The sequence below is a fragment of the Caretta caretta genome, chromosome 14 (genome assembly GCF_965140235.1).
Source record: "Caretta caretta isolate rCarCar2 chromosome 14, rCarCar1.hap1, whole genome shotgun sequence".
In the NCBI taxonomy this organism is placed as follows: domain Eukaryota; kingdom Metazoa; phylum Chordata; order Testudines; family Cheloniidae; genus Caretta; species Caretta caretta.
Genome location: NC_134219.1, coordinates 21674546 through 21746634, shown reverse-complemented (window position 1 = coordinate 21746634; position 72089 = coordinate 21674546). Strand labels below are relative to the sequence as shown.

The window sequence follows — 72089 nt, the reverse complement described above, 5'->3', positions numbered from 1 at the left end:
TTTTTCATGTAAAGTTAGTGCTGGTGGAAGGTGTTTGCCCCCATCCACGGAGTAGGTGCAGCAGGACAAGCCCCACCATCGCACACACAGACACGACCTTGCTAAACCTGGGCAACACCCTGGGCAGATCCGCTGCTAGGGAGAGATCAGCCTCCATGGCCTATTCACTTCTGGATGGCCAGCTGTGTTGCAGGCACCTGCTTGCTGGGAATTGGACCAACAAAATCATTTCCCCTAGTCAGCCATCAACCGGTAACAGTTTTCTCTTGCTATTCAGATTGGGCAGATCTAAATCAACAGCCTAGAACTGAAAACCTATATAACCCTTTAGTCCCCTGAATGAACATCTGAGACTTGAGCCCAAGCCATCCTGCAATTAGAGATGAAAAACACCCCTATATCAACAAGCCACATGGGTTTATTTTCTTTTGATCGGGAGGGTGGTTGGATTAAATCAGGTAAAATGTAATTCAGCATCCCAAATTTATGTAGATGAGTACATGAAATTAACACCAGTAGGTTGCCATGTTGTTACTGCTGTTCTGTATTCAACACTGACTGGGTTCTCTGGCCTGTGGAAGATATTATCTCTGCTCTAAGGCATTCTGACAGGTGAAGATGGTCTGGTGGTTAAGCCCTGGAACTTAAAGTGAGTTCAAATCTCAGCCCTGCCAGAGACTCCCTGTATGATAAAAGAGACTGTCACTTAACCTACTTGCTCAGTGAAAATAATGATTCTTCCTTTCTCTCCCACCATTTGTCTGTCCTATTGATTAGACTGTAATCTCTTTTGGGGTACAAAATGTCCCTTACTGTGTATCTATACGGTGCCTAGCACCAGGAAACCATGATCTTGGTCAGGGTGCTATTGTGAGCAAGGACGGTGTATTTAGAGCTTATTGAGAATTTTTCAGTGAAAGTCTCTTCATTGGAAAGGATCCTCGGGTGCAAGATACGCTGGCTGAGAATAAAACCAGCCCACCCCAGAGCAGGCAAGAGCATGGTAGATAGAGCACCTGGCATGTGGGACACCAGGTTTTAGTCTCAGACTCAGGCAGGGTGGGCACTTGAACCTGGGTCTCCCATGAAATGGGGGAGTGCCCTGGTCACTGGGCTGTTGGTTACTGGGGGGAAGGAGCACTTTCATTGTGACCAGATATAAACATTAAGTAATTCAACAACATCCCTATGAAATAGTTAAGTAAGCATCATTACCAGAGCTGGTGGGGAAATGACTCTCTTTTTTCGTCATGAGAATTGTGACAAAAAGGAAAATATTTTTTCTCAAAATACTTTAGGTTGTTATTGGAAAACAAATGTTCCGTTTTCCCAGCACCCCCTCCCCACTTTTTACAGTAATGTACTTTCAATGGAAATGTCCCTGTTAGTCATTTTCTGTTTATATAAAAAAAACGCTGCAGCAGTCAAAAATCTTTTGTCTACAGTTATTCCCCACATTTTATAAATGGCAAACTCAGGCACAGGGAGGCAAAGGCCTATACTCTCTGAGTTCCCCATTGTAAGCTGCCTCCATTGTAGGGTACCAAACATGAGAAACTTTTGAATATTTTGACCTTAGTGACTTGCATCAATGCACATAATGAGTCAATACCTGAGCCAAGAGTTGAGGCCAGGCATGAGTTGCCTGCACTAACCACAAGACAAAACAACAGTTTGGGTCCTTTAGCATTTCCAGCCTATTGTCTTACTTGTTTAAATCAAATTTAGTGTTGGTGAAAATGACCAGGATTAACAATTCTGGAAACTGAAGTTTCGTCTATCCACAGGCTGCATAAGCTACCCAGTCCTATCCACCCAATGTGTCTCAACCCTTAGCCTCTCTGATGAAGCAGACAAACAAACTGTCAATTAGTACCATTTGTGATGGTGGGGAGGGGTCTGGGAGGTGGACATCTTTTAATTAGATGAACATGAAACTCCCAAGCTCATGAATAGCCATCAGATGGTATTGACTTACTATCACTCCTAATGGGGGCAAGATTCTAACTGGTGACTGGAGGTGAAAGGTTCCACATTCCATGAACAGTCCCTTGAATTTGTCAGTCCAACAGAGAAAGATTCCTTTAACTGAGCTGTTTCTTTCCCTGAGACTTTGCCAAGCTCTAACTTCTGGCAACAGTCGTACCATTCCCAGTCACTACACCACTAATCCTCAACAGTAAGCACTTTGTGAATGAATAAATAAATTACCAAGAGGGCAGTCCTACACCTGCTCAAAAACTTATGTCAGCTGTAGAGTGCAGTTGTTATACAGTAGGGGTTGGGAATTTCCAAGAGGAAGAAAAAAATTCAACCCTAAATGAGGTAAATTAACTTTAAACTAAGTAGTTCTGGAACAATTTGTATAGTGGGGGTGCTGAGAGCCATTGAACCAAGCTGTAAACCCTGTATATAATGGAAACCTCTTCAAGCCAGGGTGTGTAGCAGCACCCCCAAACCCCAAGTTCCAGCACCTATGACTAAGGGTGTCTTCACAGGGCAGGAGGTGGGTTCTAGCCTGGTATTAACTAACACATGGTAACTGTCACAGTGTAAAACACTAATGAAGACAAGGCTGAAGGGTGAGTGAAAGTGTTTTTGGGTAGAATCAAACCCAAGATTTGAGCTTAAGTCCTTGTTTTCAGACAAAGGCGATTCTTTGGTTTCTGTCCTTCTGTCAATAAAAATGTACCCCTTGGACTCATCACTGGATGAGTCTCATGTGATTGCTGGAGCAGAATATCGCTCCTCTGATGCCATCTCATTAGTTTCCATCATTATTTTGTGCTCTGTCCTGAGCTAAATGCTGTGGGCCAGTGTGAAGGTGAGATGGGAAAGGCGGGCCCGAGTTCTCAGCTCCACCCGTTCTCCTCCATCCCCTTTGGGTTAGTTGCATCCATGATAGTACCGAGCTGGTGAGACTTACAACTTGACATTAGTTGTGAAGTCAGGAAATGTTGTTGTGAGCCAACCTGAGGTTGGAAAAGCCTACTTTAAAAAGCTGCTTCCCAAGGAATCAAAAGCAGCAGTTGAAATTTGACTAGCGGCTCTGTATCCTCCCACTTCAAAGGTGGGCTGGGCCAGGCGGATTGGGTGGCTGAGAGCACCCTGGCCTCGTGGTGATGGGCTTGTTAGGGTGTTTTGGGTTTTTTTAATTATTCCCAGGCAAAATGACACATTATTCAGCAATACAGGCAGAGAGGCCACTGCGGGCAGGAGCAGAGTCCAACAGACTAATTCTGGGTGGAGATAGGGTTTACACTAGCATGGAGTTATGTACATCATAGTTTGAACTTGGAGCACAACTTCCTGCTCTGTGACCTAGCCAGACTCACCTGGTCCAACCTCAATTAGCTGTAAACCCTGTGGCAACAAGAGCAAAATACACTCTGGTTGGGTGCACAGAGAACTAGACTGGGCAGTTGGGAGACCTAGATTCTATTCCCAACACTGAGCTGTTGTGCAAGCTTGGGCAAGTTACATCACCTATGACTTAGGGTGGCTGCTCACACATCCCCGGAATACAGGAGAGCCTCTTGGTTGCATGATACCCGACAAAACCATGATCTGGTGTTACGTCCATACCAGCCAGTGACAAAACTTACAACAACAGGACTGTCTGGCTTGAAGCTGGACAAATGGCCTGCCTACCTCTGTTGCCCCTCCTACCTTTTATCTATTTAGATTGCATAAGATCTTTGGGGCAAGGACTGTTTCTTATTTTGTGTTTGCACAGTGCTTAGTAGGATGGGGCCCTAATGTCTTGTGAGGTCCCTAGGCGGTACCATATTGTAAGTAATAATGTGTCTGCATTTTGAGGCAGGTTTGGCACAGAACTCCTAGAGGAGGCAGGGACAATTCCCACACCTGTTCTCAAGACAATAGCGATAATACTGCTGTCTCAGAGAATTCAGTGATATTCTTTGGGCCCTGCTTCTCTCTTCTTTACAACTGGAAAGGAAATAGATACAATTTCTGCTTTAGATGCAATTAAAAACCTGACTGAAGTCTTGATTTGCCCTCCTATGTGGTCATCTGTGCCTTGGCTTCTATTGAGAAAAGGCCAGGGAAGTCAGCTCAGCACATCTCCTACTCCCATAGTGAAAGGCAGCCGTTAAAGTGATGGCACAGAATGAATTTGCTCTTTAGGTTAATCCACACACCCTCATAGTTTCAAACTACTGAGAATTAACAAGATGAAAATTCCCATTCTGCTACTCTGCTAGCAGTAATGGGGGATGTTTCTGTAGTTTACAGATAATACAGCATGTCCACTGCTGGCCAGAGGTTTGATGACACAACACACCTTATTTAAACACCAGACTTGGCTTCAATCTCATCCTCTGTGTTACAAAAAAATGAAAGGTGCTAAAATTCACATGGAACAGCTGATCTTTTTATTGGTGATGTGCCAAGCTTTGGAATGCATGAGTGTGGGTTGCCAGTCAGTTAGAATAATAATACTTTGGACTTCTTTAGTGCCTTTCGCCAGAGCATCACTTTCCCCCGAGCATCTATTCCTGCTTAACTCCACGTGTGGATGCTCTTGTTCCAGAACAAGGGTACCTTATTCCCACTCCACCACCTCCCAAGGAGCCTTGCTGCCTTTTCAGCTCTGGTTTGTAGCCCAACGTTCACGCTCTGCTCCTCCTTTCTACTACAGCTGCAAACTACTTCCCAAGCTCAACTAAGGGGCAACCCTTCGTCAGACAGCAGTGCTTCATGGGCTTTGGCGTACACAAAGACCCAGGGTCTAATGACCTAGATATTGTATCCATAGCCATTACATGCTGAAGTGCACAGCTAGTAACAATAATTTCTCACACTCGCATTGGTGTGGTGACCCAATACTCATTAGAGTCAATGTGAGCCTTTCCGATGATTTCGGCAGGCTTTGGATCAGTCCCCATGTGCAGTGTACCATCAGTTATATAACTATGTCCAGTCTAAAAAACAACAAGGAGTCCGGTGGTGCCTTAAAGACTAACATTTATTTGGGCATAAGCTTTCTTGGGCTAGAACCCACTTCATCAGATGCATGGAGTGAAAATTACAGATGCAGGCATTATTATACTGACACCTGAAGAGAAGGGAGTTACCTCACAAGTGGAGAACTAGTGCTGACAGGGCCAATTCGATCAGGGTAGATGTAGTCCACTCCCAATAATAGATGAGGAGGTGTCAATTCTAGGAGAGGCAAAGCTGCTTTTGTAATGTCCAGTCTATTGCCCAGCTGATTAAAAGATTAATGTCTAGGAAAGAAACTCCCCTACTTAGACTTTCATTAGCCACTGGGCACATCTCTTCAGATCCAAAAACAGCCTCTTCTGAGGGACACTATCTGTGTACTTTTAAGTCAGAAAGGTAATAGAGTTAAATTATCAGTGGCTATTTAAATACAGACAAGATCTAAGCCATTTCTGAATTGCAAGTTAGTCTCCTGTGGAAATGACTTTTTCTGCCCTGAATCCCTCATTTTTTATTATGCTACATTGCCCTCGGGGCTTTTGCAGTCCCACACCACTTGACCTATTGACTCTGTTATCTCCATCTCAGAACAAACAAGAACCATTTTATTCCCACCAGCAAACTGTCATTCACATCAGCAGCTTCTGCTGGAAGTTCTCGGGTTGTTTTTCTGTGACTGCTTTCCTGCCCCAGTGGGATCTGTGCCTCCCGTGAGGTGGGAAATATAGACATAATAAATCTATTCTTCTTAATGCTTTCAAACTGCTGCTTTTCCTTAAAGTGGCAGGGCAGATTTATGGCAAAGTTGTTCCAAATGGATTTATTTTCTTCTCTTCCCAGATACCTTTCAGTCAGTCATAGAGATAAATGGGAAGGCACAAGTGAATGCAACATCAGATAACAGACTGATTGGTCAGTTGCAGTAATGACAATTAAGATAACTCCTAAGTAACATCTTGCTTTAGTCCCTTCCTCTAAAGTTGGCTGGTGAGAGGGAAATAATTGTACACACCAGTTCCAACCTTAGTCAGAAAGCAAATCTTCTAGCACTGGCTCATTTAATCAATCCCAAATGGATTTACAGTATGTTAATTGCCCTCCCAGCTCAATAAACAACTCATTTTCAGGTTAGATGTGCAGTTTTGCAGTAGGAGTGTTGGAAAATCATCAGCTAACCCAATTGAATGACTGAACTAAGGGTCTCAGGGTATGTCTTCTCTGAAAAGTTAGCTCAGGCTCTTTCCAGACTGTCCCCCTTATGTCCACTCACAATGTCTCACCTGAGTTCATTGGTGCTTTCAGCCAGGGTTGCTGGCCTGTGTGGGGTTATAGGCTAGAACTCGGGTGCTGCTTTTACTCGGGCTGGTAACCCACCCGCTTTGCAGTGAAGATGCATGAAAATTATTCGAGTGCTGATTGTCCTCCAGTGCTGTCCCACAATTCTCCCTGTGTGCCTAGAAGGACAGACAGGTTCTCCCACAATTCACTGGGAAAGAAGAATAGAGCAGTTCGGCTTATGGCAGCACAAAGCTCTGTGGGATATGCCCCCCAAAATCCTAGCACCACACAAGGGTGAGCAAAGTACCAGTGAGGACATAGTAACTCGAGTAGGGCTTTGCAGTATGGCTGCTTACACCCAGGCTAGGCTATCCCAGGTGCTCAGACCCAGGTTCACTCTGCAGTGAAGACATTAGTGACATTGGGGCTTGAATGGTGAGTCATGAGCGTGCATCCAGTCCTCAAGTGTCTAAAGGCACTGGGCCAGATCCTCAACTGCAGTAAACTGGTGTAGCTCCGCTGAAGGAGCTGACTAGTTTTGCTTGTTAATTTCCTCATATTGGGCTGCAATATAATGCATCATGGTTGACACAACCTGACATCACAGTCGCAGTGCATCACCTTGGTTTAAGCCTTTGAGTGAAAAGGCCCCTATGGCTTCAGCTGGGTTTCTGGATGTAGCCCAAATACAGGCAGTGACTGGATAGGGACAGTTTTGTTGGACCGGCCAAATTTCATTCCACTTTTAACCAAGGTATAGGGATCGATGGCATCCTTCTGTGCACTGAGCTCCCATTGAACTCCACACACAGTGTGCTTCTAGGAGCAGACCAATAAACTGCAGGGAGCAATCCTGCATGGGCATGGGATGGACTAAAGGGGTCAAATATGGAGGAAGGATGGTCTTGTTGTTGAGGCAAAGGACCAGAAGTCGGGACATCTGGCTCTGCCACAAACTCCCCATGTGAGCTTGGCAGATTATGAAATCTCTCTTTGCCTCAGTTTGGCCATTTCTGCAATGGGGATAATGACAGTATGATGGCTGCCATCTTGTCCAACACTCTGTGCATTGAACCGGAGAGATCCAGAGCTAAAAGCGCCAGCAGGCATAGGTGGAGCTAAAGTTCGGTACGTGGGACTGTAACACCGTATTCTCTGTGGATCAGTACAGAGGAGGACTTGTAGCACACATGCACCAGGGGAGTGAGGTGCTCATATACTAAGGGGGTGAGTGCCATGAAAATACCTACAGATAAATCATATTTCTACCTGTAGGGGCCCAATAATGCTCCCTTGGAAATGAATGGCAAAATTCCTATTGATTTCAAAGGGACTTGGCCCAAATATTTGTAATTCTTTGGTAGACTTTCCATATATTCTCATAGCCATATCTCCTTGTTTTCATAACGAGGTATGAGATTCTTTTACTTTCTTTACAAAGAGTTATTCAAAAGCTGATAGACTTCCCAAATTCATCAGGCACCAACCAGACTCCCTTTAGCTACACATAATAATATCCCCGAGCACAGGTTCCTGTTAGTGTCTTGATGCAACACTGTATGTGTGCCATGAACATGCATAAGGGATATGATTGGGTTTTGTTGCCATACAAAGTGACTTTGTCATTTAAAGGACAATTTACCGATCTCCAGGGCAGTTTTGATCAACATGCACATTTAGCACGTTAGCCTGTTCCACTTCACTGAGTATTATTTTTGTTTACTAATATTTTGGCAGTCACTCAAATATCTTATCCTAGCTCTGTCTCTCTCCTCTGCAGAGTCCCAGGGTCTGTGGTTTGCATTGCTTTGTCATGGGGGGGGATCAGATTTACCCTCCACCAAGTTTTTCTTTGCTTTGCTCCATTTAGTGATGATATGAGGAGAGCACTGCATGAAGTAAATCTAGAAGACCAAATGAGGCAGGAGGTTAATGCATTTGTCTCTTCAGTGACCTGGCTTCAAACCTGGCCTGGATGGAGTTACAATAATGTCAGAGTCCACCAGGGCTGATCCTTGGTTGTTTTAGTAGGAGCTCTGTCTTGAGCCTCTCACAGATGTTAGAATGATCGTAAACAGATCAGCAGCTCACGGATCCACCAAATCCAGTATCTCACCCCTGGCATGGGACAGTGCTTCAGAGGAAGGTGAAAAAACCCAAATTGCACCCGGCCAATTGTGCAAAGCTCTACGTTATTATAATTATTTGTACTTCTGCAACACCCAAGGGCCCCACTGTCCTGGGTACCTCACATTTAGGCAAACACGATCTCTCTCCACAAGGGCTCACCAACTAAGAAAAGACACAACAAGGTCCATAGGAATATAGGAGGGAAAGGTTGAGGGCAGAGAATGAAGGAAGAGGTGGTAAAAATAGGCAGTTGCATAAGCTAACCAAGTACACAGAACTTGATGCTGAGGGGGCAGCATGAGAGAAGGCAGCAAGCCCTGTGAGGGGGAAAGGCAATGAACTAGGTTCCCAGGTATCAAAGTCAGACTGACTGGTCTACAGGCTGTGGTCTTTGGCCACACAGGGCAGGGCAAGAGGCAATGGGTTCAAGCTACAGCATAGCAGATTGAGATTAAATCCTAGGAAAAGATTCCTAACTGTAAGAAGAGTAGGACAATGGAACAGAGTGCCTAGGGAGGTTGTGGAAGCTCCTTCCCTGGAGGTTTTCAAAAGAAGGCTGGATAGCCGTCTGCCTTGGATGGTTTAGACACAACAAATCCTGGATCTTGGCAGGGGGTTAGACTAGCTGACTCTTGTGGTCCCTTCTAACCCTATGGTTCTAAGGGACAGTCAGAAGAAAGGATGGGGGGAGTAGGGAAAATGAGTGCAGAGATATAGGTAGGGCAAACAGGTGACAAGGAGGAGCTTGGGTCTGCTCCAGTGAAGCACAGCAAGTCAATGGAGGATTCAAGCAGGAGGCTGGAGGCAACAAGGGAGTAGCATGTGGGGAACGGCAGATGAATTTAGCAGTGACTTTTGGGACAGACCCGAGTGGGGATAGGTGAGAGGAACGTCTACAGTTCCTCAGCCTGAGCTCCAGCTCCTATAAGACATTATCCTGTCATGTCCACCACTTAGCAGAGGGGTGTGCATCTGTGTGACTATCTTCCCTGGTCTTTAGCACAAGGCACTTTTCCCTCTAACACTCACCAGATCCCAGGCTTTAGAGGAAAGGTGCCTGCCAGGAATTCTGAAATAAGTATTCCGCCTGTGCTCAGATGCCTTGGCATCGTTCCCATCACAACTGCCAAGATGTCCGGACCTGAAACGAGCAACACAGCATCTTTAATAATTCACCAGAGGATGCTTTTTAAACGTTGTGGTTTATATTCATGCCCACTCCATTTCCCATCCCTCGCTCCCATCCTTCTTCCTCCCCTTTTCTTGCAGGTGGTCTAGTTCATTTCAATTTCAAGCTGCTGTCTTCAGCTTTGGGTCAGGAAAGTTCTGTGTCCCACCCTATTCACTTCATGTTTCCAAAATCCTTGACATTTCCTTTCCCCCTTAAAAAAAAAAAATCCCCACTCCCAAGCTGAGACATTTCCTCGAGTCTGTATAAAATCTGGCCTCACTTATACCTGTGAAAACAGTTGGCTACCCGGCAGGAAATGGCTTGCTTCAGCACATGAAATTTTTAAACACGTCAGTTGTTTTTTGTTTTTCGTGGTGAGAATATGACAAAAGTCTGCCCGCTTTCTGAAAGGGGTGGCTAATTCCCATTTGCGAGCTCCGGATGCATGGTGTGCGGGTGTAGAGGATGGGCTCAGTGGTGCCTCTCTGGAAGGCGACCAACCATTATTCTTTGAATTACGCTAGCACCTAGCAGCTGCAAACAAGATCAGGACTTCTTTGCGCTAGTTGCTGTACACACACCTAGTAAGAGACAGTCTCTGCCTTAAAGAACTTACAGTGTAAATAGACAAGACGGACACGGGGTGGAGAAAGGAATACAATGATCCCTATTTAACTGCTGGGAAACGGAGACACAGAGCAATTGAGTGACTTGTCCCAGGTCACACAGAGAGTTTGAGGCATCACGTGGAATTGATCCCAGATCCCCACACCAGAGCCAAACGTCCCCTCACACCATCTTTCCACTATGCACTAGAGAAGAGGAGAAGGTGCAAGTGATGCCCAAGGGCCTTATAACTTTGTGTGGCTTTGAAGCTGATGGAAGCATGGTGAGGGGCAGAACTTGCTGTATCTTGGAAAAGATATAACGAGTGCTCCTTCAGTGCTGCTTTGGGGGAGGGGAGGTGTGGGGTGTGCTTCCCCAAGACAACACCACTGTTAGCAGCCATAATCTTCCCACTCCAGAGACCCACAGAGGCACAGCCATTGGCTGGGAACTCCTCCTTGAACAGTGGTTATCAAGCTCTGGTCCATGGAGCTTGCAACCTAAATAGACAAGAGTGAGAAAGGGCAGGGGGAAAGGAATATTTAGCATAATTAATGGTGGTCCAAAGACTGTAGGACTCCTAGAACCAAGTAATGGGAAAACAGGGGGATTGGGTGGGTGAGAGGATCCTTCCCATACACAGTGATCTGCAGAACGAAAAGGATGGTGCAGCCCCATCTTAGATAATGGTCATGCCGTATGTCCACGGACAGATCTTAATATCATGAGAGTTCATAATATACTCACTATATCTATCTCTCTGGTATAAAAGGTACTATATATGGATTTGGGCCAAATCCTCAGCCGATGTCAAATTGGTTAAATCTGCTATTCCAGTATGAAATTTTACTCCGATTTACACCAATTGAGGATCATGCCCTACTTGATTGATTGATTGATATATAATGGCGGTGTGTGACGAAGTGGGACTGTTCTTAATGTTTCCTCTGAATAGTGTGGGGGTGCCTCAGTTTCCCCTAGGCAGTTCTTAAGTATCTAGGGGGTGGGGTAAGGGTGTATGATCATTGCAGAGCCCTAGAGGGCAGGTGTGTGCAGGAGTCTGGACACAGAGAATGGCCAACACCCTGTTTCCTGGCAACTGATGGCCTGGGCCCTTCCCCCCTGCAAGGTGAGAGCTAAAGGGTTGGAGAACAAAGGAATCAGGTGACCACCTGGCCCGGGAAAGGAACAAAGCCCAGAGGAGGAGGGGCTGGAGGGGGTTTTCAGTTTGGGGCTGGCTGGGACATGGAGTGAAGTGCAGACGTGGTTGTCTGGCTCACTGCCCCCCAGAATGGACCCAGCTGAGGGGTCCCGTTCTCTGCACCTGCAAGCTCTGTTTTAGACCATGTTCCTGTAGTCTAATAAACCTTCTGTTTTACTGGCTGGCTGAGAGTCACGTCTGACTGCGAAGTTGGGGTGCAGGACCCTCTGGCTTCCCCAGGAGCCCCGCCTGAGCGGACTCGCTGTGGGAAGCGCACGGAGGGGCAGAGGATGCTGAATGCTCCGAGGTCAGACCCAGGAAGGTGGAACCTGTGTGAGCTGCGTGTCCTGAAGACAGGCTGCTCACAGAAAGGCGACTGCCCCAGAGTCCTGACTGGCTTCATGGGGAGCAGTTCCAGAGCATCGCCCAGGGACTCCGTGACAACTGGTGGCAGCGGTGGGATGTACTGCGCCCCGTGGATGGCGCTTCCTGCAGTAAGTGACTGGGGAGCAGTAACACGAAGGGGGATTGCCGAGGACCAGGCCTGCTGAAGGCTCAGAAAGGAGCGGTTTCGGGGGGCGGTTAACCCCTGGGAGTGTGTGACCAGCGAGAAGGACTGTGCAGTAATGGGGTCCCCCTGGGGACTGCAGTGAGCAGTCTTAGGGGCGGAGGAGTCTGCAGCTCGACCCTGGCAAAGAGGTGGTGACCTCGAGAAGGGCTGGCACACTAGGGGTTCTCCCTGGAAACCGTGGGGAGCTGAGAACACACGGGCCTGTGAGTCCACAACAACTTGGGAGAGCGGAGTGATGGCCTGTCCCCGTCTCCTTAAGAAGGACAGTGTAACCCTGTGCAAAAAGAGAGGGTTGAGCGTTGGAAAGTTCACCAAAGCAGAGTTAATCGTGCAGCTGGAGGAGGATGACCGCTCTAAGGAACAGATTCCTGACCCCAAATGGGGCTATAGCAGGATCTGGGAGCAGCTGGAGCGGGAGCCAGGCATCGCCAAGACTCCTGTCCCCGACCAGACGGGGGTCTTCACGATCGGGTTCCCCATCGGGGGATCGAGACGGACGGGATTGGAGCTGAGTCTGAGAGAGCAAGAGGACTGTGGGAGACAGCGAGAGCCCGAGAAAGAGCTGCAGAAGCAGCAGCAGCATGAACTGGCGGTGGGGGAGCGGAGAGGCCCAGGGGACCTCCCCGGGGTGAGTGGGGATAGATCCCGGGGGGCCAGTTCCGCAGGGAACCTCGAGACTAAATTGCTGCCCCTGGTTAAGGAGGGGGGGTGTGGATGCCCACCTCACTGCCTTTGAGCAGGCTGGCGATTTGAACCAAGGGGACCCTGCGGAAAAGCCCCGGTGTCTAGCTCCCTTGCTGGGTCCCAAGGCCATAGACTCCGTCAGCCAGGTGGTTGGGGATGTGGACAGGCTCCCACTCCTGACCCCAACCTATATGTCTGTGTGGAGTTTCCTGGGGCCAGGCCCCTCGGACCTCCAGTGGGAGCAGAAGGTGATGGTCAATGGGGAGACATTCTTGGGGTGGCCAAAGGGCATGGGCTGCATAAACCTTCCCACATGCGGCCTGCGAGTGCTATCAACCACCCCTGACCTAAGGGAGGGTGTGAAAATGGAAGGGCCTGGTGTAACTCCTACCAAGGAATGGGAGAGATGCTGGGGCATCCATGGGAACATTGGTGGCTTCGAACTTCCCCAGGTCACCGGCTAAAGTGACCCCGCTCAGTTCGATCTCGAAGGGGGGAGAGATGTGACGAAGTGGGACTGTTCTTAATGTTTCCTCTGAATAGTGTGGGGGTGCCTCAGTTTCCCCTAGGCAGTTCTTAAGTATCTAGGGGGTGGGGTAAGGGTGTATGATCATTGCAGAGCCCTAGAGGGCAGGTGTGTGCAGGAGTCTGGACACAGAGAATGGCCAACACCCTGTTTCCTGGCAACTGATGGCCTGGGCCCTTCCCCCCTGCAAGGTGAGAGCTAAAGGGTTGGAGAACAAAGGAATCAGGTGACCACCTGGCCCGGGAAAGGAACAAAGCCCAGAGGAGGAGGGGCTGGAGGGGGTTTTCAGTTTGGGGCTGGCTGGGACATGGAGTGAAGTGCAGACGTGGTTGTCTGGCTCACTGCCCCCCAGAATGGACCCAGCTGAGGGGTCCCGTTCTCTGCACCTGCAAGCTCTGTTTTAGACCATGTTCCTGTAGTCTAATAAACCTTCTGTTTTACTGGCTGGCTGAGAGTCACGTCTGACTGCGAAGTTGGGGTGCAGGACCCTCTGGCTTCCCCAGGAGCCCCGCCTGAGTGGACTCGCTGTGGGAAGCGCACGGAGGGGCAGAGGATGCTGAATGCTCCGAGGTCAGACCCAGGAAGGTGGAACCTGTGTGAGCTGCGTGTCCTGAAGACAGGCTGCTCACAGAAAGGCGACTGCCCCAGAGTCCTGACTGGCTTCATGGGGAGCAGTTCCAGAGCATCGCCCAGGGACTCCGTGACACGGTGTTAGGTGATTGTTAAGTTTAGACTCAACGTTTTGCATAAAACAGCAATTTTTTTTAATTAAGAATACAGTATATCATCCCGAAACTCCCCGCAACTTCAAAACACAGGACCTCAAAAACAAAGAAATGAGACGTTAAGCCACCTAATGCTATACATCTCCTACTTCTCTACCTATAAACACACACTGCACAGCCATTGCATGCCAGAGACCTCACATCACCGTCTTAACACTGCTCCCATGGAGAGGCTGGAAGGAAGGAGTTGACTGGTAGAAGGAGGTGCTAAAAGTCTGTCTTCTCCATGGGTACAGAGTTGAGGTTGCGGTGCTTTGTCTGTGATGTGTGGTGGTTCTGTTAGGGGTGAATTCTGTATCTCTGGGTGGAGGACTAGTGGATGTGCACTGATAGTTGGCTTAACTTTTCATTTCCCTCTGTGGTTGGCAGTGGGTATAGTATGTGCAGGCCAACCTTGACTGATACACAGTGCAATGTTTTTGATGGATGGAGGATTTGCAAAAGTGGCCAGTGATTTTAGTTACCCAACCTGAGACCCCTTACTGGGTCTTATTTCCAGAAAATGAGTGTTCAATGTTTTCTGGAGAAAACAATTATAATATATATCTCCTCCTAATATTTGTGTGGCTGGTAGTCTGAAAAAATACTAGTGTTTAACAGTTAAAAAAAACTAAGACTGGGCTTTGCTATCTCTTGGGCCCCCACAAAACGCTAACTGGTGAGACCTCCAATAGTGACCTCTTATGACTTCCCTCATTTCTCCACCATTTCGCCTCCCATGTTTATGAAGCAGACAGCTCAGTTATTCTTGTTTGCGATTCAGTTACATAACAGAGCTGTGACCACGGCTCTCACAGCTGCTCGTTCCTGGTCAGCTTTGCAGCAGTGTTAATAAGGGGAGTGTTTCAAGGCCTAGGGAGATATGGGAGGAGAGTGGCGAAATTATTTCTTTGGAAAGGAGGTGGCAGTTTTTTTCAGGCACATCTTCCCCGTACTCACACTGCCTGTGTGTTCAAAGGGGTGTTTGAGCCAAATGCAAAAATGATTTTCTGTTTTCTCTTAAAGAGGAGCGAGGACGGGGACGGGAAACTGAATGGAATTCAGCTAGTGGATACAAGGCCAGATTGGAATTCTGTAGGGGGGACAGGGGTGAATGACAAAAGTCTTCTCGTTAGAGGAAGTGACAAATATGAGGTGGGAGCTGCAGTCTGGCGCATTCCTCCATCCCCCATCTTCATTGGATGAGTCTAACTTGTGAAATTAGTTCTCCCTCTCTTCACCATGTTATGGTTGAAGGCCCTAAAGCAGTGGTTTAAAACCTTTTTTCATTTGGGGACCCCTAAAATATTTCAAATGGAGGTACGGACCCCTTTGGAAATCTTATATATAGTCTGCCGACCCCCAGGGGTCCACGGGCCACAGGTTGAAAACCACTCTCCTACGGTAATGACAATCTTTCGTGGACCCCTTGGACATAGTCTGCAGATCACAGGTTGAAAGCCACTGCCCTAAGGAGAGAGCCTAACCGGGGCTTAAGGACTCCCAAGGAAATGCCAGGTTTGACACAGCCACCTTCCCCCACTCCAGCCATCTCCAGGCTTTCCATACCCATCCGTATTGATGCTTTTCTCAGAAATAACTAACATGTATGGTCAAAGCATTGTACAGTAGAGATGGTCAAAATATGGTGGGGGAGAGGTTTTCTGCAGGGAAAATTTCAACTTTTCAGCAAAAAAAGAGATAACATTTTGTCTGAAAACCACACTAATGTTAACGGTGATGTTCCTATTTACACCAGGGTTGATTTTGGCCCTATGGTGAAATTACACAGAGCAGTGTTCAGATACTAAGGTTAGTGGACACTATAGAAATACCACAGATAGATTTTCTAAATTAGGAGTAACGACATGGAAGTCAATGAAATTACCCTGGACTACAGAGGTAATAAAACTGAGATATATTAGAAAAGAATATGTCCCCCTGTGTGTTCCATTTTGGTCAGCGTGGACGAGGCAGTTGGGGTGTGTCTGATGTATTTAGTTCACCTCTGTGACTGAAGTACACTGCTGCAGAAAAACCATGCAAGTGGATTATAGAGGATTCCAGCTGAGAACAGAGAGTATGATGATTACCCCTTCTATGAGCTAACAGGCCTTTCCTCCTTCATTTCTGCTTGAGATTATGCCCCCCTCTGCAGGCTTGTTCATAGGCTGCTCTACCCAAGCATTCTGTTTTTCATGGTGGGCTGAGGAGAGATTTTGGAATCCCATACAATCTGGATGTTGTCTTACATTTAGCAAATTTGCACAAAAATTGTGCAATTCTCTTTCCTGAAGAATTTTGAATGTTTTGGTTTTCATTTCTAATCAGACCAAAGACAAATGTCAAAATCTGGAAATCCTTAGCAGAACAGCATTTCCTTCCTCCACACAGCTCTATTTGACTTGTCTATGTAGACTGCAATCTACTTTCTCTTACTAGGTATCTGTACAGCAGCTAGCACAACGGGGCCCGGAGCTTAGTTGGGGCTGCAGATGTTACTGTAATACCACTAACAGTAATAATTTGAAGATGAAACTGTCATGTTGTGACAAACATGGCAATTTCCTGCTTATCCTTGGAACATCTTACTGAATTAAGTCATTAATGCAGTTGATTCTATTAAACGCAAAGATTATGTATTATTGTGGGCCCAGATTGTATTCCCTTGGAGAGATGGGATGTGAACCTTAGGAAGTGTTATGAACTTCTAAGGACAATACTGAAGAATGGTCCAGAAAAGAATGGACTTTTGGGACAAACATTATCAGGTGGTTTGCCTGGGGAATCTTTAGAGGGAGTGAATGCAAATTCCTCATCTCTGGTAATGCAGAACTCAAGTCTTTTGAAGCTATACCCTGTGGAGGGGACCAAAATCTGCTGATTACCTGTTCCTGGAGTTTCAAGATCAAATTTCCAAGCTGTAGAAAGAGAGAGACTGAACACTGCATGGGGGTGCTAGTCCTGAGCTAAGGCTGTTTTGAACTGGTAACCATGGGGAAAAGCCCTTGGTGCGGGTTGAAGGACTGACTCCTACTACAGCCCTTGTTGGAGTTGGGGAGCGATCTCTGGTAAGCTTATTAGTATGCATGCAGGGTTGGGTTTTTTTATTGTTTTCAGTATGCTTTCTCAGCAATGCTTTCACCTTAAAAATAAATGTGCTTGCCTAGAAAGAGCTGTGGGGTAACTTATAACTGTGAACAATTGTACTGTTCATTGCCTCTGGGGAGAAAGCACAGCAGGCTTGCTGAGGCAGTCCGACACACAGTGTAGGCAGAGAACTGTGCAGCCTGGAAGTACCCCTGTCAAGAGGGAGGAAGATGTGGTTCTCTACCCACCTCCATGAACCAGGAGTGGGTGCCCTCCAAGGACTGTGGAGGGACAATACAGGTGTAGTTGCCCTGAACTGTGACACATGTAAAAAGACTCAACTGACTCGTACTGGTGGTTCTGTTGCATAACATGGCAAACCCTCTTCTAGCAGCAAGAGGCTCTTTTTGTGCCCTGTGTAACACTGAAATCATAGTGCTGGGATGAAAAACAACTAGTGCTTTATCCACTAAATCTCATTCTTCCTTCCCTCTTGATTTTCTAATGCAGCAATGTTCTCGGAAGTTCTATTAATATAAAACGTATGGATTTTATTGCTATAACGTGAAAATTTGTGTGACTCAGCATTTCCCCTCAAATCATTATCCCTGAAGAAAACAAGAAATGAATCCGGCTTTGTATTCATAAGCCTTAAATAACGTAGTGGTGAAAATGAGAGTGATAAGATCAACTATATATGCTGCACGGGTATTTATGCTGATGGCTTAACTTACAGTAGACATAACTACTTAATTAAGATCCACTCTCAACACATTTTCCCTCCATCTGCTAGACAGCAATCAGTATGAGGCCTGCAGGCCTAGAGTTTTATTCTCTGTCAAGCTAAGAATCTGTCACTGCCAAGGCATTTGAGAAGTCCTGTGCTCAGTGTGAATCACAGACCTAAGGAAGAATTGTCTAGACAACACCCCACCCCCCTGCCCCGGTTTTCGAGCCACAGCTATAGTGCAAGAAGAGAGAGAGAAGCAAAAAATGACAGCAGGAGAGATGAGGCCTCAAAGCTCAGATGTGTTTGTAAACACTGGATTACCCTGGTGCCTGACTGTCATTTCTTCTAGGAGAGGAATTCACTCTCCATTGAAAGGTAACACTTCCTAGCAAGTGCTGGCTGATAAGGAGAAGGGTCCAGACTCTTACAAGAAATTCACTAAATATTTAGACAGAGCAAGTGGTGGAGGAGTGTCTTGGTGGGCTCAGCACTGGACCTCTGTTCCCTCATGTAGTTCCCACCTCCACCCCCTCCAGAAATGGGCAACTGCAGTGGTAGGACATGGGGATACAGGTGTGTCTCAGCCAGGATGGCACCAGGCCATTTAGGGCTGTATAGCTCAAAACCTACATAATAAATTGCACCTGGAAGCCCATAGGCAGCTAGTTCAAATTGTGGAGAACTCGAGTCATTTGCTCACAGTGAAGTGCTTTGGTTTGATAAGTAGGCTGCTGTAGTCTGAACTGGCTTCGGTTTATGAATGGAATTAAGGGCCAGATCCTTGTTTCTTCTCCAGCAGCTATGGCCTCCTGTGGACTTTCCCAGTATGGGGAAACCCTCTTGTGGTATAGGATCAAAATGGCTGTTCCTCCATCATCTCCCATTCTGGCTGTGGTTGGGGGAAAGAGAGCATTTGCATTTGGTCGTGTCATGCAGAGCAAAGATTCAGGTAAGTTCTTATATTATCTGAACCAATTGGCCCCCAGGGCTACACTAGGAAATTACTGTCAATGGGAGCAGCTGAACTGATGGGGAAAACAGTTTAAGTACAAGTTAAACCTGGGGATCACAGTGGACGAGAAGCTGGATATGAATCAACAGTGTGCCCTTGTTGCCAAGAAGGCTAACAGGATATTGAGCTGCATTAGAAGGAGCATTGCCAGCAGATCGAGGAAAGTGATTATTCCCCTCTATTCAGCACTGGTGAGGCCACATCTGGAGTATTCCGTCCAGTTTTGGGCCCCCCACTGCAGAAAGGATGTGGACAAATTGAAGAGAGTCTAGCGGAGGGCAATGAAAATGATAGGGGGCTGGGGCACATGACTTATGAGGAGAGGCTGAGGGAACTGGGTTTATTTAGTCTGCAGAAGAGAAGAGTGAGAGGGCATTTGATAGCAGCCTTCAACTACCCGAAGAGGAGTTCCAAAGAGGATGGTGCTCAGATGTTCTCAGCAGTGGCAGATGACAGAACAAGGAGCAATGGTCTCAAGTTGCAGAGGGGGAGGTCTAGGTTGGATATTAGGAAAAGCTATTTCACTAGGAGGGTGGTGAAGCACTGGAATGGGTTACCTAGAAAGGTGGTGGAATCTCCAACCTTAGAGGTTTTTAAGGCCCAGCTTGACAAAGCCCTGGCTGGGATGATTTAGTTGGGGTTGGTCCTGCTTTGAGGAGGGGGTTGGACTAAATGACCTCCTGAGGTCTCTTCCAACCCTAATCTTCTATAATTCTACGTAGACGGGACAAACTGTGCCCAGCACAGTTGGTCGGTGTGATTTGATTTCACCATGTCTGGTCACGGTAAGGGTGGTAAAGGCTTGAGGAAGGGAGGTGCCAAGCGCCATCATAAAGTGTTTCGGGATAACATCCAAGGTATTACCAAGCCAGCTATTCATCACTTGGCTCGATGTGGGGTGGGGTGGGGGGGTGGGTGTGAAGCGTATTTCGGGATTGATCTACGAAGAGACCCAGGTAGTGCTGAAGGTGTTCTTGGAGAATGTGATCTGCAATGCTGTCACGTACACTGAACATGCCAAGTGAAAGACTATAATGGCTATGGATGTAGTTTATGCTCTGAAGCGCCAGGGTTATACTCTGTCTGGTTTTGGCAGCTAAACGGGTCACTAAAGTCAATAGGACCACTTGAGAAACCCTGGTTAAGCTCTGTTGGGAGTAGTTAAACCATGTTCAGTGCCACTTTACCTGCTCTCATTTGCTAACATTTAAAGATGATCAAAACCTGGGAAAACATATTGCAAAAAAAAATGTAAATACTAATTTTGGATTAGATTTTTCATCAAAAATTTGAAATTTGGAGAATTTTGACTAGATCTCCTGACATTGTCATCTATTAGTACATTTCCTAACCAAATCTTTGAAATCCCAAATGTCTTCTTCTGCTTCTAAACTACTCAGAGTGAGATTTTTCCAGATACACCCAATTTTAGAGACCTGAATAGAATTCGGCTATTTTACTGATCGTTAGTTTATAGCCAAGTCAACTACTTTATTCTGAAAAGCTGGGAAACTACTTGACCCAGCTAAAAACCTCTTCTTAGGTGAAACCCACTGAAGACGGTTCTTTTTCCTTCTGTGAAGGAGCAGACTGCAATGTTGCTATTTTTAAAAAAAAACAACAAAAAACATTTGAAACACAGTTACAGTTACCCAAATAGCTGAAATTTAATTACATCTCCTGAGCCACAGAGTTTTTTACTGCTTAATACCTGATATTTTGAAAATCTTTGAAGTTTTCGGAGAGCTCCTTAGAGGATATATACCACATTTTAATATAAATGATCTTAATCTGTATTTTAAAGGACAACATGGTGTGGAGAATGTAATTATATATGCTTTTGATATAATTGGATAAATATTCCCAAGTTAAAGAGCCCATGATGGTAATTTAACTTTATTCAAATTTGTACTCCTCTGAAATCCATCTGACTTTAATTTCTTTGTGCATTACTCCTTAAAAAGGAATAGATCATACTTCCCTCCATATCTCCATCCATCAATCTAATCTGATCTTATCTAACCTAATTATATGCAGATAGCCCCCGCAGTCCAAAAACAATGAAGTTTAGGGTATTCATGATCCACACCTGGGGGAAAACTCCAATTGACTTCAGTGGGCCAGAATTTCACCCCTTCTTGTTGTAGATTGTACTAATCATATCCAAAATATACTGTACATATATTTATCATGGAAAATGCTACATTGAATTTGCATGGTTAAACACTTAAAAATCAAGTAATTCCAAAATTACATTTATATGCATATCTTTATGTGACTGAAAACCCCCTCAATGCCAACTGGCAAGTGGCCACGATGGAGGGGAGGCTGGGTCAAATATGAGTGGCACTGCAACCTCGTGCATCAGGTCAAAGGTCCCTTCCGACTCTGATATTCTGTGATCCCCTCTATAATGCCACTTGCTCAAATTTGGCCCAGTCATGTCTCCGTCATGATGGAGGGGCAACTGGGCCAAATTTGAGGGGTGGGGCTCTCTGAAGTGTTGCCTAGGCACAGCTTGCGTTGACCGACCTCTGCCATTTACTATGTCCTTTCCATACAAATGACTTTCATTCACTGTGTTTGCCTGGCACACACAAAGTAGTGCATACTGGGATACAAGGTATCCACATATAAGCTAAAGTGTAAATTTAAATTGATGTACTTATAGCTGTGTCCCCATGTAGACACTCTCATTCTGGTATAAAAATGCCCTTTTTTGTTTTGGCTTAAATTGCTTTGAGGGTTTAAACTAAATTAAAAAAGCTCCAGAATAAGTGTCTCCATGGGAAGTTATATTGGTGTAACTATATCAGTTTAACTATACTGGTGTAATTTTACTGGCATAACTGGTAAAACTTTCCTGTGTAGACAAGCCCTAAGTGTATAGAAAATAAATTTGAATTTACAGGTATGGTAGTTATTGTATTGTCTTCTGATTGGAAACTAAGTTGCTACTGGACTAGAAACCAAAGTGGGAAAAATAACTATGAAACCCCTATTTTGCAGTTGCAGGGGCTCACATCAAAACAGAGTCAGGGTTTTGAAGAAAGAGAAATCTTAAGGGATTGTTTCTGTAACACTGACTTCTCTTCTTATGACTGTCCATCATTGCTGAGCTTTGCTTTAATGCTCAGGACCTGATTCTGATCTCAAAAGGAATAACTCCACTAAAGTCAGTGGATTTTACCTGGGTGTAGAATTGATGTATGGGAGACTGGGATTGGGCCTTCAGTGTTTCAACCCTTATGTAAAATATTTAGCATGAGTCAGTCCCTCCATGTGTTCTCACTCCACCAAGGCCATACACGGCAGTATACGGCATTCGGTCACAGTAGGAATGAAGGATTGGAGAAAGCCATCAGAAAGGCTGGTGAGTGTGGTGCTCTGTTATTCACTATCCAATAAGCTGAGGGGGAAAAGCCCTGTACGCTGGTGGGTCGGGAAGGACACTCTACCTAGTATATGTCATGAGGCATTGACCGTTTCATGGGTTTCGCAGGGGGGAACAGGAGTTGCCTTAGGTACGCTATGCCCAGACTACTGTCGGGCTGCACCCACATCATTCCCACTTCCCCCTTGCTCACCAGGGCTCAGTTCTCTGGGAGCCTAGAAGCTTACATTCTTTGTTGAGCCCCGTGCTCATTTCTCAGCAATATATGGACCGCTCTTTCCAGGTGCTGAGCAGACTCTAAGCACTGTTTGCCCATGAGTTGCCTCTCTGCACCTCTCCGATCAGCACCTAGAAACCCATTGGGTTGAATTCATAAACAGCAAAACCTGGGCAGTAAATCAGGACAGGTCAACTGGTTTTGCCTAATTTCAAAACCACTCAAACATTGTGGGCTTGACTTTGTATCCTCCAAGCCTAAGCACAAAATGGCTGCCTGTCTTAGAGGATAGTATCGTCCATAAGATTTAAAGATATAGTAGATAGGAAAACAAAGGCATAAACTGCAAAATACATCGCCAAGTCTATGTACTATAAACAGGAGGGTCACCCAGCTCTGGAGGGGATGTTCTTATGTCTCTAATAGAGAGCTCAGGCTGTCATTCTGTCAGAAAACCATGGACCAGATTCTGATCTAAGATACCCCCTATTTACACCAGTGTAACTCCACTGACTTCACAGGAGTTACTCTAGGTTTATGATGGTGGAATAGAGATTAAAATCTGATTCCATGTATTTAAAATTGAATTTCCATTAGCAAAAGAACCCCAGCCACAGTGGGTTTAAGTTACAGAGAAAAGGTTGGTGAACTCAAACTAGTTCTGTGAACCCTGTGAACCCAAAAAACAGAGATTTTCACGAACTCCAGCAGGCTCAGCCGGGCCTAGTGGAAAGCCTTCAACTTCTAGTTGTCCCCTTTTAGTTACTTTTGCTTTCTTTTATTGGAGGGGAAGCACAGCTGTACAATCTCCTCCTTCTCAACATAATTGTATTAGACATTTGGAGGCAGTCAGATTGCCATTCAAGCTGGTATATAATGAATTTACTTGACATGCACAGGTCCTTATGTCACAAAAGGTTTTCTCATTATATCTGAGCCTTCAGTTGTTTATAAAACGTCTCTAAATCCTCCCCCGTTACCTCCCTGAAATCACATATTTGGTGCTGGAAGACAACTTCTTTGTGTTTAATATTGTCCAGAAATATCCCTATTGACAGTAACTTCACCAGGTTTTTATTTTTCAGTTTGCCAAGATTTATTAAAAATTATCATTCACAGGAGTAATCAGGGCAATGAGTTAGTACAATTTCAAACTTTCTCTCAGGCATCTAACAGCAGCCAAAAGAACAGTGTACAGTGAGTGAACAGGGCTGTAGAAAGGGACGGAGAGTGAATTGGAGAGTAAAGAAAACATTATCACTAGTCTGTTGGACCAGTCCCCACATGGTGCAATTCAGTTTAGCTCCATTGAAGTGAATGGGGCCAGTTCCTCAGAGGGTATAGATTAGCATAGCTCTGTTGACGTCAGTGGGACCAGATCCATTGGTGTAAATTGCTGTATCTCTAGAGAGTTCAGTGACTAGCAGAACAAAGCCTCTGGAAAGCTGCCCCGCTGCGCTGCTGGGTGGTGGCGGGAGCCCCCGTGCTCTTTTAAATCACCCGGGGGTGGCAGGTGGGGCCGGGGGAAGCGCGGGGGGAGTGTGTGTGTGTGGGGGGGGAGGCGGGAAACTTTGCTGGGACAGGAATATTCCTGGTGCCCGGGCACCACGGGCCCATAGAACTCGTCGCCCAAGGACGGAGGCCTTCTCAAGCTCGTGTACGTTAAAGTACCCTAGGCCCTGTGGTTACTCCAACTTATTCTGGGGGCTAGTTTGGTCCCTGGTTCATCCAGGACTGGGAGAAATGGAAAGGTGGCTTAGAACCATCTTTGTTTCCCTCAGCTATACGGAGCAGGAAGATCAAATCTGTTGCGCCTAACTCAGGAAGGACCAATGTCTGAGGGAGCTCCTGCTTAGGTGGCAAGCAGTTGTTTCAAACTCCCCACTCCCTGCCTAACCAAGCCATGGTCAATTTTCCCACCCTAACAATCACCAAAGAGCCCCCTCTTTTCACATAGGACTGCTTAATTCTTAGAACTGATGTTAAGGAGGGCCAGTGATCAATCTCACTAGAAATGCCTGCTTTGAAAAGTAAACATCTTTAGCACAATAGATTTACCTGTACAACTTCCCACTAAGGCATAGAATCATAGAAATGTAGGGCTGTGAGGGACCCTCAAGAGGTCATCAAGGCCAGACCCCTGTGCTGAAGCAGGACCAAGTAAACCCAGACCCTCCCTGACAGGTGTTTGTTCTTAAAAACCTCTAATGATGGGGATTCCACAACCTCCCTTGGAAGCCTGTTCCATAAATTAATTATCCTTAGAGTTAAAAAGTTTTTCCTAATATCTAACCTAAATTTCCCTTGCTCTTGATTAAGCCCTTTACTTCTTGTCCTAGCTTCAGCAGGCATGTACAGCAATTGATCACAGTCCTCTTTATAACAGCTCTTAACATATTTGAAGACTATTATCAGGTCCCTCAGTGGACAATCTTTAATAGCTGGAGCCATAGTTTGCATATGGCAGTGCCTTGGAATGATTTGGGATTGTCATTCTGCTTCCCTATAGAATTTAACAATATTTGAGTTCACCAGGGTCAAATGTTGCCCTCAGATATAAAAACCAGGGCAATTCCCATTGTACTCATTACTTGCTGAACACACATACAACACATGAAGGTAAAATACGGTCCAATAACTGGGAGTTGACAAATACTGTAACATGAATAGGAGCTTATTACTTGGAGAATTCTTGATCCGTATGCCCTACATCCAGTACTTAGTTAATTGGTCATGTGTAGCATCAACTTAAAATATTCCTCAGTGTTGACTAAATACAATCTCAATCTTTTCTTTTTTAATCAAGGGGGAGGCTAGGCAGTTAGGATAGATAGTCACATTTCATAATAACGTACAAAATATCAAGGCAATATACTGTACTATGCAAAAACCCACACAAGAGTCATATAAAGGACCTAATTCTGCGTATGTGTTGCTCCACATAATGGGGTACTGGCCCTTAAAGTAGTGGGAGGGGCCAGTCATCCCATTCCAAGTTTCCAGAATAACCAAAACTGGACATAAGGTGAGGAGATGAAGATGGTCCTGGGGAAATAGAGTCTGGGAGGCAGAAGATATAGGAAGAAACACAGGCTATTTTCCCTTTAAGGAACTGGGGCCAGGACCCTTGCAGAGAGGGCAGGGCAAGGCTCCCTTCTTCTCCAGTTGTCTCAGACAGGTGTTTGAGGTAATTAGATCCACCTGAGAAGATTCAAGGAGTGGTCAGGTGACTGGGGGTGTTTGACTCAAAAGAGAGGCTCCAAGCCCAGTTAGAGAGAGGGTGTGCTGAAAGAAGAGCAGTTGAAGGGGTTCCTGAGGAGAATGTAGCTGAAGGCACAGTCCAAAGAATGAGGACTGTGAGACCCTAAACTTGATGGATGAGGTATGAGCTGGGAAGGCTGGGACTTAAACCTGGGTGGGGGGGGAAACAAAGGGTTCTCTCTGTGTGTGGCTTTTGCCGGGACCAGAGCAGGAATGCAGGTCAGAACTCCTGTAAAGGGTTAATAAGCAATCTAGTTAGATATGTGTTAGATTCTGTTTTGTTTAAATGGCTGATAAAATAAGTTGTGCTGAATGGAATGCATATTCCTGTTTTTGTGCCTTTTTGTAACTTAAGGTTTTGCATAGAGGGATTCTCTATGTTTTGAATCTGATTACCCTGTAAGGTATTTACCATCCTGATTTTACAGAGGTGATTCTTTTACTTTTTCTTCAATTAAAATTCTTCTTTTAAGAACCTGATTGCTTTTCCTTCTTCTTAAGATCCAAGGGTTTAGGTCTGTACTCACCTATGCAAATTGGTGAGGATTTTTATCAAGCCTTCCCCAGGAAAGGAGTGTAGGGCTTAGGGGGGGAGACGTTTCTAAGCGGACTCTTTCTCAGTTATATTTGTTAGACGCTTGGTGGTGGCAGCAATAAAGTCCAGGGACAAAAGGTAAAATAATTTGTACCTTGGGGAAGTTTTAACCTAAGCTGGTAAAAATAAGCTTAGGGGGTTTTTCATGCAGGTCCCCACATCTGTACCCTAGAGTTCAGAGTGGGGAAGGAACCTTGACTGGGTGATTGCACTTATCTACACTCCCATATATTGTCTGCACTATAGAATTTGAGAAAACGTTCCCACTACTGCTAACAGCAGTTAAGCTGCACCAGCATTAGTGAAGTTGGGAGCCCTACTGTAAATGGTTCTCCACTCCAGGAGAAATTTCATCCTATAGGGCTATTGTCAAGGCAGTTTAATTTCAAGATCTGACAACCTTGAGAGCATTCTCTCAAAACTGGCATGAAGAACAGGCCTAAACTAGGGATTCCTGATGGTTGTCCCAGTGAGAGCCATAATGAAGACAGAGCTGCTGGTGGATGTCTTTTTGTCAAGACACTTTTTTCAACAGCAAATGGCTGTTCTGCAAAACTTTGTTTTGGTTGAAATTTTCATTGAAGTTTTCAAAACAAAGAAAACCCTAAAAACTGTTTTTAAAAAAACAAACAGATAACAGAAAAATAAAATTGTTACTGAAAATGTTTTTCAAAGACTGAAATGTTTTCATTTTCTTGTCAAACTGTAAAAATTTCACAGAAAAGTTTAAAAAACCCACAAATGTTTCAAAATTTTTGCCAAAAAGTAATTATTTTTCCAAGTTTCAATGGATGGTCAAAGTCACTTATCACCAAAAATGAAACTGGTGCTCCTTTTGCTGGGTTCAAGGAAGGTTTTCTGCACTAAGTTTCCACTAGTGATCACTGGCGGCTGTAACTGGGGCGAATCCCCTCTGTAGACAAGACCTAAAAATGGTTCACCAGACTTTCTTTTTCAGCTTCTTTGCTCTTTTTTGCACAGTGTCTCTCTATGCAGCCTTGAGAGAGAGTTCCTGGTCCCTTTTATTAGCCTCTATCTAAAGCCAAGTCCGTGTTGCTACTGGTACCTCACTTATAATTTCTCTGCACTATTGTCTCTGGGTTTTCTGTGTGTGACGTAACATTGTTGCTTCTCTGAAACATTCCAAGCTGACTGTCTCTCTTCCCCCTTCGCCCCCTCCCCGATGGGGGGAGTTGAGGGTGGAGGAGGGACAATGTCTCTCATGAATAAGATAAGGGAAGACAAAGCAAATGGGGAAGAAAGGAAGCTTGTAGCTTTTCAAGTTCAATGAGGCTTACCAGGGTTTTGGGGGCCTCTTCAAATCAGAGGCCTAGTTAAAAGAACATGCAGAATTCAAAGCCTGTCCTTTTGCAGGCCCTCTGTCGCTTGGAAAATCCTCCCAATGCATGTTTTCTCTTGTTTCTCTTCTTCCCTCCCTCCCCTTCATAACTTCCAAACACACACACCCCTCTTTGCCACTTGCAATTTCCCCCCAAATTTGTGGAAGCTGCCCTGCGTTTAACCGTTAGTAGATGGCTCTGCCCTACAGAAGTAGCAGGTGTGATGGCTGTTTCTATGCTCCCAACTCCTGAATATGAGATGTATGCAAATGGAATCTAATGGGATCAGAAAAGGGTACAATAGATCCCCTTAATCCCTCGTTGCCGAGAGCCGTCTCTCTCTCTCCCCCAAGAAACACAGCATCAGAATGGAGCATAAACAGTTCCTCTCTCATTGTAAACATTAAAGTGTTTCGTTTTTCTCCAATAGACACACCCTTTAGAAAGTTGCAGTGATTGGAGACACAAAGCCCTGGGTCTCTTGATCAAATGAATTACAGTAGGAGCCTAGCTTTGTCTGAGGAATGGTGGGACACCGATGCGGAGCACTGTAAGGGTTGGGAAAGGTGCCTGAGCTGCTCAGCAGCAGGGAATTCGGGTATTGCTATGGCAGTAAGAAACAACACACTGTAATTTTTTTCCTTTAGGGATGAGGTTCAGGCTTCCATGGCTGGTCTGAGAATCGAGATCCACAGAAGTAGAGGGCTATTTAAATGACATTCCTGCTGTTTACACTTTGTGTAAAATGCTGGCATTTTTAGCCAGTCTAACGTAGGGCATATGAATTGATGATGGTGCCTACCAGCCAGCATTTCGTGTGGCAGCAAGGGACACCTACAGCAAGAGGAGCAGTCAGCATGGGCCTGATTCTGATCTCACACCATTTTAAGGGCCCGATCCTACAAGATAAAGTGAGCTTCTGGTTGCTGAGTGTACCCTCCACCTTCAGTGGGCCAGAGCCTCAGCTGGTGTAAATCAGCAGCGTTTCATTGACATTAATAGAGCTACTTTGATGCCAGTTTCAGATCTGGGCTGGTGACCTTAATGGCAATAGAAGGGAATCAGTGCTTCTTGGAAGTGTTTATTACAAAGCCCTAATCAGTAGTAACTCCACTGAATCAATGGAGTGACACCAGTCACTATAAAACCAGTATAAGTGAGACCAGAATCAGACCTTTTGATCAGCTATCAGTGGCATGAGTGAACTGAACCATAAAACAATAGATCAGGAGGATGTTTTTTTGGGGGACTGGTACCAGGACCCACTATGTCCTCATTTGTGAGATCTAAAACATGTCACAAGTTTTGGAATCATAATAATAAATAATGCTTTGCAGCCATATAGTGCTTTCCTCCCAAGAATCCCAAAACATGGTTACAAATATGATTTAATTCTCACACTAGTGCTATGAGGTAGGTAAACACCATTATTCCCATGTTACAAGTGGGAAAATGAGGCCAAAGTTAATAGTGGAACCAAGACAAGTATCCCAAGTCCAGTGGGTATCTGAGGAGAAACTCCTTGTAAGGAGTAGCCAATGAAAGGGCATCTGTTTCCCCAGGAAATCTACAGAAAGTATGTTAAGAAAATAAAAGGAAGATTTAATCATAGTCTTGATTTTAAAGTTAGAAGGGCTCATTATGATCATCTAGTCTATAACACAAGCCAGAGAATGTCACCAAGCCCATCACTTCTGTTTGAGATAGAGCATCTCTTTTAGAAAGACATCCACTCTTGACTTAAAGACATCAAGAGATGGATCCTCCATCTCCTTAGGTAAGTAGTTCCAATAATTAACCCTCACTATTAAAAATGTCCATCTTATTTCAAGCACTGAGCCATTTTCTTGGAAGAGTCTTTTGTGTTATCCCAGGATGAGGAAGAACTGAGCAGTAGAACCTGGGAACAATCATATTATCTGCCATTGTTTGTTGTGCATTATTAAAAATAGAGGCATGAGTAGGATTCTTGTCCTTCTCTCATTGCTCTGTCCCGGTAGCAGGGCAGAGAGCAGGTCTGATTCAATGTAATGAATTGCCTAGGGAAGGTGTGGAATCTCAATCCTTGGAGATTTTTTTAAGAGCAGGTTAGACAAACACCGGTCTAGAATGTTCTAGATAATACTTAGTCCTACCCTGAGTGCAGGGGACTGGACTAGATGACCTCTCAAGGTCCCTTCCAGTCCTATGATTCTATGAATGTGGCCTTCCTCCAGTCATATGCAGGCATGTCTCCATTGAAATCACCAGGAATAAAACTTGGAGTAGTGAATCAAATCTATAAGATGCACAGCCTGTGCAAATCAGTGTAGCTCCATCAACTTTGGTGGGGCTTTGTTGATTTATATCAGCTGAGGATCTGGCCCTCAATGTTTGGAAACCCAATAGGCCCCTTTTTCCTTCAGGAAATGCTGTCCATGGAAACTGCCCTACATAAGAAACCATGCCATAGGCTGGGGGTAAGCTATTGCTAACATTTCTGTCTTCTTGCTTCAGAACTCAGTACATAATTAAGGACACTGGTAGAGTTGGCTTTCAGCTGTTTAAACTGCCTGCACTTGGTATTATTTACTCCCTGCTTTACTGGGCTAAGGGACAAAGATCTCTATTTTTGTCCTTTTAAAAAGGAAGCAAATGTACAAACACAAATCTGAGACCCTGCCCATCCCAGTGCAGGTGTGAGACACACCTGACATAAAATATGTTTGCAAATGGTCCATACAACCTACCATACAGGCATGTGGTGAGGAGGTGGGGGAGAATTGAGTTGTGACATTCCCTTATTGAACTAACCTTTTGTGTCATTTTGAATTCTGATGTGAAGGAAGATTGTGTATCAAACCCCAATGTTGAAGTCTGGCTGATTAGTAGTGACTTGAGAAGCAAATATGATTTTGCTTTACACCTGGAAGAAAGCCCAATTGGAAGGAATCACAACTTTTTTTTAATTGGGGTTATAAAAATGGATGTTGAACATAGTGCCTTCAAAGACCTTGTCGGATGACATGAAAGATTTGCACACCAGCTAATGGCACTTTTTAAGGGTTTCTTGAGGGAATCAGCAATTGCAGCATCAGAGTTTTTCTCCCCTTCCTGTTCCCAGCTGTCCAAATTAGCAAAATGGATTAGGAGGGGGAGGGAAAATGAAATGTGACAATTATGCTGGGTAGGAAAAGAGAGGGAGTTTAGTACTTTGAATGTGATTGATGACTGACCTGATTCACCACTGCATTCTGCCTGTTTTAGGCAGGGATAACTCCATTGACCTCAGAGGAGTTACTCCGGTGTAAAGCTGGAGTGGCACCGTGGTGAAAAAAGCCCCACAATTTCAGCTGTCAGTAATCAGTTGGGTGATTGGAGAGGAGTTCCAGTTCAGGGCTGATGGAAGTCATCATAGCTCCATTGACTTCATGTGACCCATTATCAGCATTGTCTCTGTTCGTCTAAAAGCAAGGATCACATGGGATGGTTATTTCCCCAGGCTGGGAAAGAGATTACTGTTGTGTCCTGGCTGTTTGCTGGAAATATGTGGAGGTTTTGTCACTCACTTCGCTATCCCCAGTGCATTTTTTTTCTTCCATTCATTATTGCAGTTTATGTGAATCTGGTGCTCATTAAATTGGAGGTGACTGGGGAAGGCTTAGGCAAAGAGCCAGATATATACCTCAGCTCTGCCCTGAAGACCCCAGCCTCATTATTCTAGTCCTGTACCCCCATAGGGCACTGCCAATAAACATCAAACCTGACCTGTAATACCCACTGCTGTTCCAGTCCTGGACCACAATGGAAATTTGCCAATGCACCTTAATCCTGACCTGCAGTGTTCTCCGCTGTTCTGTTCCTGAGCCTCTTGTGTGAAGAGACCAACAGTCAGGCTGGTGGTTTTATGATGGAGATAAATGCTAGGAAGTGACTTGGAAGACCAACAAACCTATTTGCACTGAGATATTGGAACTCATGTCTCAAGAGATTGAAAGGCTAATAAACTGTACATCAGAGACCACTTTGATGAACTTACACATTGTTATTATCACAGGGGGCCTGATTCTTTTGCTCTGCACTTTGTGCAGTCATTTACACCAAGACAATGGGAGTGCAAAAGCGGGTATTCAGAAATTACCATTCTGATTCGGTAACATCTTATGCCCATTTCTGCACTCAGTTTGCAATGGCATCAATGATGGCCCAAATTGCTGGCCAATGGAGAATCAGGTCCTAGGTGTTCGTAACAATGTGTGCTGAGTTGTTTGGTGCATTATCAGTGTAGAAGTTACTAGTTGTTCAGAGCATCACAAAATTCAATAGTACATATCAAAATTCTTATCAGTCCTGTCCCCAGCCATATGATTGTTTTAAGCAGCTCTGAAGTTAATAATTAAGCTATGTCAAGGAAAAATGGTGAAAAATCCCCCCCCTAGAAGACAGGGGCATTGTTCAGTCCACAAGAGACCAGAGAGCTGATTGTTGTTGCGGAATGACTACATTTCTGTGTTTACTCTGATCTGTGCATATCCAACAACCTTTGAAAGTTTAATGTGAGGATCCCATGACACCAAAGCCCTGTGAGTGACTAGAGCAAAGATGAAACATTCTGAGAGATATGAGGGCTGTTATGGTCATTTTTGTTCAAATATAAATGGTGAATTTGGAATAGTGATTTTTACATAGGTGTTCTGATACAGTGAAGTATTCAGCAGAGCTGGGTTTACATGTGCTGAGAATGAAGGGGTATATCTACTAAGCCTGGCCATGGTTTATTGAGATGGACCAGGACACAATGGTGAGTTAGATAGGGTGGTTAGATGGGTTGCTGTGTAATTAGTTCCTGGAGTTGGAATTTATTTGGGATACCCTGCCCAACACCCATGCTCTTACAAAATATGCCATGGGATCTTTAGTGACCATGAGCATCATGCAGAAGATGCCATCCCCAAGAAGAATGGCTTTTGTTTTTTCAGGGTTGAACTATCTGCAGATTGATCCAGATTCTGGATGCACTGAATTATTCTAATGGGTGCCTGTAGAGTGATTGTCAGTCAAAATAGGGAAGGTCCATCTGAGGTGCCCATCTTCCTAACCTGATGCCTGGATTTTGCAGAGTTAAATGGACATTTAATCTGAAGATGGCAACAGGAGATGGGAAATGTGGGAATTACAATGTATACTGTAGGAAAAGAACTTCATGAACCTACGTCTAGACAAATTTCCAAGCACTACCTAGAAGTCGTTACTATTCAGTACAGCCCAGCTATTAAGGATCTACTTCTGTTACACAGTTATAAAGTCTCTGGGCTAAATTACTCTCTGGTGTAACTCCATCAACATCAATGGAGTTAAATCGAAACAATTCAGCTCTGGGTATGTGTTTTATTCTCCATAAAGTAAGAAGTCGTCTTCTGTCCAGTGTAATTCCATAGACAGACAGTAGTTGGGAAAACACATGATGGATATACAAGGTTATGAGTACAGGTTTTAAACCGAAATGGTTGAGAAGGGAGAGAGCCCTATATCTAATGGCCAGTTTGAGAATAACTGCACATTTAACAAGTATTCATGTTGGGGATTGATTTTGGCAAAGTTCAGTAAAATAGCCACTGGAATGTGAAATATACCTATATAATACATACTGAAAAATCACTTAAGGTTAGGTTTGTTTGGGATGAAACCAATTAGATTCGCACACCAGGGCCAGAAATGAAACCATAGACATTTGGCTAGCTTCAGCAGGTTTAGCTCCCTTTTAAATGTTCTGTAAAAAATCCTTTCGCAAGAAGCGGATCCTCTTTTTTTTGTTTTGTTGTCTGTACCAGCTAGGCAGAACTATATTTGAATAGTTTGAATGTAGACATATATTACAAGCCATTGCATTTTTACAAAAAGCAAATCATTTTTATTAAATCCAAATTTGTTCCTTCTGTTTTCTCAGAGTCTGACCTGATTTTTGGCCTCTATTTTAAGAGCACTGGTGGGCACCATATTGACTATTGTTACTTTCTTTTTTGACCTGAGTGATTAGTGAAATTCAGGGTCTCGTGGGTAGTTTCTGTTAGGAGGAGAAATTGATGATGGAGTTGGGTGTTTGTTTACACACAAATCTACAAAGTCCTGATTCCCTGGATCCAGCAGGTATCAAACAGGAGATCGTTCCTTTGCTTATAGTTCCAAGCTGCTTTTCAGACAGCAGTAACCCAAAGGTTTCTCTGTAGGCTTTTCTCAGGATCTGCTTATAATGCTTTGTCAGGCTGTCTTTGGCATTCTGTTCCTGCTTCTCTGGTATTTTCTCTTGCTTTTCATAAACCTTCACAAAATAATAGCTAATGAAACCTCTCTACCCACATGTGTCTTGCCTGTGCATTGGTTTTGGATGGCAGCATGTGCCTGGGTTTGGGTGGAGCTTTCTGATTTCATAAAGGAGTTTAACTGTTACAACTATCTCAAATGAATGGTGGTGATTTATGCCCAACACCTATTTTTAGAGTTGGAGGTTTTTACTTTTTTTTTGTCAAATATTTTCAACACTAATCTCCAACCTCTCTTCCCTGCCCCCCACCCCGGTCAGATACAGATTTGTTCTCTGACAATGATTGGGCTCCAGGTCTGCAAATACTTAAGTATGTGCTTAATTTTACTCCTTTAGCTGAACAGGATTACTAACATGCATAAAGTTAGTCCCATGCATAGGTATTTCTGAGATCAGGGCCTTGGTTTATATTACAATATTACCATCTTAGCAGATGTTTGGATAGTATTATGTTTTTTCCACACATAAAGAGACACTGGAATCTACAGAATGATGTTTATTTGCAATTAAGACCACAGCAAAACAAGAAAACGCTACAGTAAAGTCTCCAGGAAGGATCACAGAAATTCACAAAACAAAAATGTCTAGTTCCTCAGCTCCCTTCCTGTCTCACTTGCCCATCCTCCTTGTTTCTAGTACAACTGGTTGACGAGGCTTTAATATCTAACATAAGTCATATCATTCATTCCAGGAGGTACCATCTGTGGAGGCAGCCATGCATTACCACGTAGTACGTTAAAATACACCATGATTTCATGCAGAGTCACTTCCTTGTGCTCAGGCGTTGCTGCCTGGCAAACTGAGTTTTATTCTGAGGTAGAAGTCAATTTGAATTAAATGTTCTTACCCTGATCAGCTCAGATGTTTGCCTACGTCAGCCTTGCAGCTTTGGGGGAGACTAGTACATTATAAGGTGCCTCAGACTGGGATCAAAGATATGAGACCTTTGCACCTGTTGAGTGTTTTTTCTATCTTTGCTGCCCCCATGCAACTGCTCATCCATAGTACCCACAAGGGTCGCCTGCTTTTAGTGCATAGTTAGAGTAATTTATGTCTGTTGTATAAATAAGCCAGCCTGTTAGCAGCTTGGATCTGAAGTCTTTACAAAGATCACTGCCAATTTTCAAACTGCCCTTGACTTCCTCAGGGCAGCAGAAGAAGTCCCCTGGATCTTATGGATTTTCTATGCCAGCTACTCTCCATTTTTCTGAATCCAGTAAATTCTTTCTCTTTGCTTTTCCTCATGATAGCCACCGAGAACAAACCCCGAGACCTGAACACAGCCCTGAGCACAGGGCAACTTTGGGCCTACATACAAACTTTGTAGGTTGGGTCCATATTAATTAGTGTCTTTTTCCAGGCCTTTCTTGAGACAGAAGGTTGCAGCCTTCTGGATCTCTAGTCAGACTGAGTACTATTTTATAATAAAGCCAGTATTGATGCAGTATTGAGTAACTGTTTCAACAGTTTCTTCAGTGCAATCTCAGCTGACAGCCAGCCAATGTGTACTGTATAAATGATACATGCTTTACCAGATAAACAACTGAGATCACAAGCTCCTTGGTGTAGGGACTTTCTCTACATTGACATTTGGACAGTGCCTGACAAAACTGGATCTTGATCCTGCTTGGGGCAAAATCTTCATAGTTTCTATGAATAAGACTTTGAGTTTTTTTGCATTGGAATTTTAATGCCAGATCTGAGTGTTGTCCTGTAGTTAAAATGGGCACGAGAATCAAGACTGGCTTCTACTTATGGCTTTGCCATGTCTCATTCAAGATGCCATTCTTTTAGCATTAAAGAAATGAATCTAACGCCCATCACAATTAGCAGAGAGACTCATGCTGACTTCAGTCACAGCTCGAGCAGAAGGATCATTTTGCATTGCCAATTGACTTCCTTGGATATATGTGGTTCCAGTTTTGATTTTGTTTTCTTAAACTGGTTTGGAATTCTGTTTGGATCTTTCAGTTCATCTTATGGGTCTCGGTTCTTCTCTCATTTAGGGGTCAATCCTGCAGGGTGATGAGAACTCTTGCCCTAAGGCAGCAATGCACTGAAGCACACAGCAATGGGACAAGCCATGTGCTTAAACATTTGCTGAAATGCTTGGTTGGATTTGGGACTTAATAGTGTTTTAGCAGATGTGCAAATCTATTGACGTCAGTCCTGTTACTCCTCATTTATAGCAGTGTAAGTGGGAAAAGAATCAGAACGCAAGGGCCCAAGTCCTCAAAGGTAGTTAGGTGGCTAACTCCAATTGAAATCAATGGAAGTTAGCTATCTAAATACCTTTTACAGATCTGGGCCAGGATGAAAAACCAATGTTGGTATCATTCTCAGTTCCCTAAAATAAAAACAACAAAACAAAAAACCCAGTAGTTTGGAAAGGGCTGAAAAATGGGGGAACTCTTTGAGGAAATTCTCCCATGCATGAAGGTTTCTATGGGCAAACTGTACTGCCACCTGTCAGTAAACAGCCTGGAAAAATCTAGTTTAATTTTCCATAGTGATACTCATCCCACTGTATTTGCTATTCTATGGCTTTAAAAAGTAGTCCAGACAGCTGTGGGTTTTTTGTGCATGTGTGGGGTTGTTTTTTTTTAAAGAACTTAAAGTTCTCAGTAATTATATATGGTATCGGGGCATACGCATAATGGAGATCACAGTACAGAAGTGATCTTTCTGATGGCCCTTTCTCTAAAGAATGGCTCATTTCCAGGAACTGGGCTGCAGGATGGCAATGCTCATGGTTTATAACCAAACTGGAAGCTATACCACTCCAAGACCCTACTGGAAGAAGAGTCCTCAACTTTAAATACTCTGCCATATCTTTCAGTCCTGCAGTCAGAGCACGGCTCACAGTATTATTCAGTGATGAGGAGAACTGGTCAGGATTTTTTGCAACAGTTTTGTTGGGGAAATGCTGTTTTGTTGAAAATAAAACTGGTGAAAACAAAACTTGTGGAAGTGTATCGATTTCAACTAAATTTTCTCAAGTCCAGGATGTAATTTCTGGTTTAAAAAAAAAAAAAAACCCCAGCGGGCAAGAGATTTTTCTGGTCAAAATCATCAATAAACTGACCCACTCCAGAACAGCCAATTGATTAGTACACTTAACTGAAAAGTAAGTTGATTTAAGTTGCTTCTCTGTCAGATTCAGAACTGGGGCTTGAACCTGCGTTTTCCAATATCCCAAGTGAGTGCTATAGCCACATGCCTGGGTCCTCCTGGCTTTTCAATAAAAACAATGTGAAAGGTCTCAGTTTTGTCCCAATGCAGAATGAGAATTTTTTTTTTTTTGAAACCTTAAATGTTCACAGGACAGAGAACCCACCTCCCACCCAGCTCTAGTGATGAGTGGCTCCCTTTGACTTCAATGGGAGTTGAGGGACCTCTGTACTTCCTAGGAGGTGCTTGGGTCTTCTGTAACCTTGTTCCAGAAGAGGACTAGTCTTTTTTTCCTTCAGACTGAGGTCAAATTTCACCTCCACAGAGCAGGAATGAGGTTGAATCTGTGGCCCAGCTAAACAGCATGCCCTAAACTGCTCTGTTGGTTTTGTTTTATTTAAAAGATTGCAGAACACAGCTGGAGGATCTGAATGCAGCTGTCTTGTATCAAATGTCTTGATCCTCTTATTGAAGAGAAAGGAGCCTCCCTCCCTAAATTCTTTCATGTTACTCTGGTGCTGTTACTATAATTGGAGTACAGCACAGCCAGCCTAAAAGGATTTAGATTGGACATGGTAGGTGTTTTTACAACATACCAGACACCACCTTTGTTTTGTTTTGTGGTCTCCACGGAGTGAAGCAAATAGCCATGCTTTGGGTAGATTCCATGTGAGTTTCAGGATGCTGCTTTCCCTTAGAGGACAACCAAGTGGCCAAGTGCAGCATATCACTGGGGATGGATGAACTCACCTTTTCCCAGAAGTTCTGATGGGTGAATGCAGCGAGGGCCCATCACTGCTGCTGGCAATGTTCACATCTGGATCCAGATCCAAACTTCCACAACATTCTAGCATGTTTGGATCCAGGATTTGGGTTCTGGCCCATTTCTAGTCACAAGGTTTAGAGACTCGGATTCTGCTACATTTGTCCAGTGAAAACCGGGAGTAACTGCACCAAAGTCAGCAGAGCTCAGTGTTACAAAACTGGAGAAAGGAGAATTGAGCCCTCAGTATGGAGAAACAACCATAAGTTTGAATGGTTATTGGTAGGCTGTCTAAACTTATCCAAATTTCTTGAGTCTAGAGGTGGTGCTGGAAATCTCATGAGAATAGGTTTTCCTGTAGGATTTTCTTTTTGCTTCTGTCTGGGATGGAAGCAGTACTTCTCACGGCATTTCACCTCTTCCACTTCAGGTTCCATTTACATCTAGCAAGTCAGAATTGCAACAAAGACAAGTATTTCCTTATGGAGTTACATCATGTGCTTCTCCAACAGATGTTGGGTGATGGAGGCCACTGTGCAAGGAAATGGTCTCACTCTCGTTTCTGCTGGAGAAATGAATCCCTGTCTCTAAACCAACACCACAACTGGAATTCGGCATCAGAGAGGCCAACAACTGAATGTGCCATGGAGACTGAATTCCTCTCAGCCCAAGAGGTGTCCCCTCTGTGTTAAGACTGAGACACGGAGATGTAAAGTGGAAAAGCTTGCACTGCCCCTGACAGCAGCACACTTGTTCTGTGGATAAACCGATAACTCTCGTCTCCAGAACTGTCTATTTACACTCTAATTGGTCACCTTTCACAAGCACACACAGCTAGGAGGTCAAGAGAGGCTAAGATAGAGGAAAGCCATTCCTCGCAAATACAGCGCAGTCTCCAGTATATTATTACAATGACATCATATTTTCAAAGGGACCCAAAGACACTTATTGCGTAGCCCATGGGTTTGATCTCCACCAGGCCAGTTCTTGCCTGTTTTTCTTTTACACAACTCAGTTAAAACTAAGCAGAAACATTTGTATATCCCTGTCCGTAATGAATTCAAATAAGCTTGTATTTACTATAAGATTAGAAATGAAAGCGGCTCCTCCCATGACTTTTTTTTAAATGTCTGAAAACATGGACATGACTGGAATTAAAGTCAGTGCCGATAGATTCCCAGGCAAGCTGACAGCTCCAGGTAGATTGCACCGGGAATCATGTGCTGCTGTTTATATTAGTGTCCATCTTCCTTTACCTCTCGCACTTTCACTGCTTTCTGCCAGATGGCTATTAATGTTTACAGGACTACAAACAATTATACCTGTCAAGGGCATACCAAAGTATTTAGCATTTATGGGTTTTGGGAGATTACATGCTAAATATTAAAAGCAGACACAGAAATGGCAGCCCACCCCTTCAGGACCCTCATTAGATCACTGCTTTGCAATGCTACAGGGACGCTGTTGAAGTTCACAGGTGTAAAATTTGATCACCCTCCTCCACCAAACAAACAACCACCCTCCTCCCCCACAAGTGTGCCCATGCCTTACAACTTTTGTCTCCACCTAGCCCTCGGCAAAGGGGGTGCTAAACCATTTTGCTCTGGTGGAGTCTTGCACCCACTTTGTACAGATGTAAAAGGATGAGAAGAATTAAGAACACAGGTTTTTGCTTTGTTTGTTTATCTGATATAGATTTAAGATTTTCAGCTGCCAAGGAAAAAATGGCGTGGTTCAATGTGTGTTCATCTTGCAGGCTCTCTTTCATTTTAATATTGGTGAAATATACTGGCCTACTCCTCCAAGCTAGAGAGTGTCTCTAGAGATGTGAGGGAACTTACCCCAGTATCCATGGCCATTGAGTGCTTGGCTTTCTGATGAGATAGGAAGTATAGACTAGCAACAACATTGTCAGTTTCACTATGTTCAAAAGATATTTTCAAACTGAAAAAATAGATTTTCTTTCTTTTTTTTTTTTTTCTGATCTCTTTCAGTTGTAATGCCTTTAGGAGTTTCTTTTTAACAGCAATAGGCACAGAGATTTCCTAGCGTGTCCCTTTAAATTGATTTACTTTTTCCTGGGGCTATACCTCAATAGTGAATTTAAAAGCCCAAGAGCTTCTGTTATGTTTAGCTCCTTTCTTCTGAAGTATACATGGTGAAGGTGTGCCTACAAATTGAGGGCAGCTTTTAAATGAAAATCAATGATGCTTAAGGATGCAGGGAATATTCCTGCCAGATTATAAAGTAGGAAATTACGTAGGGATCTTTCAGATTTCCATTGCACACCTGTGTTTTCCAAGGTAAATAGATTTGATTTGGGGGCAACTGAGAGGCAGTGCAATCAGTGGGCAGACCACTAGACTGGGATATGGGAAATTTGGGTTCTAATCCCAACTTTGTCACTGACCTGCCCAATCATTTTGAGCTCTCTACCTAGATTATAAATGTTTCAGGCCCGGAGCTATCTCTCACCATATGTTTTTACAGCCCCTGGCACAATGGAATCCAGATCTCAATTGTAGTGCTACTACAATAATCATTATCTCATCAAAATAGCTGCTTCTTGTCATTTTGCAGAATACTGCTGTGTCCATCTGATTTCCAGGCAAACCTATGAATCCGCTCTAGACTTACTCAAAACTCATTGGAAACTACCCCCAAAGTTTCCTTTGGAAAGTTTAGCATAGGTCTAAGTGGTGATCCAAAGTTGTGCCTAAAAGAATGGATTAAATTCAACTCCTAGTATATGCAGGTGTAACTCCTGTCAAACTCTCTGGGAACTGTATGCATTTATGGCCAAATATCATCAAAGATCTTTAGTACTAGGCAATACACCTGTACTTGGGGACAACTGCTGCATTTCAGGTTTACTTCTGAATGTGCTTGCTTTTGTAGGGTAAAGTCAGATTCTTGTTGGGGTACTTTTTTTTTTTTTTTTTTGATGGCTTCATTTCTTAGTAACAGCACATAGCTCTTCTATGGCACCTCACAGCCAAGGATCAAAGCACTTTACAAGCATTATAGATCTGATCCAAAATGCAGAGAAGTCAGTGGAAAGATACCCATTAACTTCAATGGGCTTTGGATTGGGCCCTAAATAATTAAGCCTCACAATACCCCTGCTAGGAAGTAAAATTGAAATGACTCGTGTTCAATCCAAAGGCAAGAGCCTATTTCCTTAGCCTTATTAAACCAGGATAAAAACATTCAAAGCAAAATGTTAAGATTTCTCTTGGCCTCTCCAGCCAAGCTGCAACCAGGTTAGTCAGATAACAGCTATTGTAGCACTTTATGGTGCTGGCTGTTTCATGGCACTGCCATGCAAGAGGTAGAGGTTAGATCCTCAGCTGGTGCAACTCAGTGTAGCTCCATTGACTTCAGTAGAACTATGCCGGTTAACACCATCTGAGGATCTGGCCCTTATTGTTTACTCATTCATTGTGTGTTCACCCTCCTGCATCCCAGGAGGAAGGTCAAAAGGGGTTGGGGGAAGGAGGTTTCTCTCTGACAGTGGCCTTGAGGAAAAACAAAAAAGAACACCCAACAAAAAGGCCGATCGTTAAAATGTACTTCTCCCCCGTGGCCCTTCCACAGCTGCCCTGGAGATGCCCCCATGATATAGCAGTGTATCACACAGGGAGAGAGGAGGTTAGCCCACCTTGTGAGAGTGGGGTCCCCAAAAAAACAATTTCTCTGACACTAAAGTGGTTAAAGAATAAAGGGGCTCATTACTGATTCCTACACGTATTCCCTGACTCCCTCTAAAGGCACATGGGCTCAGCTGCGAAAGCATTTCCAGGAGTCTCATGTTCATGTCAGCAGGCCAGTTTCTGCCCTCAAAAAGGAGTGTCTCCCCCATTGGGCCAAATTCAGCTCTCAGTTACACTGGTGTAAATTCAGAGTGAATCTGTTGTTTTCATGCAATGGGCACAAGCAGGTTATTGAGCTCAATGGAGTTCACATAAGGGAGTTACTCCAGATTTAACTGAGAACAGGACCTGACTTATTCATTTCCCCCAAATCCCTCCCCACTGCATCCTTGCTTATCCAGTATTTGGACTGGGAACAATGGGTCATTTGCTGATGAAACCAAAATCCATTTGGAAGTTTCTATAGAATTCCACCTCCCTAGAGGAAATAGGATGCAATAGAGCAGCCTGGTGCTGTGCCTGTGTTCACTTTTCAGGATGTGCCATCACTCTAAATAGTGAGGGCATCTTCCAGTGTTCATAGGGCAATTAATAAGACTGAGTCAGACAAGGTCATTGGTTTGGAGGATAAGATACTGCACAGATGGTTCAACCATAGTTATTCACCAAAACTGAGTTTTCTATGCCCAGTTCTCCAGGGTATACCCAGTCAGTGGGGTAAGTTAATAATATCACATGAATGTGAATAAGCCTTTCAGGCGTCGCAGTGTCAGCATGACACGGGCATCTTGATTACATCAGCGAATGAGTGCATGTTGGCCCTGCCAGCTGTGCACCATACCAAACACAAAGGAGGAGGAGGAGGGTTCAAGGACTCTCAGACTTCTTTGTAGAGGTTTGATATCCATAGAATTGGCCTTAGCACAATATGTTGTCGGATCTGAAAATACAGAATCCAGTTCTGACAAGATTTGAATGGAGACTGAACTGAAATACACTAACGTCTGTCTGCCTGTGTCTATTTTAAGGTTTTGTACTGCTATTCATCATTGTGCTATCTAGTGCCTTCCATATAAAATAGATTAGCAATAGCAAAATCCTTAGTGGACTCCTGGAGTCTCTCGTTCTGCTCTCTTTTCAGGTTATAAAGGTGCAAGGTCTCTTTTCCCAGGATGGGAGGGGAAGAAGGGAGTAGTGGATGTTGTGAAAGTCATTCTGGTCCTGGTAGGAAAGCATTATCAAAGAGAAAAGGAGGACTTGTGGCACCTTAGAGACTAACCAATTGATTTGAGCATAAGCTTTCTTGAGCATCCGATGAAGTGAGCTGTAGCTCACAAAAGCTTGTGCTCAAATAAATTGGTTATGCTCTAAGGCACCACAAGTCCTCCTTTTTCTTTTTGCAGATACAGACTAACACGGCTGCTACTCTGAAACCTGTCATTATCAAAGAGGAAGCTTATGTAGCATTTCCTAAAGGTAGTCAGACCGTAGCTTCATCTAACCTCCTCTGGAGATTCATCCCCCAGCCAGGTCCACTCAACTGATAGAGCTTTTTCCCAGCTCTCTGGCGCTTTGTTCTGAGTTCTGTGATCCACACTGTCCCAGATGAGCAAAATGTCTTGGCGGCTCATAGATGGAGACATGATCTCTAATGTAGCTGGGACTTGATCCATTAATAACTGAACATTAGTACCAAGCTCTTAAAAACAGCAGTGGAAGTTGACTGGGAACCAGGGGTGGGACCTGTGCACAGACTTGTTGAGCTCATGGCAGCCTGACCTCTAGAGGAGGAGCAGCTGTATTTTGCACAAGAGGGAACCCGTGCATTTTTTTCTCCAGTTACAGAGCATTACAGTAATCCAGTCAGGAGACAACAAAGCCACTCATAGCACTTTTCATCTGTAGGTCTAAAGTGCTTCACAAAGGCCAATCAGTATTACTATCCCCATTTTAACAACTGGAGAAACTGAGGCCCAATGCCATTGTAGGCCATATTTTTAAAAGCGGTTTCTAATCTTTGGTGCTTCCGTGTTTGGCTGCCTAGATTTAGATGCCTTGCACCTGATTTTCAGATGTGTTGAGCACCTCTATCTCCAAAGCCTATTGAACTTCTCAGTCCTTCTATACTCAGGTTTCAGAGTAGCAGCCGTGTTAGTCTGTATCCGTAAAAAGAAAAGGAGGACTTGTGGTGCCTTAGAGACTAACCAATTTATTAGAGCATAAGCTTTCATGAGCTACAGCTCACTTCATCACATAAGCTTTCGTGAGCTATAGCTCACAAAAGCTTATGCTCTAATAAATTGGTTAGTCTCTAAGGTGCCACAAGTCCTCCTTTTTCTTCTTCCTCTGTATTCATAGGCTTTTGAGAGAGGGCAGAGAGAATCATGAAGGAACACGTACATCTGGGGTATAAGTATAAATAGTTGCTTTGGGTACTAATGTTCTCGATGGACAGATTGATTAAATACAGAGTCTAATTCTTTCTACCTGTGTATTTTCCTTGGTACTATTTGCATTAATTTTATTGCATTCTTTTGCACTTAGTGTTAGGTACATGAATACATTCTTAAGCAGAAGATTTTAAAATAAGTTCCTCCTTTACTTACCTGCCAAGAGCTGGCCCTATAGGGTTCTGCTGCAGCTAACATCTGTTGCACTGAAGACAGTGTAAGAAACTCACCTCTGGCACTGCTTTCCGTGGCATGAATGGTGTAATTGGTTGTTACAGGAAAACTACAAGCTCAGGTCTTAGCAGGTAAAAACAGAAATTCCTTTCAGTTTCCCTTTACAATGCAAATGGAGGGGAAAAAAAAAAGTGGGGACACACGGGAATTATTCTGCAAAAAGATTGATTTCAATTCAGGTTCAGTGTGAGTTTCTGACGGAGGTTGTGATCTGTTCTTATTCCAGCCTAACCGCTTGGATCCTCCCCTGTAGTGGTTAAGTTCTCTTAGCTCTGATCTCTGCCTAGTAGTTGAGGGCTGGATTCTGCTCTTAGCTACACTGGTGTAAATCAGAGTAACTCCGCTGAAGTGAATGAAAGAATGGAGCTGACTTCAGGGGAGTTACTCCATTTCACACCAGTGCAACACAAGGCAGAAGCTGGCCCCTTAGCATTCCTTGGAGAAACGGGACTCCGTAAGGCTTCCCAGATGCTGTGGGATGACACGAGCCCATTGAACAGTGCAGGCACTTCCCAGCGTTCACAGGGGAATTAAAGAGACTCAGACAAGGTTATTGGTTTGGAAGATGAGATGCTGCACAGCTGATCCAACCAGGGTTATTCACCAAGAGTGAGCTCCATGGACATACCTCCAGGGCATTCCTGGTCAATGGGATAAGTTAATAATGTAACATGAATGTCAGTAATCTCTTCTGTCACCGAGTCAGCAGACAGAGGCCTCTCCTTGATTTCACTTGGGAACGAGTGGATCCTAGCAACCCTAAAGCAGCAAAGTGGGAGGGGAGGGAGTCAAGGACTCCTTGTCTCCCGCAGAAGCTGACACATCCCATCAAGGTACCCTCGGCCTGACATCTCTTGATCTGCAAATCAAATCCCAGCAGAACCAGTCTCTCTCAGGAGGCCCAGTCTAAATGGATTACAGCAAGGGGCTGGTGTAGGTCTGGCTGGGACCGATGCAGTATGCTCATTTCAAAACATGTGATGGACGAAGTGAAACAGATTTACAAAATTCTTCCAGGAAAATGGCTTCTGGGAGTGAAAATGAGGACAATGATGGTCTGATTCAGGAGAAGGAAACAACTCTTTTCCATGCTGCCCACTATTATTATTATTATGTACATTAGAGTAGTGCCCATCATCCCCAATCAAACTTGGATGCCCATTATGCTAGGCACTGTACACATACACACAGCAATAGACAGTTCCTGTCCCAAAGAGCTTAGAGTCTGTTAAATAAACAAGGAAGAAAAGGGAAGCAGATACACAGAGGAATAAAATGACTTGCCTGAGGTCACAGAGCAAGTCAGCAATCAAACCCAGGTCTCCTGGTTTCTAAGCCAGTATGCGAGCTCCATTGGACCACGCTGTTTCTCTACTATGTGTTTGAAAAGAAGAATCCTAATTGCTTATCCTCTATCTGCGCCTCATCCCCAAACATCAGCATGTTGGTTTCTGACTGCACTCAGCAGTAGGCAGGAAGAATTCAGGGAGCAGAGGGTCGCTTTAAAGCTGTTCCACAACAATGCTTCCAGCCCTCTCGGAAAAGTCAAACCTCCCCCGCTGATGGTTATTCTTTTAGCGCAGCACGGCAGGTTACAACGAGGCAACTGAGCGCACAAATCAAAACAGGTGGGAGCTTTCCCTGCCTACGATGGTGTGTATGGAACACAGAGGTTCCCATGGTTCTGGGCTCGCTGGATTTTTGTTTTTGTTTTTGGTTTGTTTTTTTTAATGTGCTCAGAAAATGCTTGTCGAGCAAAAGCAAATAATTCTCCCATGGCCTTTTCATTGTGCTAGTGAAAGTTGTTTGTTTTTTTGTTTGATCTGTGTATTATGACCACACAGCTGTTGTGGGAGATTACTTCTCATTGCAGCACGATGAAAGCAGGTAGAATGTATCTGAAATAAGAGACCAGGGGGGCATGGGGAGGTGGAGCAAACATAAGCAAAGGGACCAGCTTTTCTTAAAGGGAAAAAAACCAGCTCATAGCTCACACATTTCAGATCTGATAAGACAGAGTGAGAAACCATATCACCCCACACCTCCAGGCCTGATCCTGCACAGACTTCCTTCCCTGTTCCCATTGTGAACACTCCCACGGAAGCACAATTGAATCTTGTTGAATAGTCACAGTGTCATGCTCACATCTCTCAGGTGCCACCAGCCTCTACTAACGAGTACCATGGGAAAGGCTGAGCTTTCCAGCCCCGACCAGTTGCGCAGACCCTGTGGGATCAGGCCCTTTTAGTTACCTGTGGAGAAAATCCATGGTTAAAGGAGAAGGATATTGCTTATTGTTATCCACATCAACCATCTTAAATCTTTTGGAGCATATACCAAACACACATGCACACACAAAACCTTAGTCCTCCATGATGCATGCATGCACACCCATACCCATCCATATACAAAGGAGTGGTGAGAAGTTGGCCCTCTGGCAGTAATAATCATAGCTGGCATTGATCTAGCATTCTCCATGACAGAACCACAAGCACTATATATAATGGTAGGTGAGGCACAAGTATCCCCATGTGACATGGGGGAAAATAACGATGACGGGTCATGTGACAGAGCTGGGACTAGCATCTGCTCTTCTGGTCCCTAACCAGGGTTCCTCTCCAGTGAACCATTCTGCTGCTCACTTGCTAAGGCCTTTTTAAACCATCCCTAAGCTTATGAGCCAGCTCAGTTATTGCCACTCCTTCCTGTTACCTGTTCGCGCTGCACTCCACATTCTGAGCCTAAGGGAGCCAGTAACAGTAAGTACAGGGAGAGGACATTTATATACATCAGCTGAATAATGAATATACAGTTAAGAGAAATAGCGTTTTGCCTAATACATTATTATAAGTTGGGCCATGGTATGGCACAGAGACAGGTATAAATGATTTATACAACTCCAATTCGAAGCCCTTTGTTACGGGTGTTGCAGGCATCCGTTAGAGTTTATTAAATCATTTGTACCTGTCTGTACGAGGTGTTATAATAATAATACATTGTAGATTGTTTTATTACAAGAGTGTTTTCCATTCATCATTTAGGCAACCTGGCCATATGTGCAAGTAAGGGGACTTTTTGACTGGCTGCACCAGGCATTAAGAGTCCCAAGGGGTGTGGAGAGCCATCCCCGTAGGTGGGTGGGGAGGAGTGGAGTAGAAGCAAACTTGGCTCCATCCCTAACACCCCCTGAGTAACTGACCACAAGCCAGGAATAAACATTTCTAAGGTTGTAGTGACCTCCTTCCCACCCTGACGAAGAAGTGAGGAACTCAGCTGCTCTGAGTCATAATTCTTTCTATGGGTCCCTGCTGGGGTAGAGCAACAATAAGCTATGAAATTGTCGGGTTGACTTTGTGTGGATGTTTCCTCTTTTCTGAGGAATGAGGTAAAGAAAAGCTGACATGAAACCCAGGGAGTTTTGTAAGGAGGAAGCACATGAAACAAGATGTGGCCCCAAACCAAAACATCACCTTTCGATATATTCTGATCCACATCCAAATTTCATAGTTTGGGCACCTCTCTATAAGAACCAGAACTGCAGCTGCAACCTCTATGTTGGGAAGGTTGGAATTTAGATTTGGTGTTTGCACTTCGAATCACGCCCATGAAATAAATTGGAACTATAACACTAGACGCAACCCCCCTGGAATGACTGAGTCCACATTTCATTGTTTAGGCTCCCAACTATATGAGTTTTCCTTGTGGTACTGAATAAACTGGATTCAGATTTAATAACTCTGCTAACAGGGATTCTTTACTCAGGATGCTGCACTGGCTGCTAGACTGACTAAATGAAAGGTTGTGCTACCTAATGTCACCTCACGCAGAGTCTCCCTAAGCCCTGGTTTGGACTAAGCAGACAACTGGCTGAACTGTATGGTGAACCAGAACATCAGAGCTGACCTCTTTCAAGCTTTGGGGATGTTTGTAATCAGAGATTATCCTCAGCATTTTCCATACAAATGGTTCAAGGCTGGAAGAGCAGAACCAAACTTTGAGAATACAAAGTTGCATTTCTGGATCTGAACTTCGTAACTCAGTCCCCTCTCTACAGAGAACAGAGACAACGGGACAGAGATTTCAATGCCAAATTCCATTCCAATGTGGCTAATGAAGATGTGCTGAAATAGTTTTTGACCTCCAGGCTCTATGAGCTAATCATTTCATGCTGAGGAAGGTCGGGAGAGGGGGAAGACTTGCCCTTCCATCCCTCCTTTATTCCTTTTATCTGTCCTCACCAGACCCGTCCTTGCCCTTGCATTTAAGAAGCTCCTGCAGCCTGACAACTGTTCTTTGTTTCTGTGTGGGTGTGTGCATGTGTATTTTTTCTCTCAGCTGTACCTTGTGAGGGACGATTAAGGTGTCTGAGCTGCAGTGCTTTTAACCCAGTTGTCAAGACCAATTATTTCTGATAGTGCTTGACAGATCTTAGCTTTTCTCATGGATTTTCAAGGGGATTTCTTTTTTTCTCTTCTAACTTTTGTTTCAAAGAGAGCCAAGGAATGGAGCACTTGGGAGGAGAGGAAGAAAAAATACCTTCAAGAAAGCTTTGGAGCGGACAGCTTCCTTTAGAGGAAGCTGATTCTCATCCCCCTCAGAAGTCTTTCTCTGGGTTAACAGAGCCAGACAAGAAGCAAGCATTTCCTTTATTGAGAACAGAGATGTTTGTCTTATGGGTAGAAGAACTTATTTTGTTTACAGAAGATGTCTATGAGACCTTGAGAGTGTCCTTGACCAGCATAGAACCAAACCTGAAAGCTGAGTTTTTAAAGAAGGGCATGGAAAACTTCATGAAACGCTCAGTGGAGACAGAGTTCTGCTTCTCTTTTATATAATAATATTTATGCCATTCCTGTCAAAGTATCCTCAGTTTATTTGTAATAAAACTAAAGTAGATCATGGTTAGCATTTTCAATAGGATCTAAAGGCAATAGGCACTCAACTCAATGGAAATTCCCCTTAGAAAATTTCATTCTATGGGCCGGGTTTAGACAACTGCAGCCCGGGGGTTACTCCTGCTTTAGAATTCTATGGCCAAGTTTTGTGGGGGGCAGGAAGAGGGGGGTTGGATGGAGATATAGGACAAATTTTTCAAATGCCCTAAATTGGGGGGGGGGTTCAAAATTTCAGAATACTTTGGGACAAAAAGTCAAAATTTCTCACAAACCAAAAATCCAATTTTTTTTTTGGTTCAGGTCAATCAAAACATTTCATTTCCATAATTTCAAAATATTTCATTTCAATTCTGATCATTTTTTATTTTTTAACTTCGAACTGAAAAGTTATTTTGAATTGGAAAACTAGAATTTTTCCTTTAAAAAATGTTGAAACAAACCATTTGGATAATAGCTTTTTTTTTTTTTTAAATCAAGGTGAGAAATTAATTAAAATAGACCCTTTTCCAAATGCCTACCAATGTTCCTGAGAGACTAAGCTGATGCAATGAAAGCAGGATGGACAAGACCCCCCGCCCAAAAAACCTAAAACAAGACGGCTAGATGGCACCAACAGACACCTGACCCTTACAGGCATCCTACCCTGTAATGTGCCCAATTTGACTCAGAACAGAACATCACGTATGCATATCATGCATTCAGTGGCCTGCACACTGTCCAAGTGACTGCATTAGAACTAGCCTCCACTTATGCTCCTAAGTCCCATTGATGCATTTGAAATGTTTGCTGTAAATTATATGGCGGCCTAAATCAATCAGAACATGGGTGTTCGTGTTAGCGGCAAAGCAGCATAATTTCCACCACTTTGGCATTCAGTTGGTCCATTGTTGCTTTCAATCATCATGGTGTCAGTGGAGCTCATTGGATCCATACTGGTATAATTGAAAGCAGAATTCAGTTTCAAGTTCATAAAAACAACAACAAAAAACCTCTTTACTCTGCCCACCAACCTGTGTAGACCTCCCATCCTGGACAGCAAGAGAGCCTCAGCAAGTTTTCAGGTTCGGGTTTCTAAAGCTGAGCGCCTCTAGCCATCAGACTGGTCTGATTTTCAGATGTGACTTGGCCAGAAGCAGGCTCAGAGGCACAGCAGTTATGTGACATTATTATTTACACTTTTTTTAGAAAGTATATAGCTCTGTATATCACAAGGGCTGGTCAGAGTGTTCTGAATGTTTAAAATATCCTCTCAGTTTCAAAATAAAAATTTGAAAATTAAGGAAATAGGAAGAAGTTCAATGAAATATTCACAATTACTGTCCCGTCCCCCCCCCCCCCCCCGATATTTTTTGACTAGCTGTAGGACTGGTCAATATTTTTGTCTAATTTTCACATTTTTGAATTTCAAAATTTTGAATGATTGAATGTTTTAAAAAGGGAAATTTAAAAAAAAAATCCACAACTTTCCTCGGCCCCATTTTTCCCCTCCCAGCTCTCTATATTGGATTACATCCGGTATCCCAAAGCTTGAGAATGTTGTACTTTCTCTCTCCTGTAAATATAAAATCTCCACATTGCACAGTGTGCCTATAGAGATTCAAGAGGAGAAATATAACCATTATGAAACAAGTCGCTGATTGAGCTGGAAAAGGCCCTTTGGTGAGTTGGATTGTATGCCTTCCCTTGGTGTTCTAAAGGCTGTACGGACGTTACACCAAAAATGGATAGGAGTGAAATGGGCTGTATGCAACGTGAAAACTATTACTTTTAGGATTTGGAGCTTTTTACATGAAAGATGTTAGTGCCCAGCTTCCATTCTTTTCACACTGAAAAGACTGTTGCACAATCTAGGGAAGAAAAGTAAACTTTTTGCCTCTGCTCTCTGAATCTGTTCAAACAGAAGATTAGATCCTTAGTTGGTGTAAGCCAGCATGGCTCCACTGAAGTCAGCGTGGGTATGCCAGTTTGAACCAGCTGAGGATCTGGCTCAGGGAGTTTTGGAACATCCAAAGAGGGCTGTTTTCCTCCCTCTCTTTGTGTTTCTTTGTATAATTTCAATCACTGTATCTGATTTAAAGCAAAACCACCTTCTGATTCAAAATGGAGATGGTGCCAGCTTATCTCCATTTGTGCAAACAGTTGTGGGGTTCATTTGCTACAGTAGTTCCACATATCAGTAAAAAACAGTCAGCTCCAGAGTTAGGCAGACACATTTTGGTTGGCTCCGGTTGTATTTTCCTCTGATTGTGTAAAGTTTGACCAGGGAATGGGTACTATATGTAAAATATTGTTCATGCCCCAGACATTAAGCACTAAGGATTTGCTTTCTGGTCAGATAAGTCTCCTCCACCTGGGAAATAAAGCACAGTCATTATCACTGTTTATTATTATTATGAATATATACTACAGTTGTACCTAGATATACTACAGTTGTAACCCAACACAGATTGTGCTCCCGTTGTGCTATGCACTGTACATGCATGTGGTGAGAGACAATCTCTGTAGTAAGAAAGGGAGCACTAGTGGCACCCTAGAGACTAACCAATTTATTTGAGCATAAGCTTCTCAAATAAATTGGTTAGTCTCTAAGGTGCCACTAGTGCTCCCTTTCTTTTTGCGAATACAGACTAACACAGCTGCTACTCTGAAATCTCTGTAGTGTGGCCTAGTTGCTAGAGTACTGGAATGGGACTCACGAGACCTCACTTCTATTTCTGGCATTGCCACTAGCCTGCTGGGTGACCTTGAGCAAGCTGCTTCCCTTCTCTGTGTCTCAGTTTCCCCATCTGTCAAATAAGTATAATAATACTAACCAGTGTCTTAATCACAAGACCCTCCCTTCTCTGTTAGAAGTGTTTCAAAAGTAACTTGGGAAGGACAACAAAACTGGATGTGTACCCTTTTTAATTCCTCATGATGTAGGAAGAACCTCTAACTGCCAGAAGGTGGGACGGGATGGATCACTTGATAATTACCCGTTCTGTTCATTCCTTCTGAAACATCTGGTACTGGTCACTGTCAGAAGACAGGATACTGGGCTAGATGGACAATTGGTTTGCCCCAGCATGGCCGTTCGTGTGGTAAGAAGCCCTGATTATTTTTTTCTATCTTAAAAAGTTTGTCCTTCCTGCTTGTTTTTATCCCTTAGAAATATTATTTTTCTAAGATGGAAGGTTCTAGCATGTAGGGAAAGCAGGACAATGGAGCTGAAATGTACTACGACGTCTAAGATGGGGATTTGTCCATATATTTCTCCTCTCTGTACTCACTGGATTTCCCTGGCAGTCACAACCTACTTTCTTATTTCCAATGCCCTTGGACACAAAGACAAAATCTAATGCCAGCCTGGATTTCCTTGCATAGACCTCGTCCCTCCACATTACACTTACTAACTTTCCTAGTCAGACTGATCAGTGGCAAAGGGTTTGATGAAGAGTTTTTTCCTCTTCTCTAAAGAACATTGTCACTGAAGGACACCTAATACATTAGGATAAGGAAAGGTGTCACCATTCACTCTACTTGTCACTTTACATCTGGCCAGCAGTGCCAGGAATGAAATCCTGGTCCAGGAGAGCAATATTAATTTGTTAATGAATGACAAGAAAAAGCCGAATTGCGTGCAAAGTGGAGATGGGGGGGGGGGGGCGTGGGATGAGGGGAGAGGAAAGCACTCAAATGCTCAGATGTGCAGCTCACATGAATCGTTGTTAAAGAAATAGGCTACAATGATGAACATGGGAGAGAATGAGATTAGATTAGATAAAATGATATTTTCAGAGAGCAATTGTAAACTATAGCTTAGTTAAGCACTGGAACAGATTACCTAAGGAGGTTGTGGAATCCCTCTCACTGGAGGTTTTTAAGAACAGGTTGGACAAACACCAGTCAGGATGGTCTAGTTTTACTTGGTCCTGCCTTAGTGCACAGGGCTGGACGTGAAGACTTCCTGAGGTCCCTTGCAACCCTCCAATTCTGCAATTACTATGATTCCATTATCTTAGAAACACAAGGTTCCTCTTTAGTGAATCACTATTATCTATTCAGGGTGATATTTTCAAAGATAACTTTAATAGGATTTTTAATTTAATGTATTGAGAGGCTTTAAAAATCTCACCCTTAAACAACAGACAGGAGATGAGTTTGTGTATGGTGGAGGGGGAGTTCAGAGCAACTTGTCCATGCAATGGATAGGACTGTGCATTTATCTTAGACTGAGATTTTCAGAGAAGCCTAAGGGTGTCAGGCACCCAGCAGCTGTTGAATCCCAATGGAATTTGGGCACCTAATTCCCCTATGCCATGCTGAAAATCCCAGCTCCAATAGTTGAGAGAACAATGAGCTGAAATCACATATAAAGAGGGGCTTGTAGGAAAGGTGTCCTAAGTACAGCTATGTGAATAACTGATTTTTTCAGATTGCTGGCAATTCCGTAAAATCGGGGAATAAAATCCATTTTGGGTCAACCTGAAAATGGAATTTTCCAAAACTTTCAACAAATTGAAGTAATAGCATAAGAACGGCCATACTGGGTCAGACCGATGGAAACTAGCCCAGCATCCCGTCTTCTGACAGTGGCCAATGCCAGGTGCTTCAGAGGGAATGAACAGAACAGGTAATCATCGAGTGATCCATCCCCTGTCGCTCACTCCCAGCTTTTGGTAAAAAAGAATACTTTTTTTCTGGTAAAAAATAAATAAATAAAATCATTTGGGGTTGATCAAACATCTCATTTAGATTTCAAGCTTTTTTCTTTTTTTACATTTTTAACATTTTAACATAAAATTGAAGGAAATTTTTAAACGAAAAGCCATTTTGAATAAGAAAACGCCATAGACTCATAGACTTTAAGGCCCGAAGGGACCATTGTGAACATCTAGTCTGACCTCCTGCATACTGTAGGCCACAGAACCTCACCCACCCACTTCTGTAATTGACCCCTAACCTCTGGCTGCGTTACTGAAGTCCTCAAATAATGATTTAAAGACTTCAAGCTACATTTACACATTTTGGTCAAAAATTTGACCCAGCACAAGTCCTAAGCATGTCGAGAGTTAAAACACGTGGCTGTAACATAGTATTAAAAGCATTTTAACATACAGTCATTAGTCTAAGTAGGTTTATTGCTATAGCTGTGACATAGCCATTAACACAACACCCAGTTATTAGGCAAACATGACATTTCTTGTAATGTAACAGCCACATCGTTAAATATTGTCTGTATGCGCCTCATCAGAGGGTTGTTAAAACTCCAGAAATTCATGTTAAAATAAATGATTGATTGGCATATGTTTGATATGCAACAGCATTCCAATAAATCTCCTTTAAAAAGAGGGAATGTATCTGCGACACGTAAATGACTTTTGATGTGCGTAGCGTGTGTAGCTCTCAATGAGTAATAAATTGATCTAGATGACTTGTTGTCATGGATGTGATATTGCATGATATAAAATTTTAAACTCTGAAACTTTATGGACTCTCATGCTTTATGTTCTTGTAATCTCAAGTCCTTCATTCTGCGGACCGCAGTTTTTTGCCATATCTCCAAGATTACCAGGTGTATGGATGCTTGTTCATTTTCAGCACTGCAAACTGATTTTCCCAGCCTTTCAAGTCAGTTTCCTTAATAGATATTAGTTACCACTGTGCAGAAATATAGCAGCTGTAGACCATATTTCCTAATACTGAACACTTTACATAGTGATTTACTGTTCCTACATCCTATGTGCACATTAGTTAACTAATTAATCCTGCTGAGTAGCATATTAATTCTTTTTAATTTCCTACCTTACTTAAGGTGTAATATGCGTCTGAAAGTAGTCCGATGGTTTCAGAAAGAAGTTTTATAGGTTGTGATTTTCAAAGTCAACTTGGGGATGCTGCCACACAACTTTGAAATTAATGGGAGTTATGTGACTAAATCCCCCAAGCCAGCATTGAAAAGCTAAACCAAGATGTGTATCTTCATTTATCTGTGAATAAAGCAGTATTTGTCGTCATAGACAGTATTATCATAGTCCCGGGATATTGGAAAGACAAGGTGGGGGAGGTAATATCTTTTATTGGACCAACTTCTATGGGTGAGAGAGACAAGTGTTTGAGCTTCCACAGAGCTCTGCTTCAGGTCTGAGTAGGTTTCCCAGACCTGAGTAGGATTTCCCGTTGGCAACTGCCAGTAGCAAAAATCCCCAATGGCCAGAGATGGGACAAGATGGGGAGGGCTCGGAGTTACTGCAGAGAATTCTTTCCTAGGTATCTGCCTGGTGGGTCTTGCCCAAATGCTCAGGGTCTATCTGATGGCCATATTTGGGGTTGGGAAGGAATTTTCTCCCAGGTCAGATTGGCAGAGATTCCGTGGGGTTTTCGCCTTCCTCAGCGCTTGAGGCATGGGTCACTTGCAGGTTTAAACTAGTGTAAATGGTGGAGTCTCTGTAATTTGAAGTCTTTAAACCATGATTTGAGGACTTCAGTAACTCAGCAAGAGGTTAGGGGTCTCTTACAGGAGTGGGTGGGTGAGGTTCTGTGGCTTGCAATGTGCAGGAGGTCAGACTAGATGGTCACAGTGATCCCTTCTGACCTTAAAGTCAATGAGTCTATGACCTATCTTCCATCACTCATGGAGGTGACTTTCCTACCGTGATGGAAAAAACCCTTCTCTCACTGTCAGCCATGCGCACACAATGGAGTTATGCAGAGGTGAAAGTAAGCCGGTACGGTGTACCGGCAAGAGCCGGTGAGCCGTACCGGGGTGGATCGGCTTCCCCGGGTGCAATTTAAAGGGCCTGCGGCTCCCAGCAGCGGCTGGAGCCCCTGGCCCTTTAAATGGCTGCCAGAGCCCTGGAGAAGCGGTGGTGGGGCTCCGGGGACGATTTAAAGGGTCCAGGGTTCCAGCTGCCACAACTGCCCCGGGCCCTTTAAACCGCTGCCAGAGCCCCCGGCTGCCCCTGTTACCCCGGCGGGGGGAGGCACTTACCAGTACAGGGTGGGCCGGGGCTGGCTCTGACCCCCCCCAGCCCCGCCCCTTCCGCCCGAGGTCCCTTCCCTTCCGGGGGCCAGAGCTGGCCCCAGCCCAGCCCCGTACTGGTAAGTCCCTAGACTTACTTTCACCCCTGGAGTTATGACACCATAGCTACAGCACCATGACTAGGCCACTGTAGTCCCAGGAGTGTGGACAAGTCCTGAGCCCTGGTTGGATTTGCAAACTAGGCATTCCCTGCCTGTGGGGCCCACTCCAGCAGGCATGCTCAGACCATGCCTGACCCGCACAAACAGATGGGAGAGGGACGACCTGGCTCAGGCACTGAACTTCTGAAGAAGGTTCATGGCTGAGAATTCTGAACGGAGGGAGGTGCCTCTCTCTGGCTAAGGCCCAGATCAGTGGGAGTTCGGTGCCTAAGGCACTCTGTGAATCTGGGCCCTGAGCCCCACCCCTTTCCTCTGCATTTCACTGCTGACTAGTTGAGGTCGATCCCCGTTCACCTTGCTAGTATCACAGAATCCCTTTCTTAGGCACCTAACTCTGGCCATACATTGTCTGAGGTGCCTAGGCATGTAACTCACGGCTGTGAACTCCATGGGTAGCAGAGTGCCTAGGAGCTAGCATTGCAATGCTGAACGCTGCACCACCAAAGTCCCTTTGTGAATCTAGCCCTACCCCATTTTTGAAAATAGGATACAGGCTCCTGAATTACATAGTTGCTCTTGAAAATCTTACCTACAGTCACTTTTCAGATTACAGTGGCTGTTTAAATAAAATACAGCTGTTTCTGGCCTTTGCCAGTGTACAGAATTTGCTTTGGTCAGTGTATCACGCCACAAAACCACTCTTGATGTCCCCTACTGAGTAGATCATGCCAAATACTTTCCCCTTGCCATTGCAATAATCTGTTGCCGGTCAAACCGGACACTCCTTGCAAAGGTGTGAAGACTGCTTCAAGTACTGCACAATGTGTGAGGTTAAACTAGTTCTTAATAAAGCGACAATTATTATCCAGTTTGATGTATCTGTTACACTGGTAATAAATCCCAACTTACTGCATGCCTGAATTATACTCACTCAGAATTCAAGGTCTTGCTCAGAGCAGATCAAATACTTAAAAAACTGTTTCGGAACAGTTAGCAGTATTAGGGTTGATCCACACACAAACGTTACACCATTTTAACTATACCAGTAGAGTTAAAGTGGTACAACACCCGCTAGTCTGGACGCAGGACTGATATAACAGTGCTTATACTGGTATAGCTTATTCCTGTGTGGTAAGAGGAATAAACAAGAGTACAATGCACCTTTATACCTATATATCAATGCACCCACACTGGGGGCTGTACTGGTATAATTATATCAGTAAAAAAACCCCACATCGTTATATTGGTATAAAATCTGTGCATGATAAAGGCCTTAGACACCAGGGGCAAGAACCTGCATCATTGAAGTCAATGCGAGTTTTGCCATTAACTCCAATGGGGCTAGATTTCTATTTAGACCCTTTCTTATTGCATGTTTGCAAGCATTCATATGAGGGAAGTTCTGTTTGTAGGACTTTTGGGGCCTTCACTCAGATTTGTTTTAACAAGGAATGGAATTTGTGTCTGATGGAAGTAACAGTTGATACAAGATATAAGGTGGTATCGTCCAGTCAGGATAAGAGCTACAATACCATGTGACATAGATGGTCAGCCATAACACTTGAATTGTGAATATTTGAGCTAAATTCTCAACTAGGATGACGTGGCAAAGCTACACTGAAGTGCAAAGAACTGGCCTGACTTGTCCCAGTTGAAGATCTGTCCCAGTGAATTTCAGCATGGCCAGCCCTCGCTGCTGGATCACAAGCCTCACAGTATTGGGATTTCTCTTCAAACCCCAGTGGAGATCATGAAAATCTTAACTTTCATTTAAAAAAAAAAAAAAGTTTCCAGACCTCATGAGTACAAAGCTTCAGAATGTGACCCAAGTGCTCCCTCAAGGCCCAGACAAAGAGAAGGAGAAGCTAAAGGTCTCATAAAACATTATTTTTTAAAAAAAATCTCATGGTTTTCAAGCTGATCTCATGATTTTGGGGGCATAGCTCATGATTTTTAAATGCTCAGAGTTGGCAGTTCTATCATTCAGCGTTTCAAAACGTTAGACTTTTGCTCTAAAATAGGCCATTTGGGGCAAGACTAGCTCTATTGTGTTGGTGGGGGGCAGTGACAATCCACAGGGTTTTGTGAAATGTCACCATTTTTATGCATTATAAATTGAGTGTATTCTCATACTTCAAGCTTTTTCAAACGGCAAATATTTCACACAGCCATACTTGCAGTCTACAGGGAGGCCTGAGCAGAGAGAGCACTGGGCATCCAGAACACCTGAGATCCAATCTCAGATCTGTCACTGACTCTCTGTGGCCTTGAGAGTCTTGTTGTTATTTCTATTATGGTAGCACAAGTCCCGTAACAAGGCCTTGGTGGGCTGGCTCCATATAGACAAATAATCCCCAATATACTGATGGGAGAGAATATGCTTATGGTATTTTCAGCCTGACTAGAAACTGAAAGGACCAGAAACCTCCTGAGAGAGCTTGTCTGTGCCTCGTCCAGCCCAGCTTTGCAGATCTAAGTGATTTGGATGGTTTGAAAAAAGGCTGGATAAGCAGTCAGCCCTATTGATGAGTCTTTTAACCGAATCCCTGGGTGAAATTCAGGGCCAGACCAAAGTTTCAGACTTAAGTAGTACATAGTCTTCAAGATGGCTTGCCTTTCGATAGGGGTGAATTCCAGTATAAGATGTGCTCTGGCCCACTCTGCTCCTTATTTTATGTTTTAGTTCCTTTGGCAGAATGTGAAGATGTGTTCTTCACACAACTTGGGAGAGGTATGAATCCTCAGGAAGTGCAGAAAGGTTATTTGGCTCATTGACACCCATATTTTTGGTATCTCGATTCTCCCAGGATGGCATTAATTGTTCTTTCCATTTGAATGACGGCTATAGCTCTGCTCCGACAACCCCGCCAGCCAGACCATTCCAGAAATTTATGACTTTTTGCATGAAAAGTTCTACCCAGGGGCTATTTGAATTTCATTCTCCCCACCCCCTCTCTGTTCCTAATTATGCCCTTTGGTCCTTGTCATTTGTGCTGTGTTAGAAATAATGGCACTGATTGACATTACGTTTTCAGAGGGTTTTTTTCCCTTTTTTTAAAAAGCCTCTTCTCAACATTTTGAATGAGCTATTTATATTTAAAGGGCATCAAACTCATCTGAATTTGAGGTAACTTGCCTCTTCCCTTGGCAAGCTGGGACAAGGCAATGTACCCTTCCTGTGTATTCAGGGCAGTTTTTGACTTTGAGGATTGTTCTCCAGCCTGGAGCTTGGTGATTGCTGTGAAAAGAATAAAGCAAAATAAAGTATTTATTTCAGTTTTGGGCTAGATTATGAGTTGGCTGGCATGCCCGCAGGTGAATAAGTATCTCTCTTGTACCTCTAATACAGGCTAGCCAGTTCTTGAATCCAGGTGTGCATGAGTAATCAGGGCTACGCACCTTCTTATTCATTTACTGTGAGACCTGTGATACTAGCATGAGCTGAAAAACACCAGCCTCCATGTGCTCCAGCAGAAAACTAAAGAGGAAGATTCCCCTACTGGGAAGATTCCCCGCTTATAAAGTTTTTCATACAATATTTCCTCGTTCACATTGATAACTGGAGGACCAAGAACTCTATGAATTCAACTCTGTGTGTTCAAGGTTATATTACCTCTTTATTTGGCAGTGGTGCAACTGCTGCTGGAATGCTGTGCCCACAATTCAAGAAGGATGCTGATAAATTGGAGAGGGTTCAGAGAAGAGCCACGAGAATGATTTGCAGGATTAGATAACTTGCTTTATAGTGATAGACTCAAGGAGTTTTACAAAGAGAAGGTTAAGGGATGACTTGATTACCATCTATAAGTACCTGCCTGGGAAGCAAATATTTCATAATGGGCTCTTCAGTCTAGCAGAAAAATGGCATGATCCAATGGCTGGAATTTGATGCTAGACCAAATTCAGACGGGAAATAAGTCATACATTTTTAACAGTGAGAGGAGTTACTCATTGGAACAATTTACCAGTGGCTGTGGTGGATTCTCCATCATCAGCAGTTTTTAATTCCAGATTGAGTGTTTTTCTTAAAGAGCTGTTCTAGTACAAACATTTTGGGGAATGGGTGTTTTGGAGAAGTGCTATGGTCTGGGTTATGCAGTAGGTTAGACTGGATGGTTACAAGTGGTCCCTTGTGGCTTCGGAATCTATGACAACACCACTCTCTTCCTGGAGGAGATGCATGACCACTGCGAACATATTAAAGATGGAGAATAGGCTCTGCCTCCCTGTGTATGGGCCATCATATCTGAGCCACTTCAGAGGCAGTAGCAACTTAGTGCTGGTATTGGACAGGAACAAATTACCACCCCCTCGGAGGTAGGAGGAAACATGAAAGGAATTGTGCTTACCGGGGCGTCTCTGAGCCTTCCTGGGTGGTGGCTTACATGACTGGCTCGGGTGTGGAAAGTGACAAGTAAACTCCTGCAAGTTGCTGCGAAAGTTATAGTAAAACTTTCTTTTCTCATTCTTTCTTCACCCCTCCCACTTCCGCTTTTCCCCCTCAACAATTGCTGGAATGTTGAAAAATTTTAAAAGGGGGAGAAAATAGTTAAAAATAAAAAAAAGAGAGAGATTGTGAAAACTGGGGTGGGGGATGTAGGGGGGGATGAAAAAATAGTCTATTTTGAAATTTGCAAAACAAAAACCTTTTTTTTTTTTTTTTTCTAAATAGGTTTTCCCCTTTTTTGACTAGGTCTGTTAACATGGCAGGGAAATGGGTGCATCAGACATGTTTGTCTCGCTTCACAGCTTCACTTTTCCTGAAATTTCTGGGCATTTAAAATAACCCTCTCTTTCCCTCATCATAATGTTCTTTTCCCCCCTTTAGTAAACTAGAACAATCCTGGGGGAGGGATTGAAGGTTGGGCTTCAAAAGAGGAACTTCAGGACATTTTTGTTTGTTTCATTTTGTAATTGAAAAGAAAGAATAAGAAAGGCAGGACTAGACTGTAATTCTCTCACCCTTACAACCTGTAAGCTGGGGGCCACTGTAAAACAAGTTGATTAAATCCATCCATAACTCTAGGCCTTGGTAATATTCACTGTGGTCTGAGTGTGGAAGGCTGCATTCCTGGAAGGAGAGAGAACTGAACAGAGAAAACTTAATCAAACAAACAAATAAGCATAAAATAGACTGAAATAATATTAGCCTCATGGCAAAGGGAAGTGTTTGGTATGGAAAGAACCAGCAGGTTTAGCAGGATCAAATGTTAAGCAAAAGGTTGTTGCGCTTTTGTGTTTTAGCATCCGTATTGCTATTGTGTGCAGGGTGGCTCGGGGTCAGTTTGTGCAGGTTTGGGATGTGAGTGTATGTGTTTAAGGGGGTATATACAAATATATGTTAGGGTGTGCTTGTATTTGAGTGTGTGTGTGCGCATGCATGGTTATGTAGTGGGTGTGAGCGTGTGTTCACGTGTTCAGTATTTGACAGTGAGCGTGAATGTGGACACAAGTATATTTGGATGTGTGTGCAGTTTTTTATTTATATATGCTTGGGTGTTGTATCTGCGTAGGAGTGAGGGTGTGGAAACTGTCACCATTCAGATAATTGTCCCCCTCTCTAAGACAATTGCCCTCCCTTGTGCACACCTGCACCGTCTCTGTTTTATATTCTATTTGATGTTGTGGCTTCCATGCAAATCCTTTGAGTTTCTGAACTCATGAAAATGATAGAGTAGAATGGAAGGCTGGAACAGCTCAGGGTGCCTTGAGAAAGGCACTTCCTAGCCCCAATATTACTGCACTATCATGTTGCACTTAATTATTCCAAAGAGTAGCAAATTGCATTAATTAAAGTAGCACATCTGGCCTTGTTATCAGAGTTAGTGCAGTTCTGGTTTTGATCCTGAACTGACAGAATCAGAAGCTATCAGTGCTCCAGGGTAAACATTCATTATGCGAACAGAATGCTTCCTTTATTTTCTGGGAAGCCTAAAAATGTGTCCAGTGGAAGTGTAGGGGCTTCATGTAAACTCTGTAAGGAAAAGCTTGTCAGTCATTAGCAAGATTTAATCACCATTGGTATGTTGACACTAACAAATATCCTCCTCAGAAATGTTGTGTTTATGCCTGCATACAAACCCAGTAACCTTCCCTCCTCTCTTCTCAGTGCAATGAAACCATCCTGTTTGGAATTTTCAGTGCTGTGTTTTAAAAAGTCATTGAATAAAACAATTATTGTAAATCTAAACCCACTTTCTATTTACCTTAGGTACTCCTGTGGCTCACATTGTCCTAATATCTGCACCCCTCACAAACTTTTTGGTATTTATCCTCATAACACCCCTGTGCGGTAAGGCAGTGCTGTTATTCCAATGGGGAACTGAGGCACAGAATGGTTAAGTGACTTGCCCAGGGTCACAGAAAAACTCTGTGGCAGAGCAAGGAGTTGACCCCAGGTCTCCCCTGCCTAGGCTTGTGCCCTGGTCACTGGACAATCCAGCCTGTGAGCTATTTTCAGAAGCTTGTTGCCTTCACAATGCAGGTAAATGAGTCTGTATTTGCTACTGTGTGTAAATACTTTCTATTTAAATAATAAACCCTGCAAGGAGATTAATTATCCCATTTAATGCAAAGTAAACAAAAATGCATTGTCACCAGAGACTTAGCCAGCCATTCACTTCAGTGATGATACTCCAGTGTTGGCCTGGGTGGGGTATAAAAACCTCGGTAAATTAGAGAAAGAGACAGGGAGAAAGAAAGAGAGAGAAATCAAATAGGAGTGGGATTAGACTCAGCATGTGATTTCAAAGCTAAATCTTGCATTTGGCTTTGATGAACATGGCCCTTGACAGCAGGCTACACACGAAAACACACACCCAGCCCCACACATATCACAAAAGAATGTGCTTGGCTCACAATTAGATTAAAATCCAGAAAGTCCTAGTTAGAGTCAACAAATACAGTGTGTTTAAGGAGGCTGTCAGAAAATAATTTTTGAAAGCCTGTAATTTCTGTGCTAATGCAATCAGCTCATCTCTAGGGTTTTCAGCCTGCTTTCAGCAGTGCTTACTATTCGGTTTAGCCTTATATCCAAAAAAAGCCCCCAAACTTTAAAAAAAAACACTCTAATGAGCTAAGAATTGACCATGAGTGGTATTTGTGATTGCTTGGAAATGGTAGATAATGACACCGTACCCAGAGCAATTACTCTTCCCAGCTAATCCTCCACTTCCAGGGCAGTTCTTCCCACTGATTTGCTGCATGCAGAGTGCTCTGAACAGCCCAAGGTTTTGGTCAGGCCATGAGCCACTCAGATTTTGTGCTCTTTTGCTAGAAGCATAGGGGCACAGTGAGTGCTCAAAATCACCCAGGGTACCACACTTCAGAAAAAAGGTGGACAAATTGGAGAAAGTCCAGAGGAGAGCATCAAAAATTATTAAAGATCTAGAAAACATGACCTATGAGGGAAGATTGAAGGAATTGGGTTTGTTTAGTCTGGAGAAGAGAAGACTAAGAAGGGACATGATAACAGTCTCCAAGTACGTAAGAGGTTGTTTGAAAGAGGAGGGTGATAAATTGTTCTCCTTATCCACTGAGGACAGGACAAGAAGCAATGGGTTTAAATTGCAGCAAAGGAGATTTAGGTTGGACATTAGGAAAAACTTCCTAACTGTAGCAGTATTTAAGCACTGGAACAAGTTACCTAGGGAGGTTGTGGAATCCCTGTTGTCAGAGTGTTTTAAGAACAGGTTAGATCAACACCTGTGAGGGATGGTCTAGATAATACTAAGGCCATGTCTACACTAGCACTTATGTCAGCAAAAGTTTTGACACTCCGGGTGTGAAAAAACACCCCCCCCCCCCGAGCGACATAAGTTTTGCCAGCATAAGTGCTTGTGTGCACAGTGCTATGTCGGGGGGAGACACTCTCCCACTGACATAGCTACTGCCACTCACTGAGCTGATTTTATGTCAATGGGAGAGCCCTCTCCTGTTGGCATAACGCAGCTACATGAGCAATCTTGTGTATCGGTACAGCTGTAAGCTTGTAAGTGTAGACATGGCCTTAGTTCTGCTTCAGTGCCAAGGACTGGACTAGATGACCTATCATGGTCCCTTCCAGCCCTACACTGCTGTGATTCATTGATTCTGTATGATATGTTCCTGCTTGCATGCTCTGAGGCAGAGAAATCAGGTAGGACACTCAATATTTTGTAGATTTATTTTTCTTTCGTGAACTTAGTGCACTGAATATGCCAGAGAGACAGCTCTGGAGATTGGAGTTCTTTGCTGTGTGTCTGGAAAACAAATTGAACAAAGACAGCAGCAGTGTAAAGATTTCAATGCCTCCTGACAATGTACAGTAGCCCTGTTCTGAAAGGACCGTCTTATGGAGGTAAGAGCTCCCCATTCAACACTTGTCCTCTCCGCTGAGGAGATCATCAAAGATGCGAAGCCATTTTGATGGTGGGGTTTGGTGAGCAAACACCTGTGCACTAGGTATTGTTCCGAGGCAACCTTTCATTTAACATGGACCCTTGGATGGTTATCAGATCAGAACAACTTTCCATCCAGTCCCCTGGAGCATTTAAAAAGGAAAATCATTGTGATCAGTTCTTGTCTCTAACATGAGACAATCTCACATGGAGAGCTTTGTCTTTCCACAATCAAGCTTATTTAGGGAAGACCTCGACTACATCCTTTATATCTCATCAGTTGTTTTCTAAACACACCAGGACAGCTCTTCAGCTGGTGTAAATGGACAGCTCTCCACTGATTTCAATGGAGCGACTTTGATTCACACCACTGGATGATCTGTCCCAGTAAGTGCTCAGTTAACCTAGAGGCATGGGTCTGAAACATAAACACAGAGGTCTAAGAATGTTTCCACTTGTAAATTCAGTCCCAGCCAAACTCCTGTGAGAGGAACAGTCACAGATACACAGTCGCACAAGGCTGTAACCATTTCCCAATTGTATAGGGTAAGTGTTTGCTTCACCCGCTCTGTATAATTGCTGTTACTGATATCATTACAGCTCTCTCCCCTTGGCACAGCAGTGTGGGAGTTCACTTGGCAGCTCCGGCCAGGCACTGGGTTTCCCAGGAGCAGCAAAGAACTGTGGAATTTCTCCTTTAAACACACAAATTGAGGCTAAAAGAGTAATTAGCTGGGCACTTTAATCAACCTTCACTCCAGATGTATTCACTGCTAAGGCTGTAGAAGGCTCTGAAGATCCCCTAATGTGTGAAAACTTATTGGGGTTTTTCTAGGTAGAATGGAGTTAAATTGTGCTGCTTTCTAAAGAGCAATGTTCTTTCTTAAGGTTACCCTCCTGCTCCAAGAATATACAGCATATCTCTTAATAAAATGGAGGCTAATCAGGAATCCAGAGTAAGGGAAATGCCAGAGCTGCATGGTGAAGTAGCTCAACACCTGCCATGTTATGGCCAGTTCTAGTTATGTCCATCTCGCTCCTCGACAGAAGAAAATAATCAGGGAGCTTGATCAGGGAGCTGAGAATAAGTTGGGGAACAGAAGGGTTGCCTACTCAGAGCAGTCAGTGAAGTCAGCTCTTCTATGGTTTTCTGGGAACACTTTCCAGTCTCTCACAGATAAGATCTTAAACTGCTTTGATTTGCTTGGCCTCCTAAAATCCACATTTCTGCCTTCATACCCTAGTCCAGACAGATTGTTCAGTGAGAAAAGCTGGGGCTCCCAGCCTTATGTCATCTGTGTCACCTTGAAGAGCTCCCTCTGTCTTACAGGTGGCAAATAATTAGTCTTAGTACTAACAAACGTGGATTCAGATTGGGTTGTTGGAAGTTCAGGGATGTTTGAATCCATGGTTTTGATTCAGCTCATTATGGCTACAAAATTCAGATCTGTTTTTGGGGCGGGATTCTGAAACGCCCTCCGTAAAGTTTGGGGGTGTTCAGCTCACGGTGGCTGTTCTGTGACTATCTAGGCCTGTATATACTAATAGTATGGAGATATTACCAATCTAAATTAATTTAGATAATTGTTTCATGACAATGCTCATGGCACTTTCTGTTGCTCCTGTCTCTGACCATCCCTTTCTGCCTCCAGGACATTCAGGGGTGGTCAGCTCTTACTTAGATTGTAAAGTCTTTGGGACATTCTTCCTTCTTGACTTTGAAAGATCACTTATGTCCCTACAGATGAACTTAATTTTCCCTGTCATCAGACTGTGCTACTCTGCTGTCTTAGAGGCGAAAAACACCCCTAATTGCTTTCATAACTCTGTTGGATGGTCAGTTTATTTCCTGTAGAAAGAACAATGGATGCATCCGATGAAGTGAGCTGTAGCTCACAAAAGCTTATGCTCAAATAAATTTGTTAGTCTCTAAGGTGCCACAAGTCCTCCTTTTCTTTTTGCGGATACAGACTAACATGGCTGCTACTCTGAAATCTCTACCCTCTGACACCCAGGGCTCATTCATAATAATGAGAAACCTGTCAAACTAAACTGACATTCAACCTGATTCAATGCACCTCTCAGAGCTATTAGTCAAAATGAAGAACCTGGAGTGGGGGAAAGCCTCTGAAGTACTCAGACTTTATAATGCACATGGACACCACCCAGTAAGGGGTCCAAAGCAGCAGGTGCAGGACTTAACTGACTATCTTCAGAGCCACAGCAAAGCACTTTCAAAAGTGCCACTTAGGGTACATTTACACAGCAGGTGGGCACGGGTAGAAAGACACTCGCTAGCTCGGCTCAAGCCAGCACATTAAAAATAGCAGTGTGGCTGCAGTGGCATGGACAGGTGCAGGCTATCCCTCCTGACCACCTGGGTATGCGTTCAGGTGGCTAGTGTGGGCTGCAGCCCATACTGCTACAGCCATGCTAGCTCATGTCTGTCTACCTGTGCTGGAAAGCACCATTCCACCTGCTGTGTTCATAGAATCATAGAATATCAGGGTTGGAAGGGACCTCAGGAGGTCATCTAGTCCAACCCCCTGCTCAAAGCAGGACCAATCCCCAACTAAATCATCCCAGCCAGGGCTTTGTCAAGCCTGACCTTAAAAATATCTAAGGAAGGAGATTCCACCACCTCCCTAAGTAACGCATTCCAGTGCTTCACCACCCTCCTAGTGAAAAAGTTTTTCCTAATATCCAACCTAAACTTCCCCCACTGCAACTTGAGACCATTACTCCTTGTTCTGCCATCAGCTACCACTGAGAACAGTCTAGATCCATCCTCTTTTGGAACCCCCCTTTCAGGTAGTTGAAAGCATTCTTCTCTTCCTCAGACTAAATAATCCCAGTTTCCTCAGCCTCTCCTGATAACTCATATGTTCCAGTCCCCTAAAATCATTTTTGTTGCCCTCTGCTGGACTCTTTCCAATTTTTCCACATCCTTCTTGTAGTATGGGGCCCAAAACTGGACACAGTACTCCAGATGAGGCCTCACCAATGTCGAATAGAGGGGAACGATCACGTCCCTCGATCTGCTGGCAATGCCTCTACATATACATCCCAAAATGCCATTGGCCTTCTTGGCAACAAGGGCACACTGTTGACTCATATCCAGCTTCTCATCCACTGTAACTCCTACATCCTTTTCTGCAGAACTGCTGCCTAGCCATTCAGTCCCTAGTCTGTAGGGGTGCATGGGATTCTTCCGTCCTAAGTGCAGGACTCTGCACTTGTCCTTGTTGAACCTCATCAGATTTCTTTTGGTCCAATCCTCTAATTTGTCTAGGGCCCTCTCTATCCTATCCCTACCCTCCAGCGTATCTAGCTCTCCTCCCAGTTTAGTGTCATCTGCAAACTTGCTGAGGGTGCAATCCACACCATCCTCCAGATCATTAATGAAGATATTGAACAAAACCGGCCCGAAGACCGACCCTTGGGGCACTCCACTTGATATCGGCTGCCAACTAGACATGGAGCCATTGATCACTACCCGTTGAGCCCGACAATCTAGCCAGCTTTCTATCCACCTTATCGTCCATTCATCCAGCCCATACTTCTTTAACTTACTGGCCAGAATACTGTGGGAGACCGTGTCAAAAGCTTTGCTAAAGTCAAGGAACAACACGTTCACTGCTTTCCCCTCGTCCACAGACCCAGTTATCTCGTCATAGAAGGCAATTAGATTAGTCAGGCATGACTTGCCCTTGGTGAATCCATGCTGACTGTTCCTGATCACTTTCCTCTCCTCTAAGGGCTTCAGAATTGATTCCTTGAGGACCTGCTCCATGATTTTTCCAGGGACTGAGGTGAGGCTGATTGGCCTGTAGTTCCCAGGATCCTCTTTCTTCCCTTTTTTAAAGATGGGCACTACATTAGTCTTTTTCTAGTCGTCCGGGACTTCCCCCGATCGCCATGAGTTTTCAAAGATAATGGCCAATGGCTCTGCAATCACATCCCCCAACTCCTTTAGCACTCTCGGATGCAGCGCATCCAGCCCCATGGACTTGTGCTTGTCCAGCTTTTCTAAATAGTCCCGAACCACTTCTTTCTCCACAGACATGTTGACGTACCTCAAGTGATGAGTATGGTTAGAGCTAAGGCAGGTCCCAGGGCCCTACCAAAAATGGTGACTGAAGCTAGGTCTACACTGCCTTTTCATCGTTAAAACTTTTGTCACTCGGGGTGTGAAAAACACCCTCCCCCCGCCCGAATGACAAAATTTTTAACAACAAAAAGTGCTCGTGTGGACAGCACTTCATCGGTGGGAGACACTCTCCCAGCAACGAAGCTACCGCCCCACTGGGGGTGGTTTTATTTTGTCATCAGGAGAGCTCTCTCCTACCAATAAAGAGCGGCTACACTGTGCACCTTACAATGACATGGCTGTAGCTGCTCAGCCGCGCCGTTGTAAGGTGTGCAGTGTAGACATAGCCTTAGATCCATCATTGAGAATGAGGTCTGTTTTCCCCTCTCATCGGCTTGTACTAATTTGTTATCTTAGCGGCAACTCCAGCCTGGACTGGTGAACAGAACTCCTACTAAAGTCAATGTGACTGTCATGCACAGACAGAGAATGCACATTATAGGCCCCTGATGTGGCTCTCTTTATTTACTACCCGTGGCTGAAATTTTTCAAATGTTGTGTTTTGGGGGGGGGGGGGGGGGGAGGGGAGGGGAGGAATGAAAATATCCAGTGAAAAATGTTAGGGGTTCCTGACCAGCTCTAATATTTAGTCACTTTTCCTTCAAAAGCCTTTTAAAATCTAGCTATGCCCCAGCAGTGAATCAGGGTCATTGATCAGGAAATCAGATCCCCAGTGGTTATATCCACCCATGTTTGCAAGGGGGTGGCATGGGACCCCACTTCTGTTTCAAACTTATACATCTCTTAGGTTACTGTACTTGATCACCAAGATACAGGGGCGCCGGAACAGGGGATGTAGTGGGCCTTGGACCCATCACTTAAAAGGGGAAGCGGCAGTGTGGGAGCAGGGCCTTGGGGGAAGGAGTGGCACTGGGGGATGGGGCCTCGGTTCAGGCGCCTGTGGACCCCCCCCCTTTTAGATAGCTTCCACCGCTCCTGCCAATATAGCATGGTGACTTGTGCTCTGTAATGATAGGTAGATAGATAGACCCACCAGAAGGGACCATTAGATCATCTAGTCTGACCTACTTTCTAAAACAGGCCACAGAATTTCATCCACTTATCCATGTGTTGAGCCCAATAATTTGTATTTGACTAAAGTATCTCGTCCAGAAAGGCATCCATCTGGTCTTGATCTGAGGACATCAAGAAATAGAGAATCTGCCACTTCCCTTGGGAGTTTGTTCCAATGGTTTTAATCACCCTCCCTGGTTAAAAATAAAGAAATAAATGGTGCCTTATGACTCAGTTGAATCTGTCTGCTTTCAGCATCCAACCACTGGTTCTTGCTATTCTTTCTCCACTAGACTAAAGACTGCTTTAGTTCCCGGTATTTTCTATCCACTAATGTACCTTATACACCACAATCCTGTTGCTTGTGGTCCTCTTTCTGATAAACTAAACAGACTGAGCTCCTTAAGTCTCTCACTTTAAGACATTCTTTCAAGCCTTTGGATCTTTTTTGTGGCTATCTATCTAGTGATAGGTCTATCTCCATGTGCCCATAGGCTTCTCTCTGAGCTCTATTCCGAGCCCTTTACTCACATTGATGAACGGTTATTCACATGAGTAATCCACTGATTTCAGCAGTACTACTCACACAAGTAAGTGCTCACGGATGTGACTCAGGCCTGTACAGTCCATCTCTCTCTCTCTCTCTCTCTCTCTCTCTGAAATTATTTGACTCCATAGTTCCACCTGGAAGTGATTTTCACTGATTGATTATACGTGGAAGCATCTCCTTTTACCCCAACAAAGTGGCTGGCAGTATTACTTGCTCTACTTAGCAGTCATCTCTGGCGTCGCTTGTGAAAACCACTACAGTTTTACATTAAAATTTGCATCACGAAACTCAAACTTGCCAACTGGCAGGAGCAACAGCAACCTCCCCTATTCAGCTCTGGCCCCCAGCCAGTCAGGAGCTTCATTTATCGTAATGAATTTGTGTCATTAATATGTTGGATATGTGCAGCAATTGCAAAGTAGTACATTAGTAGAAAAACTATCGCTCGGGATGCCAGCATTTTATTGCCACGGCTGATTTACAGGACAATAAGCAACTCTGCAGTCGCCCTTGAGGACAGGAAAAGGACAGGTAGTGTGGCAGCAGTAAGGCAGATAAGTCCTGGGAAGGGCCAGAGGAGAAGGTGAAATTTTCCAGGACTCTTGCAGCTGGGGGTGGACTTGATGATTTCATCTTTTCTCTTTAAAAGGTCTTTGCCTTAGTGTGAGCACTCAGCAACTCTAGAGCTGGGGGCGAGAGAAATGCCGTAGGGCAGAGCCGCTGTGAAAAGCTCAGGCATTTGGAAAGAAGATTACATGCCATTGCAATACTGTAGGTTTGAAAGCTTCTATGCGACCAGCTCATTCATCACTTTATGGTAAAGATATGATAAGGACAGGCATTACATGGTGTTAACATTCAACAGTCATGACTTAACTTTCAAAAGACTTTACAGATCCAACTCAAGACAAGTTGTTTCTTTTTGTGTGTTTGACTCTGGGGTTCAGATACCAGGCTGCAGGAAGAGCTGGCAAAAGAATCTCTCTGTGCAGATCAACCCTAGAAAAGGTTTCAGAGTGGTTGCCATGTTAGTCTGTATCAGAAAAGTGATTTAAAAGAAACATGAGGTGGGACTGAAATATACAACAAACTTGGTTGCCAGGAATAAAGGTCAGATCCTCACCACCACTAAGGGCTTGATCCTGCATCAATGGTAAAGCTCCCATTGACTTCAGCGCCAGCTGCACAAAGGAGACTTAAAGCTGCCCTATGCAGGCAGCTGGGAATTCCTCTGGCCTAGGGAAATTCCTGAATGGCCTAAAGGCATCATTACTGGCTCTACATCACTGGTCCGCAAGATGACCCCACCCTTCAGCTAGGGTAACCTGACAGCAAGTGTGAGAAATCTGGACAGGGGGTGGGGGGTAATAGGAGCCTATGTAAGAAAAAGACCTAAAAATCGGGACTGTCCCTATAAAATCAGGACACCTGGTCACCTTACCTTCAGCAGAGAGAGCATGCTGGGAGGGTGTCAAGGATGGGAAGGTCATGGTCAGAATGTGCTCCTACAACCCACCAGTGTAACAGCCCCTTGGGGGCTGCTACAAGCTTCACAATTTAGAGAAGCCCCAGTCAAGACTCTGAAATTTCATGTGCCACACTTCCAGCTCCTCTTATGCCAGACAATGCCACCTTGTACTGTGCACCCTCATTTTAATCAGGAGAGGAGTATTTGGATGTGTTTGTTTTCTGTGAAACGAGGAGTGCAAGGACCAAAGCATCAAAGTATCTTCCTGCCTTTTAATCCCCTTCTTTGAAGACATCATTTGTGGATATGAGCATTTATACAAGAGATGGAGGAATTGGGTTACCTGACATAAGAAGTACCCTGGACTACCACCCCATAGGAACCCACACTTTGTAAAGTATG

General features: G+C 44.0%; 1 pseudogene; it reads left to right on the top strand.

The window, feature by feature from the left end:
• The first annotated feature begins 19503 nt into the window (after positions 1-19503).
• Positions 19504-19831, top strand: LOC125621110 (histone H4-like; annotated as a pseudogene).
• The last annotated feature ends 52258 nt before the right edge of the window (positions 19832-72089 follow it).